Raw genomic sequence first — 72089 nt, forward strand, 5'->3', positions numbered from 1 at the left:
TAATTCATTAACTTGTAACAGACTGTTTAGTATTCCTACCAACTGAAAGCATATATCAAGCTTTACCAATACTAAAATTTAACAAAGTTAATGTGTTCGAAAGGAAAAATACAATTATGTTGTTTGTTTTATTTACTTTTGCCATTATTTCAGTCTAAAACAACGTAAAATTAACTCAACATTCCAGCGCTAGGTAATTGTGCCTGTTATTGTAAGAAATGAAAGAGTAAAACATCAAATAAAAAAATATTATTTTAATCATCATGTGGCATGTCATTCTACTTTGCTCTTGCATTTAATACTTTTGTTAATTTTGATAAGATTTTTTATTATGTACTACCTTTCACCTAGTATGTGTTTTATTTTGTTTGGCTTTAGTATCTTGAAATTGTAAAGTAAAAACGAAATGTATGTAACAAATTGTATGCACATAACCAATTCATCAGTTGCTTCGATATTTTTAAGGCATACGCTTTGTACGTAACTTTGTCGTATAACATTTCACCTTTGCTAGTAGAGCTGCACCAGCCTGACCAATTGTGTATGAAAGATCACTGATGTAAATCCTTGCACGCAGATATACATTAACGGAGGAGAAAACATGTATGAACGGATATTAGATTATAGTGACCACGACCGTTGTTACACGTTTTTATAATATGCCTGACACTGTATTAATCAGCTTAATACATTGACGGTCCCCGTAGTTGATTATCAAAACACATAACTGTTAAATTATTAGAACTTGGAAAGCATGACAAAATGATATCTTAATAATAAATACAGATATCGAAATGCGGAATTACGGATGAGATGCATACTTTTATGCAAGATGAGTGCTAATGATCACTTTTGTCGTGCATTTATATCTCCAGAAGCCTTTGACCTCGCCCTGCTTGCTACGACTGTAACTGCGTCCTCGTTCTATAGCAGATACAATAATAAATACATTCACCTACTCTCATTGTTACTATTTTAGAATACAGAATGCGTATTTTCAAGATTAAACAAAAGTACTAAAAGAAGAAAATGCAATTTGCATTGCAAAATGTTTACAGTACCATAATGATAGAAGCACATTACTAATTAAACACTTGTCTGTGTCTGTTAAAATTATTGTAAGTTTTGTAATATATACTTTATAAACTTTGCCAAAAAATACGTTAAAATTATATAAAGACAGTTTCATTTGCCCTATCCTGTTTTTGTTTGGGGTCCGCCTGGGTTCCTTGCCACTGGTTCTTGGGTCGTATGGGGGTTGGGTTCATTGAACGCCGTCTTTCCTTGTTGATCTTGTTTATAATATTTCATTACGTTCTGGATATATAGCATTCACATTTTTTTAGAAGTCATTAAATTGCTTATGGAAACATGTGATAAAATAGTCTGCATTTTCGATATAAATAATAAGGTTAAGTGTAGAAAATAATTTAATAAAGCACTTGAACACCGTAATTGCATTTGTGACCTAGACAATAAAGATCAATATGGCACGTTCAGTCAGTGTATACAGACTTGTTTAACGAGTTTGTCTCAAACAAAGCATTCATGTAACATTTTACTGTAATTGTCAATCCGAGTATTCAAACAAAGATCATTGTCAATGAGTTCTCTCTGAGAACTATTTATTAAAAGGAGATATAACAACCTTTTTGCGGCCAGTTATATATGGTTGCATTATTCAATTGAGACAGTTTCTGCGTTTTTAACAATTTAAAGACATAGACGAGAAGCATTGGTAAATTGTTCATATTTAATACATTTAAATGTGCTCCTTATTGGGTAAAATGTTTTAATCACAGAAATTCTTACTTTATATGTCTAGTAAATTGACAAGAATAATTAATGTGTTCCCTATTACAGGTCAAGAAAAGTTGGTTATGTCTTTAAAAAAACTGCTAGTTTGTTAACTACACCATATATTCATATTGTGACAACCTTTAATATGTAGGATTTTAAATGTAACATATCTACTTTTTGTGAAGTCAGAACATGTTTATTTCATATTTACAAAGAGGCTGTGTAGCAAATATAAATAGTTTCTAATATCAAATTTATGTAGTATAATATATCTTATTCACTGCAGAATAATATGTACTGTTGTTGTATCCTTATCCTATATACAAACTTAAATAATCGAAATAAATTTCTGTGCAAATGTCTTTTATGTAACATATTGAAATAATGATCAGATAGTTAGGCGTTTAGTAATGAAAATAAAAGCAATATTTGACTTAATGGCTACTTTTTGTCATATTTTCTCTTATTCGTCTTTTCATGTCTTTACTGTTTTGAATAGTAACAAGGTATGTTGAATGGTAACAAGGTATGAAAATGTTAAACGCGATGGGTTGTTTATTGTGTTATACTTTAAAACTACAAGATATTATCTATTATAGAGCAATATATCCCCTGTTCTTCGAAAGTTGGCATAATAATAAATAAATATATCAGATAGTTAGATGGTTAGAACAAATAAAAGCAATAATTGACAAATTGCTTTTTTTCCAGATATTCTATGTAACCTTTTTTAATATCTTTTGTTATTGTATTGAATATTATATAGCACGGTATGGAGATGTATGGGGAAAATAAACACGATGTGTTGTTAACTTTTCTCTGCTTTAAACTACAAGAGATCAACTTTCATAAAGTCATAAAATAATGCCTTATCGTATTCACCCTTCTTATATTTCCATATAAATCTTATAAATCTAATTACGAATAAAATGTCAAGAGTACAAACGATCATTATGAAGATAAATTACGTCATCATTTCCGCTGATAAGGGATAGTTTACAAAATGATAAGGGATAGTTTACAACACCGATATATCTTAATTTCGTTCCAGTTGTCTAGCCAGGAAACATTATATTTTTCAACACCTAAATTGTAATTGATGACGGTTTCCAGACGTAACGACATACATTTAAATACTTAATACTTAAGAAGTTCGGTATATTTTTAAACAGCAATTATATGAGGCTATATTTATTTTCAATAGTTAGGAATATGTACAAGAAAGTTCGTTATGTCCATACAATATATAAACAAGGCTTCTGCTTGTAATCGCAAGTTAAATTCAATAGGCTTATAAAAATGGTCGGCAGTAAAATGTGCTTGACAGCGTATAGGGATTGTATAGGGTTCACATTTTTTGTTTGGTTTGCTTTTACGCGCATCAAGACAATTTAGGTCAAATGGTTCCGAAACAGGATATATGATGCTGGGTACAGTCTTACCTGCTGGAACTTAATGATGCAAAAACTAGTAATACGGACTTATTTAGTCGCCCACTACTACCACGCAGGGATAAAAAGTGGTTGCAATTCTGGTGCATCAAACCTTATAGACAACCTATCAGCCACAAGGGACACACAGGGTACACTGATTTCGCATATCTACTGCGATCCTATGATAAAAATGCGAAATTCGCGAGAATGTAGTTGAATCAACTTATGCGCCAATAGTGCCTTAAGACTTAAATATCAAAATAAAATGAAGACATACAATGCTTCACCTTTGACTCAAATTTAAATCATTATCGATCATTTTTTCATACTTATGCATCATCCAACTTGAGCATTTCTTTAAAGAAGCGATCGACAAGATATATAATGGAAACTAATATTACAAGAGGTTTATTTTTGTAATTATTCAAAGCACGTGAGGGACAGCAGTAATCATTTTTAAATTAAAATAAATTGTTAAAAAGATTATATACGACATATATCGAAGAAAAATATATTGATTTTAATAATAAATTATGTAAATATCCTAAATCGCTGGAAAAGAAACAATTTCAGGTTATGACAAAAATGATAATAAATGATCATTGATATTAAGGGCAGAAATGGTAATAATCATTTTGTAAAGTTGTCATGGTTTTTAAACATGACTCAAAAAAAGACGAAGTCAATATATACCGGATGAATATATTATGCACTAGATTCAATTTCTTGCATAAAAAGGCATCGAAACTATTGTTGCGCTTATTTTTAAAACAAAAGATGCACAAATACATACATGTTTATGTAATACAATTAATAGCTATATCAAACTTAAATATGTTCTATTTGCCGAATTAAGAAAAAAATCGTGAGTCGGTAATTTGTAAAAAGACTGAATTTACGAAAACCTTGTCTAAATGATAGAGTGTCTTAACTTTGACCTTGAAAGGAAACTTAAATTATCTTTAAAGCTTAATTCTTGACATCAGGAAGTATAAATTCAAATGACATTTTGTTCTGTACTTTTATATGATTAGTGGCAATCTTAAGCCATAAATGGGTTATATTAATGTGTCTGCCGCATAATTGTATTAGATAAGCTGCTCATTTTAATACTCAACTGTCAGCGAACAAAATTAAGGCTGTGCATGGTAGAAAAGATTTGACGTCACGCAATCATCTTTCTAAACATATAATTTGCATTACAATCACCCAAAGAAGTACTTTGAGCGTTCTCTTCTTTATTTCACAAACAGATTTTTTGAAAACAAAAATTAATCAAGAAGACACAGTTTTGCTTAAACTTGATAAAAGTCCTAATTTCGTTATGAAATAATGTATTGAGTTGGATTTGACTTCAATCGCTCGATAATATCAAATTTGTACGTCATCTTGTATTATTTATGTGTTTAACCGAATGAAATACAGCAAAATCGTATGATATTAATGTGTCACATGCAGCTACTCTTGATTTTAAGGTTTAATCCCGCTAGTAGCAAGCCCTTGTTTCTTTGAGCAAGTCAATTAATGCTAATTGCACAGCACTGGTTGTATCCAGAAACGGATGTGAGAGTGTGTAAAACCGCTTATTCCAACAAAACTAAAATAACTTATAGTATATGTAAAATACATGAAATTAATGCTGAAGTCATTTTTGATAACGATAAGAGATTAACTAAATTAAATACATTCAACCAGGAACAAATTCTTGTCAAGGTAACACAGGCCAAGATGCAATACATTTATTTATTTATTCATTTTATTTATTGGCGTCCGCGCCGAAGCGCGGCGCTCTTATGGAATGAAATCAGATTTTGTGAAAGGGCGACAGCAACTTCTCGAGCCTTTTAGTCGGTCATAATAAAAGCCGATCATTCCGATCGGTATGAGGGTGCTTGATTAATTATGTCGCGATATGTACAATGAATAGCGAACTGGAGAATTTCGCAATGCAAACATTTTCAAATGAAATAACCTTTTCCGTCAATAAATCGCGCTCTTCGGGGTTTTTTATTTATCATTTTGTAGTACACAGTCGGTTATCATGTCATGGTATGTTATTGTTGTACATGTATCCTAGAATGATCAGTTGATGACCTAAATATTCCAAAAACCTATTTATAGATATATCTTTTTATCACTCCTATCGGTAAATGCCGGTCTCTCCCGGTCTATTTTGACCAGGATTTACTAGTGACCGGCGAATAGTACCACACGTTTATTGTCCGGTCTCTCCCGGTTTTGGAGTAGATGTTTGATATCGTTACAATTAGAAAAAAACAACAATAGCATGTTTCATTTTATCTATATGAGATAAAAACAATAAATATGTACAATTATTGTATAATAAACAATTATGCTCAACATGATCAACATGGTAATATAACCAGTGTTTTTACTAACTTAAAGTGTGAACAGATACCTTAAGAGGGGGTCTTTGCTAATAGCGATAACATGTATGTGTTGATCATGCGTTACACATATGGATTATAAATGATTGCATACATGTATATCCGTTGCTATTAATAACCACGATCATAAAGAAATAACAAGTAATATTCTAATCTCTAGCATGCCAATCAAAGTTCATAATGAACAATGTCTTTCGTCCGCTCATTCATAAGTGGTATACATTTCTGGTAGTTTATAAGAATATCTTGTCATCATATGTGTACTAGTTCATCTTCACTTGCTGCATTTCTTGCTTGGACGCCCTTTGATGCTTTGCATCAATGCTTTTCTTGTTTACTTTTGAATGAATATTTATACTTTAATATGAAATACAAATGATGCATAATGATTTGTTAACTTCCATTGTACATTTGTTACATAAATGTAGTTTCATTTCGATAACTCTGTCAAAATTAAAATTTACATTATGTATCGCCTGTTCAGAACAAATTGATTTGCGAATGGGTGAACGTGCAATGACAAAATAGATGACAATTGTCATACAAATAATCAACATATGAGCTGATAATTATTTGTTAAGCACGCATAAACGATAATTGCATTTCCGATTGAGACAGGAAAGAAGCAAGCACAATATGGATTTTTACATCAAGGCATTCATTCGTAATTAAACATTTCCTACATACATATATTAATAAATTACTTCAAAGTATGCGTAAAAAATATTTTTGAGATTTTCTTTTAAGTTAAAATTTGACAGAATTGTCTATTTACACTTATACTGTTTTGGCAATAATATTTACGCACCAGATGCACTTGCGTATGAAGTCATTCTTGTGTATATACATGCTCGCTTGTAACCTGACTGTACTTATATTCTATCAAAAACCGTGATTGTGATAAAAGTTTTGACTCTGAGCATGCAAATATAAAAATACTTTGTAGGAAAATTAACTCCTGCTGTTTATTTGTTTTATTGATAAGATTGCATTACCACGTAAAATTGACCATGTAATATTAGGGTCAAGGTCATTCTATGCCTCAAAAAGTAAGATTGATTTTATTTTTGAAAAGGGTCTGACATGTGATAAATTATTTTTCAGTAAATAAAAATTAATTTTGAATAATATTACCGTATAAGTGTTTTTTTCTGCGGGCTCCAAATTCTGCGGTTTTTCCAAATTTTGGCATGTTTTTATTTCTGCGGACCTTTATGTTTGCATCACATTCTTTTGTACAAAAATACGTTATTGAAATACAAATATGCAATGTTGTTAACTTCATTTACAAATTTGTACTAAATGTCATTCATTTCATTAACCTGTCAAATTATTCAATGTTCGACGTCAGACAAATTGATTTCTAAGTTCGTCAATGACAAAATAATAAATTGTAATAACAAAAAACTGTAATGATTTGTTGCAGAACAATATAATGCAACGATCAGAAAGGTATGCAAGATTTCTAGCATTCAAAATTCATTTATTAAAATCAGTATGCTAAAAATATTTCATTCTTGTATTACTTAATATTTATATATTAAAAGATTGATAGCCAGTATGACTTCGTAAATAGATGACTTAATATGCTATGTACGACGATATATTTTGCAATATAAGCCGTGATTGGTTGAAAAGTTTATTGTGTTAGCACATATTATAATGAATAGCAGCAATTTCTACAGAAAGTTTATTGTTTGAGTTATTTCCTAAGTTTATTGTTTGAGTTATTTCCTATTTTTTGTCATTATTTGTCATGTCTACAGTTTTATTATTGAGTTTTTATAAAACTGTTAATGATAGTGTTAGGTGTCATTTGTAACAAATGATCATTGTAAATAAAGATAAACGTACGCTGTCATTTTATCCTATAGAATTTGTTTAACGGAGTAACATATCTTATTTCTGTTGTCTAGGCGGGAAACATACGATTTTCTAATGCCGGAATTGTAATAAATGGCTTATGGTGTCCATACGTTAAGACCTCGTCTGAAGTACTTTCTCTTACCAATTTGATAACAATGTTTATATCAATCTTTGATTTATCACTCTTGAATGGATGCATTTTAGTTCTTTTAATATAAATAAATATAGTCATATACTTTCTAGGCAATCTCTGTCGCAGAAAATGATCATTTTGAAAAACTATGGTCGATATTTAAGCCTGACTAATAAAAGGGTATATCACCTCAGTATTTAAGGTACATTATGCCTAAAAATTCCATATTTTAAAATTCATTAGAAATGTTAAAAATGTTTCACTTATTCAATAGTATTATACCAATTGCTGACAGAGCAAAAGCAGCAAAAGATAGTTTATGTATGTGGAAAATGAGTATAATTTTGGAAACTGTAACAAGATACCAAAATAAACAGATTTTGATGCAATCAATAAGATTGATAGCATTTCTGAAGGGATTTGGGTCCTTTAAAAAGAATATATGCATCCACTACGCGTTTTAGAACCGAAAATACTTGTGGGTTGAAACATTTCGGATAGTTTTAAATATTCAGTATCAAGTTAATTATTATTTTTCTTTCAAATTGATATTTATTTTTCTAAGCATTGCTTATAGTGATAATTATATAATAAGGAGGCTCAATGCACGAAAAAATGGTTTAAGAGGATTAGTGTGAAATTATCTGACAACACAACTCAGACATGGCAGATTTGGAAAGAAACAAAACTGTAGAAAAAATACACATTTAAGTATTATAATGTTTTAGAAGCTTAGAATGTGTCTGTCATTGTCTTGAATTGAACATTCGTATGCTGAAATAACAAAATAATCAAATTTGGGCTGCTGGTTTGGAAATTCGCCAAAACAAAACAGTAGTCAATCATTGTCACTTTATTAAACTTCCCATTGTAGCACAACATTACCTTCATTTGTTAAATATAAAATGTATAGCCATGCTCGAGAGATGGTACCTTTAGATAGATAGTACATTGTATCAAAAGGCTATGGCACACTGCGTATTACCTTTCTGTTGCAGGTTTCACTCAGCTTTGAAACCCAATCAGGATAAAATGTTGTCGAATTGAAAAATAAGTGTTATGGTTCATGAAGCGGCAAGTAATACACATCTTTCAGTGTATATCAATAATGAGAAAGTTCCGTTGTCCAAACAATTGACATCTTGTCAGTTAAATTGGCACATTAATCGAGAATAGCGTTAACAAGTTATTTTTTATCTTACGCAAGGTCCGTTGATTGTGTCATTACTTATGGCATTTTCTGATTGGGTTTAATTAAGTCATTGAAAACGTTGGAACAAATGACATTCTGCGTACTGGGATATTTTAAGTAAGACCTATTAGATAGGGTTATCAGTGTGGGTTGTGCAAGTTTTACTTTACTGTATTTACTTAGGCAGTCATCGTGTGTTTATTTCAGATAAGAATTCTAAGATAAGGCTATCAACGTTGGGTTGTGTGAGCTTTAATGTCTTCCCTGACGCTATCATCGTGGGTTTATTTCGGGAAAGAATTATAAAAATAGGCTATCACCGTGGATTGTGTGAGCTTTAATGTATTCCCTTAGGCTATCATCGTGGATAATTGAAGATAAGAACTATACCATAGGGCTATTACATTGGGTTCTGTGAGCTTGAATGAATTTCCTTAGACAGTCATTGTAGGTTTATTTCAGGAAAGAATTATAAGATAAGGCTGTCAACGTTGGATTGTGTGAGTTTTAATGTATTCCCTGAAGTATTATTGTGGATAATTGTAAATAAGAACGTTAAGATAAGGCTATCACCGCGGCTTGCGTGAGCTTTAATTTATTCCCTGCGGCTATCTTCGTGGATAGTTTTAGATAAGAACTATAAGATAGGGCTATCGCAAAGGTTATGTGGTCTATTTTGTTTTCCTCGAGAATATCAAAAGTGGGTTAATTTAAGATGAGAACCATTAGATATGGCTATCACTGTTGGGTAGTGAGCGTACATGTGTTCACTGAGTTTATCACCGTGGGTTGATTTCTGATTTGTGTATTATATAAGGCTATCACCGTTGGTAGTGCGATCTTTCCTGAACTGTATTTCCTGAGGCTTTTTACTAGTAAACTTTATATGTATCTGTTGTTATCATTAAGGCAGTAAAACAGCTTGTGTTTCTTTTTCAGATGTTCAATATCGTTATTTGGTTTTGAAATAAATGGTTTTGAAATAAACTATTAATATCTATGTATCACGCAATAATTTGATATTCTAAAAATATATAAAAAGAACTATATACCGTCAATCTAGCTATCAAAATATTATATAAAGTCATTTTTGGGCTCATTTGCAATAAAAACAAACTTTGATTTTTCAAAAATTGCAAAACCATGTTTTCTTATTTCATTTTTAATAAATCATATCAGCCATATAGTAGTTATTTGTATCAAAGCATAAATGTTGTTTGTCTGCTACTTATTTGATTTGCAAAGTTTAATCGTTTTAAACATTTATTCATTTTGTACCAGTAATAAAGGTTTGAACGTCATCACAATTATTTAGTTGTGTTTATGTGCCAATCAGAGGAAGTTTTTGTATTATTTAATACATGAAAATACATGTTCCTTACTTGCCTTTATTTCTAAGTAATAATATCACCACTGTTATTGTTAATAGTTATACTACTGGATACAACATATTGTTGTCCCAATAAATATCACAAAGACTTAACAAGTACGGAAACCAGTCATGTATACTGTTTGTTTATTATAAATGACGACACGGCACTGTTTTCACTTCTGTCACTTAAATTACGTTAAACTATTTATTTCTATTTTCATTTCAGTGTCTGGCAAGGCAAATACTCAGATTTAGACACACTTTAAGAGTTATTATGTATAATGAAAAAACTAAAAAATCAACTCTTTATAATATCTGAGACCAAATTTAGCATGGACATTAATTTCAAGGTCCGGAGTTGAATTAAGTTCATTAAACGGAATCAGGAATCAATGCATGCGGATTTGATCAAATTCATTTTGGGATATGTTTAAACGAAAATTCTGTATAAAAACAAGTTCACAAAAATCACTCAAATGACTGATGGAAGTACAAACAAAAATTGAAATAAGATTACATAACAGAAATGGATATCATTGTTAATATCTTTATCATAATTTACTTGTAGAAAACATACGGTATCTCAAACTTAATACTTTCTTTTTCTGAACCTTTTCAAGTAAACTTTCACTTAGTCTGCAAATATCGACATGTACAATTCTTAATAATTAACAGATTCTAAATTTTACAGACTAGTCCACGATAAACTTATCTTTTCAAAAGAAGGCTTTTACAAATTAAATGTGGGGATAAGGCAACATAACTCGATATTTACAGGAATCTTTGAGAAAGACAAAGTGACTCGCAGGTTTTGCTTTCATAACATTGATATTTGATAACAATGAATTTATTTACGTAAAAAAAGGTTCATTTAATAATGTTCATTCCCGGGAGCATCCTATTTTTCTCATATTTATACTCTAACTAAACTTATACAGTTTTCATGCAAGATAAAAGACACTTTTACGGTTTAAGAGGTTTAATTTATCTATTAATTATTCATTAATACTATTAGAATCAACTCGCACGTGCACAATTTAATAACATTTATGGCGTGCAGTGCATTAAGACAGAATTGACATTATCAAAATTGACTGCAAACAGTGATCCTTTTTGGTCTACTGACTCGACTGATGTTATAAAAGTAACAAAACTGACTCTTGTTTAGCAGAAACATCAGTCTGGGCCACAATGAAGCTACATTGTTTTCCTTTTTTCTATACGATTCACTAATTGAATAGAACAGTGAAATAGACATAAGCAGTGTGATGGCTTTATTTGGTTATTGTCGTTAAATTTGCTAGTCTAAGACCCGTCCAGTCTGATTTTAATTACTTAAATAAGTACACATTCATAATTCAAGCTTCAATTTGTTTTAGTTGCATTGATTGATACAAATCAAGAAATAAATTGAATATTAAATGCATATGCATTGCTGGTACAAGTTATGTATCATAATACACGTATTGAGCTATAGTTCAAGTCAAAGAAAGTGGGTCTTAATAACATCCTTATTTAATATTATCATTTGAGATTACAAATAAAACTATAGTGTACCTACGATACAATGGTAAAGAAACTGTTTAAAAATGTCACATAATTCCATCAGGAAGTGTTACCTATCTTTTTGGTCACTGCTATGATATCTCAAACCATTACAATATATAACAATGTTATACTTACGTTACAACCTAGGAATAACGTACAAATTTATGCAAGATTGAAAACATATAAACTATTTTTTTATTCGTTTATTTACCTTAAAACAATGGTAATTAAACAAAACAATGATTTGACATTTCATTATTCTACATAACAGTAAAAGCTCAAAATTCGTTTTGAAAATGCATTAAGCTGTATTTCTGCTTAATGCAGTTAACAAAATACCTGTTCAAATTTGAAAAAAATAATAACTCTTAAATATATGTTTGAAAGATATGTGTTCATTTATTTCCTTATGAACAAATAGCACATGCACAAAACCACTGCTTAACGGTTCAAATCCTATCAAATATAGCAGCATAATATTCGTGTTGGGATATTTTCTTCTGTATACGTACAGTTTTAATGCGTATCAAGCACCAAACAGAGACATTCTATATTTCAACTTTTAGATAATAAAACGTAAGATCATGAATACTGTACCTAATTCTTTTGAAAAAGAAGTCATTAGATATAGTTTTATACCCTTTAACATTACAAAGTATATTGTTATTAAACAGATATCCTGTTTATCATAGCTTTTGATGATACTGATGATTCCAAGTTAAGAGATTTTGTCATCAGACCAATTCAAGGAAAAAATACACTTTTTGTAACAAAATGGACACATTTTCATAAAATATTTAAATTCCTTATTTTTATATTACAATGACAGCAATTCTTCAAATATAAAGAGTCTTTTACGGTAAATTTTATATGCTATTCCACTTGCCTTTTTATGAGTATTTGCTGTCATTATGTGTTAAGGTTGTAAAGATAATGCATACATTAACCATTCCAACAATAAAGCCTTTTTATTTAAAGATTTGAAATAAAAAAAAAAACACAAAATTAAAACAGTACAAAATTTATTTTGTTGTATTACATAGCAGGTCGCATCAATGAATCCATTATTAAACAAAGCTATAAAATGTCCAGATAATAGAGTTATACATTTAAAGTTTGGAATGATTTGGCCGCTCACATTTGACAGGGTGTCCCATGTCTAAATGAATTCGACCGAAAGGAGACCAGACGTGTTGTATACAAGAACTTTACTTTTTGCTTTAATCCAAGTACTATCGCAGTGAACTAAACTCGCAAACAGTATCATACAAACGCAGCGCAATAAAAATACAGTGTTCATCGGTACAAATAATTACAGCAAATGAAATCGACTTAGAGTCTTCCTTCATCGCTGGGAACCCAAGCGTATAAAAAGAAACTCCAACCCGAGCCATTGTACGGTAACACCAAACACCGCATCGCAAAATAGGAATTGCCAAGTACTACGGGCAAAACCAATTAACGCAAAACTCTAGTCCAAACACTTGTGGACTGAAGAACTGTATGATACTCATAGGTCTGCCTCCCTGACGGAACTCCGTAAGGAGAAGTACGACCATAATCAGGATTAAAAGTTTAAGTGCCAAACAAAATCAAATGCAATGTCTGATCCCCTCTCGATCGATAGAATTTAATGGTATATTGAGCCACAATAATTATTATTTTATATGATTATATTTGATTTATTATTATGCTATATAAATACATATAACTTAATGTATTTATCACTTTAGACAATTAACAAACGTTTAACAAACTTATATATTTCTTACAACAATCGCCTGAGCTTTAAAACAAATCTTTGTTTACTACCAATACAAAATAAGAGATGACCATAATGTTCGTGATTATGTCAGCACCTTCGTTTATCCATGAATTCTTTGAATAATCAAACAGACACTAACATACGTTATTATACAGATAATTTCACAAATAACAGAATGTCTGTTCGCCGTTTCCCGTTATCCAATCGCAAGGCGTCCCATTATGACTTGAAGGGTCTTGGTCATCTCTTGACATAGGCAGGTAAACACAAGTATTGTAAAACTAAAACACGTGAATTCCTGAAAATAGATATACAGCAGCAGTAATCATGTACAAACTTAGACTGAACTCAGTCTCAAATAACATTCATTACTAAAACGTTTATTACTAAGGCCTTATTTTTAAATAAAAAACAAACCTACTAGTATATCGATTTAGTAAAGCGTATATAGGGAGAGGCGGTGGGTAATCTGTTGAATTGAAGTGGTCATCAAAATGAGTGAGACAATTGCACGGGGAACTCGAGCTTTTGTATGCAAACAGCTGGTAGCTTAAATCCGATCTTGCTGGATTGATAGTACATCAACGGGAACCAGTATAATGTAAACAAAAAGCTGATAAAGACCGAGGATCACCGATTGCATAGAAATGACAATTCTAAACGGTGTAGCAGACGGATTAATATATGAAAAAAATCTAATTATTTTAATTCAAAAATAATTGTAAATATTTATCAATATAAACACAAAATATTTATATGCTTATGATTCAAATGAATGATGCACCAAGTTTTAGATCGAGATATTTTTTTCACAATAGGAATATGACATAGATTCAGTGTACGTTATTGGACAATATGTATAGCCTTCTAGTGTTGTTGGTTCGACAGGAGTTAAACAAAGTGGTCGAACGAGTCAGTCTTATAACAATGTGTGCAGCACTAAATGCAACCGGTAATACCGTCCCGCCCATGTGTGTTTTTCTGAGAGTAAAAGTATTTGACCATTTTATCCGGGATGGACCAACAGGCTGCATAGGAGCATCCAATTCTTCAGGATTGATGACATCCGAAAATTTCTACACATTCATACAGCATTTTGCTAAAGTTGCAAAATCTAGCAATAAGCAAAAAGTACTTTTACTACTTGATAACCATCATTCTCATATTGGACTTGATACGATCTAATTTGCTAGAGATCACGGAATAGATTTCGTTCCCTTAACACTGTTTTCACAAATAAAAGCGTATTTGGCCCATTTAAAAAGTTCATCTCAGTGGAACAGGACTCATGGTTGAGACTTAATCCGCCAAAGACGAAGTTAATATATGACTTACCAGGAATTGCTCGAGACACTAGGCCAAAGGCTGTCACCTGGTTAATAATAGTAATGGGTTTAAGGTAGGCTTTATGGATATCACGTAACTTGACATCATATTACTTGTTTGGTCTGGTTTATTTTCACAGTTTTGTGTAATGTTTTAGAAAAAAATATGTAGCAATATGTACTGTACTATAAATTACATAAAATTCCTGGAAAAAAGTAGATATCAATATTAATGCGCCACTTGATATTAACATTTATAGAACGAGTCAATAAAAACGGTATGCTTCTGGTGAGCTTATTAACAATTCACTAAACGGTTAGAAAGCAATATTTTTGTTATAAACATACAAACAACGTCGTAACAAAGTTACCTACATACACATGTATAGTTTCGTTTGTTTCATAAGTAGCTTATTAGTTAACCAAATAGTGCAGACAAATAATATAAGCATATTATGATCATTAGTTATACTTGTGCCATATGCTGCCTGCCGATAATGTGTCTCCATTCATTGTATTTAGGCGTCTGGTATCAATCAATTAAATAACAACATCTTTCAGGATACAGATTTTGCTCCCGCGTTTGTGGCATACCACCCATATCACATCAACTTGCACGTGCCGTATGATAAAAATAATGATCATGATCATGTTCTTTGACAATGCGATGATGTTTGCACTGTGTCTGGTCCAAAAGACACTTCTACACGACCAAGTGATTCACGGGCGGCTGTTTTACTATGTGAAATTTATCAGCATGTGTTGGATACTGGTAGTCCATCAGCATCACCTCTTCAATATCTGAGCGCAAAAGTTAGAGATATGAATGGGAAAGTGGTTACTGTTCCAGGGGATGGACATTGCCTTTTACATGCCATGGCTGTGTTTAAAACGTGAGGGGATACAGGACGTTTCAACAGAAGAGCTGTGCTCATTGTTGATTACTGAAATGACTGATTATGTAAATTATTAAAGCCAGTTCTCCAACGGTCGTGACATAATTCATGATATCGAAGGGTATATTCGTTATAAAGAATTTGATAATGCCAACATAGACTTTGTTCTTTCAGCAATTTGCCATTCTTTTGGTGTATCTGCAATAATCAATCAAGAGTAACAGACAGGAGAAAATATCGTTGCTGTTGGGCTTAGCAGGCCAAATGTTGTCTTCAGATGTGATTTTTATCTGGTACTGATGGAAGGAATGGAAACGCACATTACAGTGACGTTAAAAAGTTAGGTGTTGCAGATGATAACCGAATCATTCAGGACATAACTGAAACATTTGCACCAGAAACGATTCGTCCTTTTCCAAAGATTCCAGTAAGAAAAATGAAAGGCGTGTAGAGGAACGCAAAAGTGCATTACTTACGGACACACCAGAGAAAAATGCATTGGAATAAGAAGTCAAAAGAAAGGAACAATCTTCAAGGTTATCCGTTAAAAAGTCAGAGTGTAAACAAATATTTTTAAAAAGAAAAAAATCACACAGGAAGAAGAGAAAGAATGTTTGCAAACCAGGCAAACATGAATCATCATCTGATGAGTAGGAATTGTTTTGCTTGGTATGTATGGAGCCTAATTCCAACAGCCGAGCAGGAAAAGTGTGGATCTAATGTCAGAGCTGTAAATACTGGTCACACAAAGAATGTACAAATATACTAAGAACAATGTTTACATTTGTCACAATTGTGAATCCGATGAAGAGGGTAGCCTGTAGTATGAAATACTTTTTAGACATAGTTTATTAGCTGTATTTAAAATACACAAAACATTCACAAAAACATATTTGAAAGCATATAAATGAGCAAAATGAATAGACTAATATTGCTGTTTACAAAATCTTGAAATTTATTTTTACATAAAATTGATCATTATTACTGCAATGATAACTGTGTTGGAGCTAACAAACTTTCTTTATTAAATATATGTTCCAAACCTTGACTTACTTTTCCTTGTGCATTAATTGCATAAACTTGTTCCGAGTCCGTAATCAACATACTTCATCGTAGGGGCTTGTTGGTGAGTTGCACTAGAGTATTGTATCTAAACACGCGTAGTGCTCGAATTATTTAGTAAGTGCATTTAAAAATAGTATGAAGACAACAGGTTCTTAAAGTTTGTCAATCATGTTTATCAATAGCAATTTATGAGATCAGTTTCAAATTTTGTTGAAATTTGTAATAGCTTGTCATTAATTATGTTTAAAGTACATCTTACAAAATTGACGATCCTGTTAAATGAAGCATTATTTATATGCGACATTATCGGCATGCTTTAATGTAGAGGCTTGTATTTATTATTCTATAATAAGCATGTCCATGTAATAAATAACTGGCGTATTACTTGTTTGTTTCTCATTTCTATTTATTACGCCGTTTTTAACACATTTTGGCATATTTTGGCAGTAGATTGATTTTGGCAGTCCTGGATAGTGGATACCTTACTTGTAATTACTAATTATTTTGAAAGTGACAGACTGCTAATATCACATACTATTTGAAATCAGAGGTGAGAGACAAATGACCATTACACTCAATGTCCGACATCAATTGTAAGAGAGAAATTACGCCCCGACTGAGGATCGAACCAGCGACTACTGCAAAACGGACTTGTGAATTGATAAGTAGCCATATGTTATACAAAATATTGATGAGAGAATTGATTTATTGTCGGTATATTATACACATTTGGACTTATTGATGGGGAATATGATGTCATATGTACTGAAAAGATATACCTCGGTCAATACTAAATTTGCAGTACATACCACATCATATTTAGAAGCTTACAGGTGCACATCTGTTTTATTATATAATTAAAACAAGGAGCTTTTATGAGGCTTATGAAATCTGCTATTGAATACGATGTAAAGCGATTTTTTTTTTAACTTTTTCATAATTATGCAGTATCTTTTAAACGAACGCATGAACAGGCTAAACTTGTAATGTTCTTCAAACGAAAGGACGGCAAAAAATAGACTAGTTTGACTTTTCTTTGTTAGTCATCTAAGGCCAGTCTGTTTTCAGTTTTACTTCCCGTAAAATTTACAGAGAAGAACTGAATATAGGAAGAGTTTTCATTTTAAAATTGCCAACCTAAATCTGGGGTTCTCAATGGCCATTCAAAAATAAAATTAAGATAGTTCTTGTCACTCTAAGATGCTTTTAAACTAAAATGACAGGATAGTTCTTGCAATTGTGAAATAAAATGTAAAGGATAGATCTAATACAAAATTTTGTCGAAATTAACGAGAATATTACAATGTATTAGAACTTATCAGGTACCCTTAGTTTATGATGGTCAAGAAGTGTTTAGTATATTAAATGATTATTGACGTGTTCAATTGATAAAGTGTTTATCATTTTTATATATCTTTGCGTATAAATTTAGTATTGAAAAAAATTTATTGCCTTACTGACTGCGTAGATACTAGTGTAAGACATTACTTACCGAAACACGACATGTTTGTTTAGAAACACATGCTTTTTAAAATGTTCCATTTTTCAAGATTGATTACTCTACAAGAAAATATTATTTCATTGTTATGAAAGCTACATTGTATGCTAACATTTCTATATGACCTTTGCATAGAAAACTAAGAACTAACGCGTCTTTTGAAGGACAACCAGAAACTTTATTTTTAAGGAAAAGACGTTAACATTGAATACACTCCGAAAACCATTTTTGACTGTTATGTTTTATAACAAGAGGGTCAGTTTTATAACAAGAGGGCCAAGATGGCCCTAGATCGCTCACCTGACCCATCGAACTCATCCGAGCAATAACCTAGACAAGCATTCTGACCAATTTTCATGACAGGTGAGTCAAAAATGTAAACACTAGAGTGTTAACAAGGATTTTCCATATTTGAGCAGTGTCACCTAGTTTTTGACCCCAGGTGACCTATATTCACACTTGACCTAGAAATTATCAAAACAAACTTTCAGACCAATTTCCAAGATATTTCTATCAAAACAGTAGCCATTAGAGTGTTGACAAGATTTTTTTAGCTCCTGTGACCTAGTTTTTCATTCGAGATGACCCATGTTCGAACTCATCCGAGCAATTACCTAGACAAGCATCCTGACCAAGTTTGATGACAATTGATTCACAAATGTGACCACTAGAGTGTCAACAAGGTTTTTCTATTTTTAGCTCATGTGACCTAGTTTTTCATTCGAAATAACCAATGTTCGAACTCATCCGAGCAATAATCTAGAAAAGCATCCTGACAAAGGTTGATAACAATTGAGTGAAAAAATGTTGCTCGGATGAATTCGAACAAGGGTCATCTCGGATGAAAAACTATGTCACTGCAACATAAGAATTGCCGTAAATTACACATTAAGTTGGGAGTTAGTTATTATTATTAAGTTTCCCTGTCAGTTATTGCATTTTAATACAATGTATAAATCTTGAATATTTTAATAACACTTTATTTTAAAATTGAATTTTGTAAATGAAGTTGGCTGTCCTTTTGTATTGCAGAGATGTAATTATCATGTTTAATCCTTGCACGATCCTCGTGGTCATAATCATATTTCAAAGATGGTGGAATGACATGCCAATACCTTCCTCTAAACGAATGGAACATAAATATATACATAAATTTCATGATGATTCAGTACTTTTCTAAATAAAATAAACTGCATACCAATTGAATCTGTGCCAGTTATCATAAAAGATTGTCTTTAGGAACGTTCTGAGTAACTGTTTATGACAACTCTATTTTTCATATAATTTGATAACATCCAAATTTTAAATTTGTTATCATTTCTCATTTTAAACATTGAATGTATCGCAACATCTCCAGCTATTGGTTTGTCGAAATTTCAACACGAGAGTTAAATGATTTGTATGGATAAAACATATCTAAAGGATGTGAGTAATAGAAATCCTTATAGAGAAATATCAATGAGACCTTATGACTTGTAATAATAACCGTATGCTTTACATATGTCACAACCTCCATATAAACGCTTGAAACTGTAAACAACCTTCTACTATTATAAAATGTCTTACCTAAAAATACTAAAAATATAAACAACACAGAATTTAAGCTTAGAATTTGTGAACATTTTACAGTTCATGCATGCGGTTAAAAGGAGGTAAACTCTGCAAAAAAGAAAAATAAGTCAACAAGAAATTCAAATCCATGGTGCTGAAGGACAACAATATACAATATAAAAATGTATTGTTGGAAATGATTTGTAACAGCTTCCACTACACTACACATTTATTGTTTTGCATTTTCAAATAGAGAAAGTCCGACAAACACTCGTAATAACTCAAGCGTAAAAGTCGCATAAACGTTTTTCTAAGATGATGATGATGATGAAAGACGAGGAAGAAAATAACAACAGCATTTATGACATGTAACATCGACTATTTTCACTTGTATCGAGGATCGTCTAGGAACAGAAAAAATGTATCAACACTGTCATCAAAATACATTTGCTTTTCTAAGCCTTAAGTAAAAATATAAAAAGAATTTGATCGCTAACAACGAAATTTCCTTTTTCTTAAAGTAACGACCTGATACTAATTCAAGTGTATTATTCAGGCGCCGGAATAAGATGATGCTTAGCATAAAACTTTAATTTGGTGACATTAACCGGTTAAACAGTTGTCTGTACCACAGTACATACCTAGAAGATTTATTTTTATCAACTTTGAATAATGAAAGAGGTTTATAACTGAATTCATTGCTAAAGACACTGATAATAACATAGAACAATACGAGAAGGAAACTGCTATTTTTTCTTTATGTCGTTTAACAGCAAATCACTTCTTTAAAGATAAGATAATCATAGCTTCAGAATATGTGTGGCGCTAGTTACAACTCCACACTCATTAATACAGAAGTTATATTCAGTAAACTCTTCAATGATGTCAACAGTCTTAAATTTTGAAGCCGTTGTTTGAACCAAGAAGTTACCTTAGTTAAATACGCGTCGTTTTTTTCCAATTAGGTTTTCGCTTTAATCACAAAAATTAATGGGAAATATGTTTTTCTGAGTCATTAAATGACACCATCAAATCGTGTCGACTTAAAATTCAACATACAAGTGTCAAGAAAAAAAAACTTTCTAAAACTTTGAATTTTGAATACGTTTCATCACAGTGCCATACTCACACATTTCAAAACCGTAAGAAGAACATGAAATCATTATCTAAACACACTTGTTCTTGACAGAGAGTATTCTTTTACAAATGATTTATATTTTTCCGTTTTTTATATTATTGAGATTTTGTTTTTGCTATAATATGATCTTATTATAAACCAAGATTTGAAAAGAATCATGAACATACAAATTCATGAACATACAAATTCAAAACGATATTCCAAGTTCCAAGAGAATTTTCTCACCAAATAGTTTGTATTATATTTTAAAGAATAGAAACAAGGATTAACAAATTTCCACAAAATGTCACTTGGATCATAGTAGGTTGAATAAATAATTTACAACAATAACAACTTATGTGACATGGAAAAGTTAGCATTATACAACTATTTACATATCATGGAGGAAAAGATTCTATTTTAAAGTTTATGAATAGGAACAGTTTAAAATTATTTCTTACAATATATAAAAATAAATTTCAAAGAGTAAAATATCAAGTCCTGTTTGTATTATGTTTAAAGAATAGAAACAAAGATTAACAAATTTCCACAACCTGTCGCTCGGATCATAGTAGGTTGAGTAATTAAACAACAATAACATCTTATGTGACGTGAACAAATTAGCATAAGACAACTATTTACACATCATGGGTGAAAAGATTCTATTTTAAAGTATATGAATAAGAACAGTTCAAAATTATTTCTTACAATATATAAAAATCAATTTCCAAGAGAAAGATGTCAAGTCCTGTTTGATATTAGTGATTTGGCATCCGAAGATATGCCCAACTTTTACAAGAACAGAACTTAGAAGTTGCACAGGTGATATCTATTTACTTTCTTCTGCTTCGTAGGACTCGGGGAGTCCCTTCTGTTTCTTCCTCATTGTTGAGAATGTGTTCTCCAGAGTGTGCTACAAAAAAATAACATGAATTAAAACAAGGTCTTGCTACAGTTTTAGAGTCCAATAAATAAACTTAATATTGAGAGGCGGCATGGCTGAGTGATCAATTTGTTTAACTAGTATCTAAAGAATGCTAGCGGCATGGGTTCAAATTGTCACAGGTAACACATTGAGCAAAAAACTTTTACAACTAGTACTAGCTCGATACAACAACAGAATTATGAGTGGTTCAATATTTTTATAGCTTCCAAGACAATTGAACTTAATTAATTTGAAAACACATGTCACAAGATACCTACAGAAATGTTGTGTCATAATTACCATGTTACAGCACAAATTTGTTGGTTATGACCAGTAGGCAAATATATAGTTTGTGTTTAATTAATTAGTTTCTTTGTTAAAAAATACATTGACATTTTTCATTTAACTTCACCAAATTCAGGAGAAAGGTTTTCAAGGTTTGGATTATAAAATCATATAAATAAATCTTACGAGCAATAAATCTTTGCCTGATGTCTTCTCTCATATCACACACGTTACTAACCTATGCTCTACAACTTGAGAGGGATCTCCACTGCTTTCTGCCTTTAAGTGGGTCAGCATTCCTTCACTTTACCCAACTGTGTCAAGTTAAAATCACCTCACAATTTTTATCTTCTCCTCCTTCATTTCTGTTTGACTTACAACCTAGAATAGAAAATAGCAAGTTGAAATATAAACTTTAATAAACAAAAACTGTGCAAAATGTTTTTTCTTCCTAAATAAGTATATCATTACAAAGTTTCAGCAAGACATTTCATTGCTACAGTCTAGTTAGTTCATATAAGAAATATACATGATTTTCAGTAAACCATTAGGCCAAACAGGTTCACAAATTATTATATGGAAAGGGGGGTCTATGTAACTTGCTTAACTCAGAAATAAAGGTAGAGTGGGTTATCATAGCAATTTGCTGTGTTGCTTTTTGTGTTAACCAATCTTACTAAAAATCAGAATTAATTTGCTCTGTCTTGATTATATTATAATATAAATAAGGTTCTAACATGAGATAATCTGGCTTTAATCTATTAGAAAAATATTAAGACTTTCAGTCAAATAAGTTATAATTCGTGGAATCCAATCAGTTTTCAACAGTGTCTAGATGTTGTCATGAATATTAGTTACTATTTCACATAAGTTTTGGGATGCAGAATCATTACATTTTCCATAACTAATCTTTTAAAATGGTAACTATCAACATATTTCTATAATTGGTACCTGCTCTGAATGATCAATCACTTTTTCCATGATAATAGTTGGTAAGGTCTGATTGCCAGGCATTGACGCACTTTTATATGGAAATAGTGTGTCCTCTAAATTAACCTCAATGGCTTCCAAATACTGGCGTCTTCCTGATATCTCCAATACCTGTAATAAAGTGTAAATGATAATTGTACAGGATGGTCTTTGGAAACTTAATTGTAGTCTTTTGAACTTGATATGTTTTTTTTCATATCGCTTGTACAGACATCCTTTTTTATTTAAAATTTCATCTATATGATGAATGATTCAACCCTATATCAATCTTGATTCTTGAATTAGAATTTTGTGATTCTATGAACTAAACATTAATAGAGTTTCTTTAGATTTCAATTTATGTATGAATATTGTCTATAATACTTGGGTAATTAATACCAGTTATGTACTATGTTTTATGGTCTGATAATGTGTTTTGACAAACTTAACTTATTTTTCAAGTCTGAAAAGAAAATTGTGAAAAATGGTGCTTGTCTTTCCAAAGCAAACACGCCTTGGCACCTTTCAAAATATTTTTGGAAGAGCCTTGTTAAGTACCTTTCTAGCAGCTGTTAGAGGCACTGATAGACCTTCTAGAACTCTCAGATCACAAGGCACCTTGTCCATGAGTTTCCTGGTGCAGTTGTGTACCTCCTCAGGACTTATATGATGAATTGCTTTCAGCAGGATTGGCAGTGCTGAAGAAGCTGAACCAGCTAAGTTTTCTAGAATACTGGCTACACCTGGTTGTTTCGGGCCTTCGATTCTTTCCATTTACAATATGCAGAGTCTGCTCCTGTACCTAGTGATATAAAAACTTTTTTTTGTTAATATTTGCAAATATTTGCTGTAAATGAAAATGGTGTTGATATTTAACTCTGCATGTAAGTAAAACCAGATTTTAATAAAAACATGTCAATTAGAGTGACAATATTTCCCTTTCACGTGCAGAACTATTTTTCATTCATGCCGATATGTAAGATATTCAGCCATTATATACTGTTTTGCAGCAATTTAATACATGTAAAGTTCAAATGTTGTGCGTCAAGCAAAAGTTTTGTATAAAAAAATACTGAGAGCAACCACTCCCATATTTATGCAAACATAAGCATTCTAGACTTTTCTTAGTATGAAATTTCATACAAATTAATAATCATTACAAAACATACTCATATTAAAAACAAGAGCCCAGTTTGAAGCGGGAGTTGCTCTCCGAACAGATTTTTAACACAGGAAAGTACACCTCTTGTAGTATTAGACTTATGTCCCTGAACAAAGTTCAAAGTGCGATAGTGCCAGAATAAGGCAAGGCAGTGTTACAGTTCTTTGTAATCGACTTCTAATAAATAAGATCTATCTACCTACAACGGTTCTTATGCACTGCACATTTACTCATTGAGATCTATCTACCTATAAAGATTCATGTTGATATCTCTTATAATTTTAAACGTGTGTCCCAGAAGATTTTTCTAAAAGGGGAGATAATTAAAAAATGGTCTGAACGGAGTTATGTTTTTTTTGCACTGCACTTTTACCCAAGAAGATCTATCTACCTACAAAGTTTCATGTTGATATCTCTTATAATTGTAGAGTTATGTTCCAGACAAAGTTCAAAGTGTAAAAATTAACAAAATTAGGCAAGGCATAGTTACGGGTCATGTGCAATGCACAGCTACCCATTGAGATCTAATTACCTACAAAGTTTCATGTTGATATCTCTTATCTCGTAGTTTTAGAGTTATGTCCATGACAAGATTTTTCTATAAGGGGAGATAATTCAAAAATAGTGCAAAATAAAGTTATGGTTCTTTCGCACTGCACTCCGCCTCAAAGTTATTATCTCCAAGGGTTTTCAAGTTATGCTCAAGACAAGAAAAAACGGACGGACATAGGGACAAACGGACGGACAAGGCAGCGACTATATGCTCTCCCAATGTGTTTATTCAGCACTATGATTTACCTATTTTGTTGAATCAGTATATCTTACTTTATTATGAATTGTTACAAATGTTACAGCACAAGCCTTGACAATGGCAAGAGATCGGAAATAATAAGGTTACATAGATGTTACAAGGTTGTTGCATAGTTGTTACATAGTTGTTACAGCATTGTTACAAATGTTACGAGAGTTGAAAATTTCACAGATAATTGTTACAAATGTTACAGGTTGTTACAAGTGTTACAGCACATACTCTAAAAACAATAAGAAAACGGAGTTAATAGGGTTACATAGATGTTACAAGGCTGTTACTGTTACAGCAATGTTACACGTGTTACGAGAGTTTGGAGTGAAATAAAATATCCACACATTATTGTTACAAATGTTACAGGTTGTAACAAGTGTTACAGCACAAGCCTTGAAAATGGCCAGAGATCGGAATTAATAAGGTTACATAGATGTTACAAGGCTGTTACATAGTTGTTACAGCATTGTTACAAATGTTACGCCATCTGGGATTGTAATGATCATTTTTACTTACTTTTAGCTCACCATGTCACTTTGAGCTTTTGTGATCGCTTTTCGTCCGGAGTCCGTCCGTCCGTCGTCCGTCCGTAAACTTTTACTTTAAACGACATCTCCTCATAAACCACTAGGCCAATTTCATCCAAACTTCATAGAAATGTTCCTTTGGTAGTCAACTTTAAAAATTGTTCAAAGAATTTAATTCCAAGCAGAACTCTGGTTGCCATGGCAACCGAAAGAAAAAACTTAAAATATCTTATTTTAGAAAACCGCAAGAGCTAGAGCTTAAATATTTGGCATGAAACATCACCTAGTAAGTGTCTACTTAGTTTGTTCAAATAAATGCCCTGGGGTCAAAATTGGCTCCGCCCCAGGGGGTCATTGATTTTGTTCCTTATTTGTATATAGTAAAAACTTAAAATATCTTCTTTTAGAAAACTGCAAGAGTTAGAGCTTAAATATTTGGCATGAAAAATCAACTAGTCACTGTCTACCAAGTTTGTTCAAATAAATGCCCTGGGGTCAAAATTGGCCCGCCCCGGGGGGTCATTAATTTTCCTTATTTGTATATAGTAAAAACTTTAAAAAAAATTCTTTTAAAAACCCCAAATAGCTAGAGCTTAAATATTAAGCATGAAACATCTTCTAGTGGGTGTCTACCAAGTTTTTTCAAATAAATGCCCTTGGGTTTAAATTGACCCGGTCCGGGGGTCATAGATTTTCCTTATTTGTATATAGTAAAAACTTAAAATATTTTCTTTTAGAAAACCGCAAGAGCTGGAGCTTAAATATTTGGCATGAAACATCTTCTAGTGGGTGTCTACCAAGTTTATTCAAATCAATGTCCTGGGGTCAAAATTGGCCTCGCCCTGGGGGTCATTGATTTTCCTTATTTGTATATACATTAGTAAAAACTTAAAAATACTTCTTTTAAAAACCCAAAATAGCTCAAGCTTAGATATAAAGCATGAAACATTTTCTAGTGAATTTCTACTAAGTTTGTTCAAATAAAAGCCCTGTCAGGGTAAAAATTGATTCTCATTATTTTGTAGAGAGTAAAAACTTAAAAAAATCTTCTTTAAAAAAAAACAAAGAGCTAGAGTTTAGATACTAAGCATGAAATATTTTCTAGTAAGTGTCTACCAAGTTTGTTTAAATAAAAGCCCTGGGGTCAAAATTGGCTCCTCCTGGGGGTGTCATTGTTTTTTTTTCTATATGTATATAGTTAAAACTTAAAAAAATCTTCTCATAAAAACCCCAAAGAGTTCAAGCTTAGATATTTATCATGAAACATCTTCTAATGGCTGTGTACCAAGTTTGTTCAAATAAAAGTCCATAGTTAAAAATTGGCATTGGCCCAGGGGCCTATATACAGGTGAGCGATTTCAGGGCCATCATGGCCCTCTTGTTACAATTGATTTCAAAACACATATAAGTAAAGGACCTAAAGGGTTACATCCTTTATATGTGTTACATCGATGTTACGTTATGTTATGTTACTTAGAGTTATTCTTGTAACATATTAAAAGGGTGTCATTAAATTGCGCCCATTTTGTGCCCTATCTAATTTCACGGAAATGATTTTGAACAAGTAAAAAAGTATAAATCTTTAACGGCACACAGAACAAAATTAAATTTATTGTAAAATAAAACAAAATTAAGTGTGTTTTTCATTTAACTAAAACGTTTGTTTCTTTAATCACTCGATTATCTATGTGCAATCACATTTAATTTATCAATTTCTTAATACTAAGCATTGGATCATTTACACCATTTGCTCCATTTTTCAAAGAAAAGATATTGTCATGACCCCTTTGTCAGCGTCGGCGTAAGATAACCTACTTGGTTCAGTTTTAGTATATGATCATTAAATTCGATACTGATAAAGCAATTGTATTGAATATTCATTCATACGTGGGCACACTTTGATGAATTCTAGCTGTCACAATGATTTTGATGTAACTTTTAATATAGAACATAATTAAGGCCATTCTTTTGAGAAAGTACAAAATTAAAGCTGTTAAATTTCCACATGGTTTACTTGTATGTGTGATGCAATATCATACGAAAGGATGGTCAAAGTTATGCCCCTATTGTTACTGAGTTTTACCTTTTTGTAAAGGTTTATTTCTTAACAACTACTACAGATGTTCATCTTAAACTTGTAATACATGTTGAACATCAAGGCAGAAATGTCTATCAAACACTTAATCAGAATCATGCCCCCTTTCTAGTTTATTTTAATCACACTACCAAATAGTTGTTACGAGCCAGGCGTAACGAGAAAGAAAAGCCAGCAACAAACTTGTAACAATAACAAATTTATTACAGAAAAATTAATAAAGAAAATCAAAATAACAAATTATGTGTACAAATACCTGAAGTCCAAATAAAAATGTAAATTTATAATGTCTTATCTGATCCTGGAATGATCCCTTTTTGAATAGCACAGTTAAATCCAAGTTAAATCCAAGAACACTTTAGAATAAATTCCCACAATAAAATCCACAAGAATAATTTTAACTATTTTAAAATAATCCAAGCTCCAATAAATCACTTAATATCCAAGTTGTAAAATACTCCAAATATATTGATGACTTAAAAGGTAACTGATGACTTAAAGATAAGAGTAATGAAAAATGTCTCCTTATATATATTAACTAAGAAGTTTCTAGAATAGACTTCCATTTACTATAGTAATCATAATCTAGCAACTTCAACAATAAAGATCATTCCAGAAATTTCTATCTAAATATAATGCATGAGTTTTCTACAACAGTTAAGAAAGTTCTCGTACATACATGTAGTTTATGTTCTAAAAATAGAACAATGATAATATTGGAAATACCAACTGGTCAGATATAAATTATATACATGTAATATGTTGCATACATAACATAGTAAACAAAGTAGGGAGAACAGCACCGCGGACAGATATTGTAAAAGCAACATGATCTTATTTAAAAGAAAGAAATCAATTTAAAAATACTTCTGATGCGCTCAAACAGCGTAGCACCGATTTAAACATGAAACAAAACATACCAAATTGACAAAAAGCCTAAATTAGAGATACAAAATGTATTTATATTATGTTTAACATCATAAACTAATAAATGAATTGCTTTGGATTACTAAAGTCAGGTATTAATATGATAAAACTCTTTGTTTAATTCATAAATACGTTAATAATCCATTTATTCTTTATAATTTATCACCAAACAAAAAAACGTTATATGCATTTATTTTGTGTGAAATGGATTTGATTTAATTCAATATTTTCGTTTTTACACCCGATGATACCGACGATTTGCCAAACGGTTACTAAGATAATTTAATAGATTGACGGTTCCTACAAATACTAAATATGATTTACTTTGTCATTGAACATCTAATGCTTTCTGTGGGCAACATTTATCGAAAAAAGCTTATGAATTGTGTATGTATTTAAGGGCAACTTTATACAACTTTTAACAATCAAGTTGACATATTTTTAATAACAATGTCAGGAAAAGTAGACATTTGTACAGTATACATATTTATTTCTGGTTCGGGGTTTAAAACATCCTAACCTTCAGTAACAAAACATTCTGTTTATTGTAGCATCAATTAATTTTGCTTTACAACTATAATCAATAAACTTTTTAACATTAAAAAATGAAAATATCTGCAATACAGTTAATCTCACCAACTACATGTAACTCTGGTATCAATTTACCATAACATGTGATCCGAATATGACAAGAAAAGTCAGCCTCATTCTATTAATATACAAACTTGTCTGGTTGACGTCTTTGATAGATATAATATCATTTGACTGGCAGCTCATTCGATATAAAATATCTAGGGAATACAAATTTGAAGACCTTATTTGTAGAGAGTATGTGCCATTTTGGCATTGATGGATAGAAATATTCATCAGAGAATTTGGTATTAATTTTGTCAGTTATTTTTCAAAAGAGAAAATAAGAATCCTTAACGAAAGCTGAACAAGACAAAATTGAATATATTGCAGGCTCGGTTTGATTGAGCCTGTTCATCGATGGTACTGTCGAGTGCAAACTACCGTCTGCGTCCCCTAGCACCGACTGAAGCAGTATTCAACATTTAAACATGAAAATGGTGAAATTTTGAATTTAAAGACACCCGCAGATGTGTTCGTACGGTGGATATCCCGGAACGTTCAATGTGACCTAGTAGTGCCATTCCATGCAAAGCGGCATATGGTCCCCAGTTAAAAAAAATGTGTGTACCCTAAACGAGAAAACTATGGTAGGAACTGAATAGAATGGAATTTAGAAAGGGGGTCTGATGTTATGAAGCCTGTATATCACAGGTTAGACGTCAAAAGACAAATGTAAAAAGGCAATATATCCTAAGACAGATTCAACATTATTCAAGTAGGAATATTGAAACAACCCAAATAGAAAAATGCCGAAACGTGAAAACTAATGAGTACCACAGACACAACAATAATGTCGTGATGACGATCTTTAAGGATCGGAAACTTAATTTCTCTGAATGAATGTACGGGGCGACTTTTACGGCCTCCACACGTCACAAACAACGCTGATGTGGCGACGAAATGATGAAAGTAAGACTTGAGGAATAAGTAATTGCTAATTTCTTTTGGTGTTGCCTAAATTGTAACAGCATAATTTGAAAATAAGTTTATTTAAGTGCAATTTGGTCAGCAGTTATTATAAAACCATAATGACGTGAATTTTTCTTTTTCAATTGAAAACAATGCAAATAGCAAACCATTTTCCTAAATATTGTCAAGAAAGTAAATCATATTTATGCATTCATTTGGCTAAATTTTATATTGATACCGAAAACAAATCACAGTTTGCTTGACTATATATTTGATTGACTCTTTACTAAACACTTAATTCGATATCATCGTATTTTATTATCATGATATTGAAATTTAGATCACAGTCATATGACAATTGTAGTCAAGAGTATCATATTTTTACTTACTTCAACTTAAAGGAACTCCATAGTTGACCAAAAGCCACAAAACGTAAAATTTGATTTCTTTACATAGATCAAAACAAAACGATATGCAAATACTATATACGGATAAAATCGGACATAAATAATATTAGTTTTAGTCTGATTTCAGTGAAAAGAGTTGCAAAGGTTTTTACTTCACAAATAGAATGATTAATTTGGAGAAACGGAGTGAGCGCATGATCGGAAATTTTGCACACACGTTATTTGAATGTATAGACTTTCTAATTTTGACAAAGTACAACCAAAAACATTAAAAATGTTACTATTCTCTTCGTTGTTTTTATTCATTGTTTGTTGCATTGTTATTTTACTTTTTTTATTTAATTATTTATCTGTTTATTTATTTATTTTAGATATATGTTATGGATCAGACATAAAGAATGTGTATTAAATATGTCAATGATATTACTTTAGTACTTAAACAGAACCTTAGTTATTACACAGTTTGTACAAAACTAAAGTATCGTTAATTTAATAGTCTGGAAATTAGAAAAAGAAATAAAAAAATTTATAAATAAACAAATCATGGCGTTTTATTAGCTGTTTATTTCCTAGACAGTCTGGCTATGTTAGTTACTGATCTTTAATTGGTGGTTTTGTCTTTATGTTTTGTTATAAAAAATGGTTGCATATTCTAGCGTTTCCTGACAAAACAAACGGTACTTAGAATAACATATCGGTAGCCAAGAATATTATCAGGCAGCCATTAACATGATATCCATAAGAACATAAATTGTAGAGTTGGTATTGCAATAATATAAATATTGTTTTTTCTTTAGATATAAATTACATAAAGCAAATCATATACAACGTCCTACTATTTGCATAAGTGCTTATAAAGTTACATACGGTCATAGATTGAAACCTGTTTCTTAAATCAGACACGTTGCTTTTCTTATGACAGACAAGAGATGTTTTGAAACTTTTAAACAAAGTGCACTGCTATGTATATTTGACATTTTTTGTGTTTAAAAAAGATTTTTCAAAAGCCTAAAATTGAAAATGTCAGCTATGATATATCGGCTCTGGCTGTATACAGATGATTGATCCGCTATTGACATTTCACAATATAGATACAACTTTCTTATACTCTCCAGATAAGTTATGCACATTTTCATTGGTTAAACACCCTCCTTTATTATCGTATTGTATATTAGAGTGTTTCAGGTTTTATTGCTAAGATACGTTGCCATATGACCTTTCAAATTTTTTATATAACGAAATGCTATTGTTCAGCATTTACAGCGTATTTCTTTGTGTTAGGATAGATGCAAATAACAGAATGAATTATTTTACAGAAAGTGATTACTTGTAACATCTTTTATTTCTTTTATATGTATGCATCATTAGATAGTAACAATAATATGCAATGATTTTTTTCAACAAAAACAAATAAAAAACATTTATCGCGGCCAGTTTCCTCATTTACCAGTTTCTTATTAATTCTTTCTTTTCAATCATTGTTTAAACATAAAGAAAACATACTTTTTGACACTTCATGGCATTAAACGAAGACATTTTTCCTTGAAGTTCTTTTAATCCGTACAGTAAAATCCTATATACGTATATGTATCAAATATTCCATTTTGTTGGAATACTTTGTTTCAAAATGTTCATGTTAAGGGTGACAATCATGTATTTTATATATACATTACAATAACAGGGTATGACAGCATTGCAATTAAATCTGGATACAATCACGGCATGTCAATCAACTCGATTTAAGGATACACGAGTGCTCATACTGAATATATTGAATCTTTTAAGACAACATAACGAGTGTATGCTTACATTTTTATATCGTTTGGTATTTCGACGGCAATAAAATATTGTTGGAAGGGAAAACATTTCTGGAAATTATCGTAATTATACTTTGTATACATAAAGTAGCACACTATTTTCAACGTAAATGTTTAAATCCCATATTGTTGATGTGCTTTATCCTGTTGCAAGTTTGTATTCAGAATATTTACGCTCAAATAACAAAGAAAAAAAAAACAAAAAAAAAAAAACATATAAACGTTAATGTTCCCTCTTTTGAATTTTCATTTCTCTATTTGGGTGTGTTTCATTTTAATTATATCATTTCAGAATTAACGACAACATTTAATGTCACGCATACCAGCATTCTGCTTCTTTTTAATAATCAAAAAGGGCTGTGAACTTAAAAAGAAATTTTTATACGAACAATGGATTATCGATATGAATGATTTGTGACTGTGGTTATTTTGTAAACATATCTCTACATTTATTCAGTTTAGACAACCCTCCTGCCTATCATTTTGTTTTAAAGGCACATTGTGCCTCAGAAATCCATATGTTTCATTCTTTAGAAATGTGTATAGTAACATTTATGTTTGAATAATGAATTTGGACCATTTTAGATATTTAAATACCCAAACAAGTAGCTCTAAACGTGTTATATGTGTCGTAAAGGTACATGTATCAATATTTGACTTCCATACTAAATACTCATTCTTTCTTTGTATACGAATTGCTGACAGAGCAAAAATAGTCAGAGACAACCTTATACTCAATCAAATTTATTTACTTTACCCGCAATACAGATAAAATACACGAAAATAGCCATGTCTTAGATTATTTTTGCATATCGAAGTGTTTTATTATCTATTGTTAAAAAAACTGTAAAACTATGTATATTATAAAAAAAGGTAGCCGTTTTGTATAAATACTTCAAAATATTTATACAAAAAGCCTTCTTCGAATTAACAATGTATTGTTTACTTATCTGCAATAAAGAAAATTGCATCAATTTTTTTCAGGCACTATCAACTGTAAAATAAACTTCAAATAAGGTTAAAATGATAAATATAATTTCATTTTGTCATCCTTAGGCAACAGGACAACCAGTTTGTTTTACATATTTATTTTTTGTCGCCTTTTGATCGTTTTACAATCAAATCGAAACTAAATTTAAGACGATGACTGTGAACATGGAACAGCTATGGTGTTTAAGCAATACGTTACAACACAATTGTTTGCCCTTTCCTTTGTTTCAGCGCTCACACAGCAATATCGGTTGATCGGTATAAAAAAGAATTTAACAACTTTCGATAACATTTAATGACAATTAAAATGCTTTTTTTAAATGATAAAGGCTTGGAGACGTAATTCTGATCATTCTCTTCCGCATATTGATATTCCATGAAGTAATTTATAAATAACTCTTGCAATTTTGAAATATTCGTCAGCAGATCGTCTGACTTTATATATTAAAACATTTTGAAGTTAATTTATTAATAAACAACCTAATAAATAACTGCTTAAATGGAACATGAAAGGATTATATCGACAAGATGTTATCTAATGATACAACACAAATAATAAATTGCGTATTTTTTTCTAAGTGAATGTTCTTTGTTAAACAATTTGATTAAGTATACGAATTGTACGTACCAAATTATCTTTATTTGGCTAGATTAGTGGAATTTAATATTGAAATCTAAAGACTAACAAAACAACAACTTGTATGTAAAGGAAATTGAATAAATTATGCAATACATCATTTATATAGCAGTTTGCATCAATCAGAGTGACGTTATTTTATATTTTTGTTATTGTTTCTGGTACATAATGAATGAGCATAGAAGGCGAAACAACATTGTATTACGCTCTGGAACAAATTATTTAGTGTGTTAAACATAGGTTACAGAAAATGAACAGATTTTTAACAAATCAAATATAACATTACATGAAACAAATAATCGTGATTTATTTTCTGATTCAATGCTTTTTCAGGCACAAATAGTCGAAAAATGTTATAACTAGATTATAGATATTAACATGTCTATACATATAATGGGAATATACTTTTGGGAATCAAACGTCAAAACAAGCAAATTAGCTGCTCTTGATTATACGTCTATGTTACAACAGACCTACTCCTGTAATCCTGCGAATAATCTCTTGAGATCTGCAGTGAATCAAAGTTTTTCAATCTATATGTTTTTTCTCGTCTGGCTTTTTTTAATGAAAATGATTTTGTATCGCGTTATTATAACATACTATGAACATTTAATAATACCCTACACCATCTTTAATTGTATGCGTCAGAGTATATATACATTGAAAGATATCCGTTTATTTCTAAAACAAAGGATGCCGGAATTTGCACATGCAAATTAACAATAATTTATTAATTTGCTTCCATTTAATGGTCAGAAAATCATATTGGTAAAATGAATGTGTTAACTTTGGTGCTTAATTCATCTTATTATAACATAAGTATGTGGCTAAAAAAGTTAAACATGTTTTCAAAGTTGATTTAAACATGAATTTCCCCGGACATTATTCAATATGATTTTCTTGAGTTAACTATTTTTTGTGTCGTGATTTGAGAATATCTTTTCTCATGAATGTCATATTTTATGAATATATGAATCAGTTTTAATCAAACTAGAAATATTCAGAAATTTTTGATAAAGAAATAACTGGCTGTCTCTCAATGACGAATAGTTTTAGTCTTAAATTTATAACAGTATTTTGTTCCGTATATTTGTCATTGTGATATTACTTTACTGTACATTATATAGTATTATAATTGAAATTTGATATAAAGTATTAAAATTATATATTTGTTTATTATAATTAAGTTGTAATTTTCTCAATGACTAAATAAACGTTATGTTAAAGATATTCATATTTAACCAAGTAAACACACATGAATGATAATATATAAGCAAAATATGTGACTACCGACAAGGCAGTCAGCGCAGTGTAGCTGATTATAACAACAGTACGTTTTTAATTTGTTAATTTGATTATTTTTATTATTTATTTGAATATTTTTGTAGGATTTTTTTAGTAAGTTTGATTTGTAATAGTAATAAAAAATCAATGTATCTTTAATATATTTTTCACAGATGAGAGCGTTAATTGCTCAGAATGTCACACACTCAAAATCGTATTTAATATTATGTACTGCCAGTGGAAGCCGTTGTATATTGAACACCAAGGGTGTTGGGACCCCTTACTGATCACGTGACTATTGGATTGTAGATCATAAACATCCTCATCAGTATGATTAAAGTTTAATATATGCATATTATAATAAAATGTAATAAGTTAAAGCAAATACATTCATTTATTGAAATATACATGTTTTTCACTAATCAGTAAGTTATTGGTAAATTACACACACATGCACACTTGGCAATTTGATTTATATTCTGGGAAGGGGGGGGGGGTGCTACGCCCCCTCGTACAAATCAGACAGCCAAGTGTCTCGATGCGCTTTCTATTACAAAGCAATTGAAATTAGCTCAATAGTACACACATACTTTGTGTTTGATAGATCTAGGTCTATTTCGACAAAGTATGGCAGCGTAAGAATCTATATATTTAGGCTTGCATATACATGTATTATAATCTCAGATTCGACTTATTCCGTTCATAGAAACAATTCAATTGATGATGATTATCATATTTAGTTACGTTCCTGTAATTATATAATTAAACAAGATTGCATTTGTGAAAAATGCTATACCACCGCATTTATACATGTACAACACAAAATAGTAATGTAGGAACAGATTTTTTTTTGTTTCTATACAATTGAAGATTGCCATAATGCATAGATCACTGACCTATCTAATTCTTATTATCAGATTAGTGGTTAAATCTATTGTTATTTAAATAAAAGATCAAAGTAGGAATCTATCAATGCAGTTAAGTCTAGTGAATTTGGTGGTGAAGGTCATATTACACATGGGCCAAATTCCATGACTGTACATCAAAGTATAACACAGTAAGGCCAGCTGATATCAAAGTTCACTTTACATCTTAATCTGTGCACATGGTTTAAATTTTTTTACTATATGTACATAGTGACTGAAAATCAATGACCCCCCCCCCCCGGGTGGGGCCAATTATGACCCCAGGGCTATAATTTGAACAGTTTTGCTAGAGGTTTACTACACAATGTTTCATGCAAAATATCTAACCTTTTGCATATGTCAATTTAGAGAAGATGATTTTTTAAACTTTTTACTATATACATATATTAAGGAAAACCTATGGCCCCCGGGGCGGGGCTAATTTTGACACTAAAGGCAACTTTGGTAGAGTACCTATTGAAGATATCATATACCAAATATCAAAGTTCTAAACCTTGTACCTTCAGACAATAAGATTTTTTTATTTTTTTACTATATGTACATAGTGAAAATCAATGACCCCCGGGGCGGGGCCAATTTTGACCCCAGGGCTATAATTTGAACAATCTTGGTAGAGGTTCATTACACTATGTATCATGCAAAATATCTAACCTCTAGTCTTTGTCAATTTCGAGAAGATGATTGTTTTCAAGATTCTACTATATACATCAAAGGAAACCTATGACCCGGGGCGGGGCTAATTTTGACACTAGAGGCATAATTTTAAAAACTTTGATAAAGTACCTATAGATGATATCATATACCAAATATCAAAGCTATAAGCCTTGTACCTTCAGACAAGAAGGTTTTTTAAGTTTTTATAAGATATATGCTCTAGGCCTTGTTGGTCTTTACAAGATTTTTAAATTTCTTCTTATTATTCCTTTTGGTTGCCATGGCAACCAGCTTTCTGCATGGAATGAAATTCTTTGAACAACTTTGGAAACCCTTTACCCAAGGATCAATCTTGCCAAGTTTGGTTGAAATTGAACTATAATATTGGTTTTTCACAAGAAGTTTTTTAAGTTCACTATATAATCTATAGAACACACAAACATACATACATACATACAAACACACACACAGGCGAATCGCTATATGCCACCGCATCGCAGATGCTGCGGTGGCATAAAAGCTGAAAGAAGACTGTTTGACTTTTGTATATTTCATCAGAAGATTTGCCAAATTTTGTTTACAATAACTCCAAAAAGACATGCAAACCGGACGAGTGTCCGTCTTTTTTATTCATATTCAGTTGAGAAAATAATTAAAGAGATAAATTTAATCACCCTTCTTGCCTCAATAATGGACGCCATGTAAAAACTACTGCGTTGGTGCGACGTAAAACCTTACCAAAAGGAGAATAAATTGTACCATACTAATTACAAAGAATTCATTCAATCGAAAATAAAATATAAATGATTATAAAATTTATCAATTGTTGCTTTTCTTCCGTAAATACATGTATTTTGACTTTTTACTGTGCAAGTCAAATCATACACAATCACAACATTCAATTAATCATAAAAATAAAATGTTTCCAATGGTTGTTTATGAATTGTATGTTTGATATGATCATGTCAGTTTGACAGGTTTAAACAGTATGCAAACTGTTGTATTGTATGCATAGAGAAAGGCAGAATCCCTTAAGAACTTCCAAAAGGACAAAATTGAAAACTACTGCAGGCTCGGTTCGGTTGATTCTGTTCATGGACGGTACTGGAAAGTGCAAGGTAGCCCTACTACAGACTTAAGCAGAATGCAACATTTAAACATGAAAATGGTGACATTTTGAATTTAGAAACATCCACATGTGTTCATACGACGGTTATCATGGAAGCTTCAACTTGACACGGTCATTCCATGTAAAATGGCGTGTGGTCACCAAGTTAAAGAATGCAGGTGCCCCAAACGAGAAAACAATGGGCGGAACTAAACAAAATGGAATTTTGAAAGGGTATCAGAGGTTATGAAGCCTGCATCTGCATATGACAAAGAAAACGTCAAAAGACAAATTTTTAAAAGCAGGTACCATATCAAAAGGGTCATTTTATAGTATTCAAGAAGTACGAATACTGGAAACACCAAACTAGAAAAGGTTCGAATAGAAGGAACCAAAAATACTACAAACATGCACCTACAACAATTATATGCTTACTCTTTTCGTTTTTATAGTTCTTCAGTTAAAAAAGACCGTCTCTTCGTTCAATTTGGTTGAAAACTAATGTAATAATAACATTCTAATGAGTCAAGTAAGGGATAGGGTTCATTGTAATTTAAAATAGCTGACGTGTTGTTTGCTGGAGGTCGAAGTAACGGCTCTAACTTTGAGCTCTGTCGCCCCAAATTTGAACTCCAATTTCACTGCCTTCCTCATAGTAGAATCACTGTTATATCCGAAATCTACAACAACCTGGCCTATATATTTACAACCCTTTTCTGTTGTATGAACAGGATCTACGGAATCAGATGTGAAAATAAAAAAAGTAGTTTTTCTGTCTCTCTCATTTTCTGGGTAATATTCCTTTGAACAAATCCATTCATTAATTGGAACAGTTTGCCCGATAGTGGCATGCTTTCTAAATACATTGTTTGCCATTATCATATTATCTAATTCATATTTCTCGTCCTCCTTGTGTTTGTTTGGAACAAATTCCATTGTCATTGCAATTCCATAAGAATGCCTCAAAATTATTGACTTTACAATCTTTTCATTCTGACCGAACAGAACAGCACCATTCAATACGGCTAATTCTGGTAAGTGCGGCCTCACTACAGGAATATTGTGAGATCGGAGACTTTCTCTCATATATTGCATTACATAACTTGATTCAGCAAATCCACCAACCAAGATAATTGAGTTAATTGAAACATTGCACATCTCTGATAAAACCTCTTCATTTATGTATTTAAGTAAGCCACCGATGATTTCTTGGAAAAACATGGATTATTTTAGCTTCCAAGAATAACCGCCCTGTCATATATTCAATTTCTCCAAAACCTTTCTTTTCTTCAAGAATATCATCGATTTCTTTACCTTCTGCACGTTCCCATAACTGTCGGAGTGAATCTGGGAGTTTGACTGGTATTTGATCATCTGACCCTTTCATCTGTTAAAGCAAGCAATAGTCAAGAAAGGAGATAAACATAAAATATCACAATTGTTTCATGCAATAAAATAGTTTTTGATGACAGTGTTCTCCTTACTTTGACTAACAAAGATAAGTTTTTTTATGTTTTTGAAACTTTAAGTAACATCATCAAATACGCAGTTTATACATCTAAAAAAAATTCATGTTAATGTTAATGTCTACAGCCAATGATTATAATATTATAATATGTATTATATATATATATATCAGTAATACCTCTCTTTTTCTGCTTTCAAAATCCATTCGCAAATTGTAGTAGTCAATTTCATGCTTTTCAACAAATGCTCTGACTGTTTCTGCTCCAATCAATTCTACCAAAAACATCTCAAATTTTTCATTGATTTTTTTGCCACCCCAAGGACCTCCGCATGATTTGTAAACCTGTTGAATTGTCTTGTCCTCATTTATTTTTACCGTTGTTATATCAACAGTGTCACCTTAAACATGAAACAAAAACGTTTTACAGTCATATTTTAATTACAATTTAGATATGATTTGGATAAGTAGAATTATCGGACAAAAATAATGCAGTTATGAAACATGAGGACCATACAAATATCTTTAATAAAAAACAAGAATAAAGAACGCTGTGTTCGGTGCAAGGGTGTGAATGAGACGCTACGCTTTTTATTTGCTTTTGTTGTCATTTGTATAAACGGATTTCCTCAGTATAAATCAAGGCCATTCAATCATACATGTACACAAACACAATTGCACGTACACTGACACTGACATAATACATGTATAGTTGGAAGTCAAAAAAGAATTTTGTATTTTGTAAATGGAAGACCAAATGATAGTTTATATTTAATAATACGTAAACGGTTTGATCAAAAGAATATTTAAGAGAAAAACAAATCACAGATTACAGCAAGAGTCAGTCTTTTAAAACACTCACAGTACAATAATTGACGATTCTGAAAAAAGGTGTAACATTTGTAACAATTGACAAAGATGTACTATTTCATAGCAAAATGTGGGAGATTTGTATATTTCTATGAATAAAATAATGTCTCTAAAACGTATTTTAACACGACCCGCATTTTTCCCTATTGAACATAGAAGAACCGAAAGTGTGTGTTATTATGCAATAGAGTCACTGTTTGACGCTCTATATTTAGACATGTGACGTAATCATTATACATGTGACGTAACCACTATAAAATCCGACGCGCTGACAATTAGTACGGAAACAAACCAGGCGCAATTTTGCTTAAAATAGCAGGTACGGCAGCATTTTTTTGTTTATGTCGTGTTAGAATCGAAATAATATATCCAAATCGGTGATTTTATCACTGGATAACATCACTGTTTGTCGTTCGGATGCGCATCATTATATCACTCGGGCTACGCCCTCGTGATATAATTCCTCGCATCCGAACTCCAAACAGTGATGTTATTGAGCGATAAAATCACAGTTTGGGATATATTATTTCTTAAACAAAAACAAGAGAGATCGTCATGACGCATTGTAGGATACTTAAATGCTGTGTCACAATGCTATGCACATATTCAATTGATCCCGAGCTCATTGCAAAATGAAAGGTCATTCGATGAAAAATGAACCATATAACTTACATCCCATGTCAACAATCATCAGTGTTTGACCAGGAGCTGCAAATTCTGTCCTTTCATTATTGCCAGTGGCGTTTTTGATTTTCTCAAGAGGAACTTTCGTACAATACAAAGCAGCACATTCAGACTCAAAAGCTATTGACAAGTTTCTCCCATTAATTCCAGCCTGGTAAATAGATGGAAATAGTTATCTATCTATTTAAGCTAATTAAAAATGAATACATTTATTTAATTGAATCAATTTAACTTGATCATAACTTCATTATAAACATCATATGAATAATACAGTAAGATAAAACATATGCAGCAGATTTTATTCTGATTCATGTTCAAGCCCTTAGATTATTACTTTTTCTGCCGCCTCATGCATCACATGTTTAGCTGAGTCATTCCAAATAGCAGGAACAGTTATCACCCATTTCGTTACATCTTCTGGATATACACAACCGTCTTCTCGTAGTTTATTTATTGTTTCATTCTTCAGGTACTCTATTGTTTTTGCCAGTACTTCAACTGCTGGTAAATGTTTGTCATTTGCGGCTTCCATCGTAGTATCTACTGTGAGTTCCTGCACAGGAACACAAACTGACATTGAACAAAAGAAGCTAACAATCAAATGGAATTAATCCTTACGGAAGTTAAATATCTAAGGCAGTCATTTTTGAGAACAATTTGTTCTAAATCTACTAAATCTAAGAGATTTAATCAAATTTTGGACAGGGATACAGCTTGACGGAACAGTCTCAATCAAAACATGTGTGCAATATTTATGATGCACCGATCGGTTTAAGATTGAAAATCGGAAAAGTTTGTTTCACTGCTTCCGTGTGGGTTTACCTTTTTTCCCAAATTTATCTTATTATCAAAATGATACAAATTATCTTTTGTAACATGCTTTTCGTTAATTATTTTCTATTTTTATTGTTCACTAGTCAGATATATATTCATACCTCCCCAGTGTAGAGTCGCATCTTGAAAAAGCGAAAGAAATACCAGTCCTTCCAGTCTTTTGGTCTCTTTCTCTCAGGAAGTGACTCATTTTTGCTGAATTGAAAATCAGCTTTGTACCCAAACTCGGCAATGCTTTTATCAGGTTTAAGTAGTAAATAAGAAGGCGTCTTTCTTGTACAAAATCCGAATGATGAACAATGTGTTGGAACCTTGATGCTTTCGATGCAGTTTGCGTTTTCATAGTCGGATCTCCATTGCAAGGCATAACTACAAGCATATGTCCCAAATTTGATGGCTATTACTAAACGGGGAGTGATTTCTTTATCCTGTTCCAAATAAATATAACTGTTTAATCATATTAATATATTTCATATCGCACTGTGAATTAGTATGTATTTACAAAAACTGTCAATACTACACTTGTTTACCAAGGATTTTTGTGTTGAGATTAGCCATTATTATGATATACACGCAACTGACTTGAAATCAATTTGTTTAAATGTACAGTATTCTACTCTCATTGCGCAGTTTGTTATAATGTGTAAGATGGTCCGATATCATACACGTTCGTGAAGGCCATTTGCAAATTGATCATCAAGTATATTATAGTTTCAGACGTATATTATCACACAGATGACGATATCTAAACCGAACATAATTTAGCATTCAAACATGATTTGTAACTGGATTATTCAAAAAATAAAAAACGTTCAGAGGACGCAGCCACCGACACATCCAAGTAAGGCACCCAGAAGGCACTAAACCCAAACCAGAAGTGACCACAATGGTGGCGAAAGTAGAGGGGCACGTATAACGTGAAATAATAAAAAACTAAATCAGGGCCATATGAGACTTACATGATAAGGGCTGTAAAGGTGAAAGGGGGATATAAAAAAATGGGAGAGGGGGGGGGGGGGTAAGAAAATACCTACCGCCAAATACAATCCAACAAGACAGACATCACAAAACATGTAAACATTCAAAACAAGCTACAATACAGACATGAAAAACACGTGAAGGAAAACAGAGGGGTAAACCCGGTTTTGTTGTGTGGGGCTTGCGTTCATTGAACGCCGCATTTCCTTGTTGATCTTGTTTATCATAATATATTATTTTAGGCGCGCCAAACCTTACTCTTAGCCCCAAAAAGTTCCTAAATGACACGAAATTGTAAATGAAATTAATCCCCGCTAAGTGAAATGCTAAGAATGGTCATGGTTGCATTAGATGAAATAAATAAACCACATAAATGATTGTGTAAATTCGTTTAAAATGATCATAAGCAAAGTACTCGGTGCCTTAAAGGAAGGCAGAGCATCAAGAAAATCACCTAGAAGGGCCCGACGTAGCAAGACAGAAGACGAACATTAAGACAATTAAGTCCGAAAGGGCTTTCAAAGCTGTCCATCATAGAGTATCCCACTTAGTCCGTCAGATGTAATTAAAAGAGGAAAGCGTAGCTTCCATCTGTAAAATGGTTGAAGACCAAGCATGCGGTATGCTTAAAAAAAATCGGATCATAACCTCCTTAATAAACCGTTTGATAATTTTAGTGAAGATAGCAGAAACAATACTATGACCCATGCTCCTATGAAGTGTGTAAACTACAACACCATAGGTTTGCTAATACCTAAAAGAGTTTTCAATTTAAATTTACAATTAAATTTTAAAACTAAATCTGAATTACGATTGTAAAACTTATATTTATGCAATTTATGATAGCAATAGCCTTAGGGATTCTGTATTTATCTATTTTGTTTAAGAAGCGTGGTAGTAATAAACAAGAGCCGGTTAAACCGGATGATGCTCCCCGACTAGGTTTTGGACACAGTAAAGTAGTTTCAGAGGTATGTCCTAGACAAAGTTCAAAGTGTGATAATTCCAAACTAAGGCAATGCAGATCTACTGTTCTTTGCACCGCACATCTACTTAATGAGACTTGCGCGCGACAGGTCGCCTCAATATGTTGATTATTTCTGTGAAATAGTTGTAAAATCCGATTTCAAATAACAAAGTTATAGGCCGAACACCATTTTGCTTCAAGGTCATGCTGAGTCCTTGACCTTCAAGGTAGCGACCTAAATGTTACGCGCTACACGTCGTCTCAATATGGTGATCATTTCTGTGAAATAGTTGTAAAATCCGACTTCTTATAAAGTCATGCTGTGACCTTGACCTTCAAGGTGGCGACCCTAATGTTGCGCGCGACACATCGTCTTAATATGGTTATCATTTCTGTGAAATAGTTATGAAATCCGACTACAAATAACGAAGTTACGCGCTGGACACGATTTTGCTTCAAGGTCATGCTGTGACCTTGACCTTCAAGGTAGTGACCCAATTGCTTCGCACGACACGTCGCCTCAATATGGTGATCATTTCTGTGAAATAGTTGTAAAATCCGACTTCAAATAACAAAGTTATGGGCCGGACACGAATTCGGGACGTACGTACGGACTGTCTGACGGACGAACGGACAACTCGGCGACTATATGCTGCCCCGAAATTTTTGGGAAACATTATAAAATGCGTTCATTAAAATCATCAACACTACAGCACGCCCTAGCATATATAATTATTTGGAGAAATATATACCCCATGAGGTACAACTCCACCTTAATGTGGATAGTTGACATTAATTTTATTAAAATTAAAATCATCTCTTTTATCGTAGATTTTAGTTACTACAGTTTTTTTAATGTTAGAAATGGTTAAATCTAAAAAGGATGTAATAACGTCTGAAGAGATAGTCTTATTCAATTTAAGCTCACTTGGAATATCTTATTTACCATTTTATCGAAATAAGGTTTATATACGTTAAGGATATAGGTAGCGGGAAATGTTATTAAATGCATGTATTATTTCCTGATGTGAAGCCTAGATAGACTATATATAAAATCCCTCTCATAGCAGTAAAAAAATTAATCAGCTATCAGGGGTGCACAATCAATTATATGCTATTTTGATCGATCTTGCATTCAATTTCAGGAATAAGTCTAAACCGTATACTTCAAAACTATTTTAAAAATAACTTTTTTTTTTATAGAAGATGAGCTATGATAGAACAATAACATTTTAATTATGTTTATTATATATACTAGCTGTTGAGCATTATTACCTTCTTTTGAATATCACCGAAAATCATAACAATAACAAAACGTTACATTTTAAGCAAAATGATGACCTGAAACTTCATACATATATGTATACAGTATTGTTACTTACACAATCAATCGTAATATTGTCGGCATCTACATGGTCATCTCGACTTGACCCTGCATCAATCCCTGTAGCATTATCTGTCATTTTGTTTATTTACTTATTTTTGAAAATACATAAACATCTGTATGAAATTTAACTGTAAATGTCAGTTACGATTTTAAGAAATCCGTTTAATTATAACAAAGACCTGTTCTCTTTTTAAAAGAGAAACTTGATTCCGAAATATTGGAAATTGCTTTTTTCCTAAACCGAAAGTGGAAAACCAAATTTTGTATATATAGCTCACACGTTGTATAGTTGACATACTTAAAGTTTTCTCTTCACCTGCTTTCCCTTTTTTACATTTTTACAATTCAAAATTTACATAAATCTTGTACATAATGTAAGAACAATATTAAGATATTTTACTTTACCCCTTCAAAACATATACATGTTTGCATAAACGACATTAAACCATCTGAACTTAGTTTCAAATTGATTTTGAAATAACCTTATGTTAGGTTTACATTGTAGTATTATTGATCAAATTTTAACACTTGCATGTGCGACATATCATTACAAGGTAAATCATTCTTTGCTAAAGAGTAGTTTTCTTATTTACTTAGCGTGAATAAAAACATGAGGTAAAGTTTTTTCATCGAAATCAGGACGTAACTAAAAATTCGTCTGCTCAGGGTGTCTGGAGTTTATGAACAATTGATACGATTACGTGTGTTTACAATCATGTAACGTTCTTTTAGAAGAGTTCCAAATTTTCATTATCAAGGTAAGATAACCGTTTTTTATCTTGACATGTACTATGTACATATCTTTTATATCTATTTAAATTTTAAGCATCCTGTGACACTGATCTTATTTACCCACTAAATCTGTATCATATACTGTTTATAGTACACGCTTCTATTTTAGGACATTCAAAATGTGTGGTATCGTTTGCTATTACTAATCTATGATATTTTATAACTATTTGCAGAAGATTCCCAACATCAATACACCCAACCTCAGCAATTTGCTTCAAACAATGCCATTATATAAATTATAACTTTAATAAAATCGTTAGCATTTCTGTATTGATCAAATAAACCTTACATTTTTTTGTAATACTGAAAATGATTTGAACTACATATACTGCATTTACATTTTTAGGTATCTTTACCTAGTTATGCTTTCCTTAATAATATTTAAACTATAATATTATATCTGTCATTTTAATGGCATAATGAATGAAATAAGTACCACGTTGATTTGAAACAGAGGTATGTAAAAAGCGATTCTTTATACTTCCAGAAATTGGCAAGGCAGTGAAATGTCTGGATATCAATATAACAGTTCTCATCGGTATACAATCATCAGATTTGAACCTTTTAAGACGAGACTAACTGTATGAGCCTACAGATCAAATCATGGTGTTTTTTTAATTGCCGTTTATTTCCTAGACGGTTGGCTTTTTTACACACTGATCTTCAATAAGAACACCTTGTTGATGATTATGAAAATGGTTGCATACAGCGTTTCATGACAAAACAAAGGGTACTATTATTATTGCTAGCCCAGAAAATAATAAGACTGCCATTTAAATAATATCTATATGAACATAAATTGTACAGGTTGTATTGCGATAATGTATTTTTTTTAGATTAAAAACAAAAAGCAAATCATATACAACTTCCTTCTCTTTGCATAAGTGCTGTGCTTTTACGGTTATAGATAAAAACAGTTACTTAAATCAGACAAGAGATTTTTTTGAAAATTGTAAACAAAGTGCACTGCTATGTATATTTGACATTTATTGTGTTTAACCGTAAATCTTACATAGATTTTTCAAAAGCCTTGTATTGAAAATGTCAGCTATTATAAATCGACTCTGGCTGTATACAGATGATTGATCAGCTATTGTCATTTCACAATATAGATACACCTCTCCTATACTGTCCGAATTATTTATGCACATTTTCATAGGTTTTCGTATGCTATATTTACTGTTTTAATCTTATATTAGAGTGTTTCCTGGTTTAATTGCTAAGAAACGTTGTCATATGACCGGACACAATTTTGATTACGTATATTAAGTTCAGCACAATTTCTGAATGATTTTCATTGCAATAACATAACAGTATGACAAGATTTTTATTAAACCTGGATACAATCACGGCATTTCAGGATACACTGGTGTTTTCGTTGAATATATTGAATTTTTCAAGAGAATATAATGAGTGTAAAAGCCCTGTTTTTAACAACGGTACCATCAACTCTATGCACTTGTACATGGTAAATAAATGCAATTATTTAATGTATTAAAGATCCTGTATATTATAATTGAGGTTCTATACCACACTTAAGTGAAATTTTATATATGTATATAATTATGCTTTTAAAACAACTTTCAAACATCGCAAAATATGTAAAACATGTACTGCACATATTTGTGCACATTATATGTAATTATTTGAATATATGCATTCATCTCTTTTGAAAAATTTAACTTAGACTTAATATAAATTTTTATCCACTTCTCTTTATTTACATGAAATTTTAAATTTGGTAATATCTTTATAAATAATGCTTTTTGGAACTTACAATATTAACAAATCTTAATTTGAGCATCATATTTATGATATAAAACCATAAACTTTGTGTTACAGGATCTTTAAGTTGTGAACAAATGCAATTTAATGCACATTAAAAAATGAACTGAAATTTGTATGGTTGATGTGTTTTATCATGATGCAAGTTTGTATTCAGAACAGTTGAGCTCAAACAAAACAATATATGAACGTTAATATTCCCTCTTTTGGATTTTTCTTTCTCTATGTGTGCGTGTTTCTGTTGTAATTATATCGTTTAAAGAAATTGATGACTATAGTCAAGAGCACGCATATGAACATTTTTCTTCTTCTTAATTAACACAGAGGACCATGACCTTAAAAAACTAGGACAATTGGATTATCGATATGAATGATTTATAGCTGTGATAATTGTGGCAACAAACCATTACTTCCATCCACGTTAATTCCTGAGAAATGACAAACAAGAGTTCAATAATGTTAAAAAAAATGATTTTAGGACATGTTTCATGTTTAAATACTCAAGAAATTAGCGTTAAATGTTCAGTTATTTGTCGTTAAGGTAGCAATATTTGAAAAAAGTAGGATTTGACTTCCATACAAAATACTCATTTATTATTTTTTCCATTCCAATTAACACCCAAACCAATTTACTAGACCCGAAATGCAGATCAAAAAACAACATAACAATAGTCATGTCTTAGATAATTTCTGCATTTAGAAGTTGAAAACATATAATTATCTGTTGTTAAAAAGTTTGATGTATATTGGACGAATAGAACAAGCCGTTTTGTGTTTTTAAGAAAATAACTTTCTTCGAATTAACAACTTATCTTTTAAGTTATCTGCAATATAGAAAAAATCATCAACTTATTACAGGATAATCAACTGTAACAAATAATTAAAATATTGAGAAGTTTCAGTCATATTATATAAATATAGGAACTTGTTAATTTTTTAACTTTAACGAACAACTATAACATCAACAGATTGAGAACACCTTAGTTAGAAAAAAATGAATCGGAGGAAAATAAAATATATGACTAATTTGAATAGAGTTCTTACCACTTAATGGGATTCATGGATAAAAATATTTACAAGGGAATTTCGTTTTCATTTGTTCCCATAAGTGGATGTTAATGATTCTAGAGTTTAAATCATGTTAACAATAACAACAGATTGTTTTAATCAAATAAAACACAGCTTTAAAAATGAATAAAAACTTTATTTTTTGTAAAAGGCTATTACGTAAGCTATTTCATTGTATGTTATCAAGGAAAACAAACACAATATACATTTAATTTATGGGAAAAAAAGACATTTGACTAATTTTATATTTCGGATATTGCTCCCCTTATACAGTAAAAATCAAACAGGTAGTGTGCTGATTGACCCAACAGCGCTACGAAGGTCATACGGCGATTGTACAAGTGGGGAGGCCTAAGTTTCCCTGCTTTCATTATTTCGGGAACGAATAGCTGAATAGAACCACCGACTTAAAGCTTGATAGCTTTCTCACTGAAGAGAATCAACATTTGTTCGCGAGAAGCGAGATTCAACGGTGCTGATCAACGGCTTAAACCACTCAGGTGTCGAAGGTTAGTTATCTTAAAACGATTAAAAAGATTGACACTTCCTTAACTATACTAGATTTGATATCACTGAAATTTACAATAATACTTATAACAGAATAATTATCTCAGAAACATAATAAATATTATCTTAGTGTTTCATCCTTAACAAAAAGAACATCTAGTTTGTGTTGCATGTTCTTGTCGACTTTAAATTGTTTTACAATCAAATCGAAACTATTTGAGGAAATGACTGCATGCAAATAACTTCAAAAACGCATGTTAATACTTCACAACTCAATTGTTTGCCAATGGATAGTTTCACCACACACACGGAAATATCGGTTGATTGAAATGCAAAATGTTACATAATTTGATCACTATGAATGTCAATTCAAAGTTTTCAATTACAAAGCTATTTTTAACAAAACGTTTCAGGCTTGGAGACGTAATTCTAATTATTCTCTTCCGCATATTGATATTCCATGAAGTAAATTAGAAATAGCTTGTGTAAGTATAAATTATTTGTCGACAGATTGTCGGGCTTTATATGTGTTCAAACACTTTGAAGGTAGTTTAAACAGCCTTACAAAGAACTGTTAAAATGAAACATAAAAGGATCAACAAGTTATTGTCTCATTATACAACACATTCAAGTAATAACTTGTATTTTTAAAGTTATCCTTTCGAGAGAAATAATAGATGATGCAAACTTAAAATTAAGAAAGAAATGTGAATGTCCGTTTGATAGCTATCTCACATTACAATTATATCCATTTATTTTATTCTAAGTTACACAAAATGTGCGTATATTTGTCCCTGTTACTAAACTGACATTAAGTTAAACAGGGCTGAATCTAATATAAAGGACAAAATATATCAATTTGAATTGTTATTCTAATCAAAAGGTATATTTTACTGGCTTAATAAAGTTTGTAAAAAATACTCTGCTTTATTGCGCTCTATCAGTAAAATGGTGTCATATAATCTTGCTTAAAAATCATGACATTAATGTAATTGATAACTTTATTTGATAAGGATCGCTTATTTCATGTGTTTTGTTCTTAATATGCAGCTTTCATCCACTTTCTATCTTAACAACCTTATCTGAACAAAACATCAATAAAAGTGCCGATTTTCCCGCGGGTAAAACTAAAATATTGGTTAAAGGTACACAATATATAGTTTTATTAACATTTGCTTGTAAAGTGGATAACTGGTCATGTTTCGTGCGTTTCTGTTTGTTTTGTTGCTGTTGTTGTTTTAATTCTTTAATATACTTTTTTCTTAGTATCGGTTCTTTCTTAAACAAGTTGATTAAGTATAGGAACTGTATTTCTGGAATTTAACTTTGAAATCTAAAATCAATAAAACAGCAGTTGACAAAAGCACAACTGGCAACTTTGAATAGATTATGCAATACAATTGTATATAGCAGTTTGCATCTGAGGTTTGTTATTGTTTCTGTTACCTAATAAATGTGCATTAAAAAGAAAAAACAAAATTATATTACGCTCTGGAATAAACCAATCTGTGCGATAAGAAAAAAAAAGGTATGTTGTCAATAAAATTTGAAAGGAAATAAACATCATTTTAACAAATCAAACATAGTATTACAAGAGACTTCTAATTGTAATTGGTTTTCTGATACTGAGCAATACTTCTCTAGGCACAAATAGCCGAAAGATTTTATAATTAGATTATAGATATTAACATGTCTGTTTATTACATAAAAAAGGAAATAATTTTGGAAACAAGCGTCAAACAAACAAATCTGAGAATCCTGATTATACGTCTATGTTACAACAGAGGTAACTCTGTAATTCTGAACATATTCTCTCGAGGTATGCAGTGATCAAGGTTGTTCAATCGAGAATAGTTTTCCGTCTGGCTGTTTTAATGGAAATGGTTTTTTTTTTTTTCGTTTTTTTTTCGTGTTATTATATTATTATAACAGACTTTGAACCTTTAATACTGTCCTACACCATCTTCAATTCCATGCATCTGAGTATGTAGGCATTACATGATATCCGTTTATTTCTAAAACGCTGAATAAGGTATTATTACGTTTGCTTGTATTTAATGTTTAGGAAATCATACTGGAAAAATGCGTGTGATAACTGTGACACTCACTTCATCTTAACATAATTATGTAGCTAAGAAATTTATGAAAACATTTATTTCCCCGGTCATTTTTCTTAAGGTAACTATTCTTTGTATTTCCTTTTTAGAATAACATTTCTCATGAATGTCAATTTTTTTATGAATTTACGAATAAGCTTTAATCAAACTCGAAATGCTCAGAAATACTTATAAAAGGAATATCTTGCAGCCTCTCAATGACGAATAATTAAAGTATTTATTGCTGTTAATTGTTCCCGGGACAGTAGTTATAATACAGTCTACAGTTTGATTAGTATGCTATATTATGTATAAATTCGAAACAACAAGCAATGATTTACCATATTTGCATATCGTGTTGCACTTTTAGGCAGTGTAAGGTGTTTAATCATTTGCAAATGTGTCTACGAACAAATTGATTTAGCTCGTCTGTATCTTTTTAAATAATTATCACATCTTATTTGGGGAAAACTTAAATTCATTGTAATGTCTTGTTGCTATGCACTATTGTCTTTGTATATCATTTCAGGGGTTTGTTATACATAGAAACAAAAAGTATGTTTGCCAGAAAAACCATTTCAGTATCATATATTAAGAACTCAAAGTTGTTTGTTTGAAGGAATGAACGTACACATATGTGTATAATGGAGAATAACTTTCATTGAAGTTTCATTCTTTTGAAGTTTCAGGTATTGTCGTAAAGTAATTCGAAATAATTAATATTTTTCTATTCAAAAATGTTGTCAAAATTAATATAATGGGGACTAACAGCAAAACAATGAAGTTATCACATAGTAGAAACCCAGTAGAACATAATAATGTGATAAGCTGATGACAAAATATATAAATAAAAGCAGTTTAAAGCAGGTAGAAAAACCTTGATGTTAAACGAAAGTCCAGAGATTACATTTCTAAATACAAATGCTGACGAGCTGTTTTGTCAAACAAGCAAATATCAACTGCCAATATGTTAATTCGTCCAAGTCCTCTAACACCCAGTACTTGACACAGCCGAAGAAATGTGTCAGCAGGTCAAAAACAACATTGAGCCAAAGTTATGATAACAGAGGTTCTGGTGTAATTATTATAATAATTATTTTAATTTCATTTAAAAGAAACAAATATGTGGTTATGCAACATAGCTAGAAATGTTAATTGCATATCAGAATGATATCTTATACAAATATGGAAAACAATATTTACTTTGTTGCATTGTTACATTGTATAAAGGCAAGTTCATTTTTGGTCATTCAACAATGTATTTTGTCACTAACTATCGAATACTAGACTTTATACATCTGCGGATGTTTCTAAATTCAAAATTTTACTATTTCATGTTTAAATGTTGAATTCTGCTTAACCCGGTGCTAGGGGGCGTGGACGGTAACTTGCACTTCTCAATACCGTCCATGAACAGGCTCAATCAAACCGAGCCTGCAAACAATATTTACTTTGTTGCATTGTTACATTGTGTAAAGGCAAGTTCATTTTTGGTCATTCAACAATGTATTTTGTTACTAAACTATCGGATACTAGACTTTATGGCTTATTCATAGTTATTGTGAAAAAACATAAAGTTAGCAGGAATAATATTCTAATGTTTGTCTAATCAGTGGTCTAGTGTGATCTATTGAAAATTGGTATACATAGTGATAACCGATGTAAATGCAGATAATGAAATAAAAAGCTGCTTTGTTGTTTCAACATAATGGCGGCCTTCGAAGGAATCTCTGTTGATTTTAATAATGTTATCTTGGTAGCATTATTTTTGCCGTGTCATGATACTCAGCAAGTTTCAAAGTTTCAAATTCTAACAAATTATATTCTGTGATGCGAGTTAAATCAATCAAATTGTAATGAAACAACTTAATGCAGACATCTAAATATAAATACAGCAATAACGTTGATTATCCTTATTCACTTACAGTCACACTTATATTTTTGGATATTTCTGTTTTAATCGCTTGCTCCGTAACGCGCATAATTGAATTTTTTGTTTTCAACTCGCCATATATCATTTGCAAATAAATTGTCATTGCGTCTGGGTCACAAATGTGATCAACTTTAAATAAAGGAATCTTCTTTGATTGTTAATCATAAAAATTAATGTTTTCTTAGTACAGTTTTCTTATATTGAGGATATCGATTGTAAATTAAATATTCAATTTTGAAGTAAGAAAGACGGAGGGGAAATAACTCTCGAAGCAGTCAGTCTCCTTTTAGGATTTTTAGTTATTAAAGTAAGTGCAAGTTACAAGAAAATTAATCTTACATTAACATTGACACAGTCAGCTCTTGTTCGTATAGTTTTGATTCGTTTACCCTTAAAACATAAAAACAAAACAAACTCTTATAGCTCTGTATTTGAATTTATAAGTGACATTCAATTTTATACAGTCACCATTTTATACAGTATTTTACCAAATCGTCATATACGATCGTAACTGTTATGCAACTTCAGCGTGGCTAATGCACTTTAGTTATTATTTCTAGATAGCGCTCACATGTTAGGTACATTTAAAACATGAATCATGGCAAAGTTTGTTTTGCATTACTAATTTTTTTTAAGTATTTCTAAACACATAAATAACAAAGCAGTAAATCATGTTCTTTCTCAATACTACTACAGGATATACATTCAAAACGTTTTTCTTAATAATACGTGTTTCTTTTTGTATGTTTGACAAGGGTTGTTTGAAACATTAAAACAAAGTGAAGTGCTGTTTATTTCTGACATTCATTGTTTAATCATATACCTTACATAGATGCTCAAAAGTGAAAATGATGAAATGGGTCTAGCTGTCCGAGATCATTTATCATTTGTTTATTTTTCCATTTACAATATCGATACACATTTCTTATACGTTTTTCATATGCTTTTTGTCCCTGACTTTATTGTCGCAATTAATATTACGACTCAGGTTGTATTGCAAATACATAATTCTTTTCAAAATTCTTAAAACCTACTTAAAACACAACACAATTTATTTTAAAGAAAAAAATGCAATTAACTTAAACAATTAATGTCTTTCTTAAAAGCGACAAATAATCATAATTATCTGACATATAAATATTTTGGAACTTGGTTGGCCTGGAGGTGCAGCTGATTGCCTTTTATGATTTATTTAAGAAAGTTACAAAAATATACAATTTGTCTCTCACAATTGGTAATTTATTATGATAGTTTACTCATTAACCAGTTTATTGAAGAAACTTTCTTTTCAATCTTTGTCAAAGCATGAATAAACTTAATTCGATTTCGTTTTTAAAAGGACGTCTTAAAAACGCCTCTCATACACATACTTGTTAACGCATCACTACTTTACATTAGGACATATTCCTTTGAGTGACACATCACATTACAAAAACAGACTGAAACGGCATTTCGATTTGATAAGGGTATTCTTAAGTTGTTTGAAGATATTGAACCCTACACGGCACCAGAAGTAAAAATTGTAATGATGTTTGGTTTCAAAGCCAGATTTAAGTTGTCCATCTTTGTTCTGTCAGGTTCCTTGTTGTAAATCACTTAAGGTAGACTGGTCATATGTAATGTTTACTGACTAGTAATTCTAGGACATACTACTTATTATTTCTATTTCGTATCGACTATAAGGCATCTAATTCATACTCTTCTTGTGCTTTCTTATTAGTTCATACTCTTAGTCTGGATTACAGGCTTTAAGCTGCAAACATTCGAACACGTTTTGCCAACATTTTTGTCTCTCGGAAAACATTTTATTTCATGGTTGATGAATGCCATATCATTTGTTCTGTATTTGTGGACAACTTTTAAAGTCCTTAAAACGGTGGATCTTTCACATACGTTTAAGTCTGATTTGGCTTCAAGATATTTATTTCCTGTTTGTGATTGTGTTTATGTGTATCGGTGGTTATGATTAAAACAGTAAAACATTGTGTTCCTTTTTTCTGTCTGGGCTAAAATGCTTTATACCGTCTTTTAAGAAATATAACAGTAAGATAAAAGATGTTTATGAAATAAAAAAATGTTATATGATTGTATAAACCATACAATAATTGTATTTTGAATGTTGAATGCCTCTAGAATGTTGAGCTCAATCATAAGTTTGGTCTCTTTAATATAAACATCTTTTGATATTTCGAAAATTTCTTAACCTTTTCCCTTATATTGGGTTGCCAGAAGGGGGATGTGCCCCATTCTGTTTGGGGGTTTGAAGGGTGGCGGTAGTCCCCATCATCGCCAAGAAAATTTTGGACATGTGACAGGCTAAAAATGGCCTCAGGTCGATCTTAGTGTAACTAGTAACCGACGCTAAAAAGCCTTTTACTCTCTCTCAATTCATTAAGAAGTTGGAGAACTTTAAAATCAGTTTTGATGGAAACAAACAAAAATGCAAAATAGTGTTTTTTGGCAATTTTGAGACGTCCCCCGTTGCCATGGTAACAGAAAATTTACGATTGAGCAATCTGTTGGCTATGGTATAGTTAACATTTGTGCCAGGTTTCATCAATATTGCAGCATTTTTCATAGTTTCATAGCAGTTTGAACTTGTTACAGGAGGCTTTTCAATGAAAACGGCCATTTTTTGCAATATGCTCATGGGGTAAAAGGTTAATTAAGACAATACTTATATATCTTGTTTTCTATAATTCATACCGAGCATGTCGTTGTTATTTGTATTTAACAATAAAATATATAGTCGAGCAACAATTGGTGTTGTTTGTTTCCTTCTTTTTTGATTTGCAAAATTAAATATTTTTACACAATTTTTTACTTGTGACTGTTATGCTGGTATTAACGCCATAACGTCCATGTTTAAGACAAAATCAAAATTGAATACAAAACATATCACTCCTGACGTCCTTCTGAAGCTAAAATTTTGTTAAGTGTTTCGATCATGAATTTATTTTAGTTATTTTATCGCCACATCAGCGTTGTTTTTGCCGTATGGAGGTTGTAAAAAGTCGCCCTGTACACTCAATCAGGGATATCCTTAAAAATCGTTGAACACGACTTTATTGTTGTGTTTGTGGTACTTTAACGTTAGCATTTAGGTTAGGTAGTTCCAATATGTTTACTTGAATAATGTTTAATCACCCTTAGGATATGTCGCTTTATAACCTCTTATCCCCTTTCGAAATTCCGTTTTAATTAGTTCCGCCCATTATTTTTTTTTTTCGTTTAGGGCACACGTATTCTAATACTTGGGGACCATACCAAGCTTTTCGCGGAATGGCATTACTGTGTCAAATTGTAGGTTCCATGATAACCGCCGTATGAACACATATGCGAATGTTTCTAAATTCAAAATTTCATCATTACCATGTTTAAATGATAACTTCTGCTTAATCCGGTGATAGGGGGCGTGGACGGTAACTTTCCAGTAACGTCCATAAACAGGCTCAATCAAACCAAGCCTGCAATATTTTCGATTTTGTCTTGTAGGGATTTCTTTAGGTATTCTTTATCTCTCTCTATTTTGATACCATTGCCCGCCAAATGCTAGAACCGGTATATCAACATAGATAAATACAGAATCCCTAAAGAAAGCCCAACACGGCAAAATTGAAAATGTTGCAGGCTCGGTTAGATTGAGCCTGTTCATGGACGGTACTGGAAAGTGCAAATTACCGTCCACGCCCCCTAGCACCGGCTTAAGCAGAATTCAACATTTAAACATGAAATAGTAAAATTTTGAATTTAGAAATATCCGCAGATGTGTTCATACGGCGGTTATCATGGAACCTTCAATGTGACACTTCCGTGTCATTCCATGAAAAGCGGCGTATGGTCCCCAAGTAATAAAAAGCGTGTGCCCTAAACGAGAAAACAATGGGCGGAACGAAATAAAATGGAATTTTGAAAGGGGATCAGAGGTTATGAAGCCTGCGTATCACAGATAAGACGTCAAAAGACAAATTTAAAAAGCAGGCAACATATCCTAAGGGTGATTCAACATTATTCAAGTAGGAATATTGGAACCACCCAACTAGAATATGCCGAAAAGTTGAAATTAAAAATACCACAAGCACAACAATAATGTCGTGCTGAACGATCTTCAAGGATCGAAAATATAACATCATTGATTAAATGTACGGGGATACTTTTTACAGCCGCCACACGGCACAAATAACACGGATGTGATCATAACATACATAAATACAGAATCCATAAAGTTAGCCCAACACGGCAAAATTGAAAATGTTGCAGGCTCGGTTTGATTGAGCCTGTTCATGGACGGTACTGGAAAGTGCAAATTACCGTCCACGCACCCTAGCACCGGCTTAAGCAGAATTCAACATTTAAACATGAAATAGTAAAATTTTGAATTTAGAAATATCCGCAGATGTGTTCATACGGCGGTTATCATGGAACCTTCAATGTGACACTTCCGTGTCATTCCATGAAAAGCGGCGTATGGTCCCCAAGTAATAAAAAGCGTGTGCCCTAAACGAGAAAACAATGGGCGGAACGAAATAAAATGGAATTTTGAAAGGGGATCAGAAGTTATGAAGCCTGCGTATCACAGATATGACGTCAAAAAACGTCAAAAGACAAATTTAAAAAGCAGGCAACATATCCTAAGGGTGATTCAACATTATTCAAGTAGGAATATTGGAACCACCCAACTAGAATATGCCGAAAAGTTGAAATTAAAAATACCACAAGCACAACAATAATGTCGTGCTGAACGATCTTCAAGGATCGAAAATATAACATCATTGATTAAATGTACGGGGAGACTTTTTACAGCCGCCACACGGCACAAATAACACGGATGTGATCATAACATAGATAAATACAGAATCCCTAAAGAAAGCCCAACACGGCAAAATTGAAAATGTTGCAGGCTCGGTTTGATTGAGCCTGTTCATGGACGGTACTGGAAAGTGCAAATTACCGTCCACGCCCCCTAGCACCGGCTTAAGCAGAATTCAACATTTAAACGTGAAATAGTAAAATTTTGAATTTAGAAACATCCGCAGATGTGTTCATACGGCGGTTATCATGGAACCTTCAATGTGACACTTCCGTGCCATTCCATGAAAAGCGGCGTATGGTCCCCAAGTAATAAAAAGCGTGTGCCCTAAACGAGAAAACAATGGGCGGAACTAAATAAAATGGAATTCAGAAGTTATGAAGCCTGCGTATCACAGATATGACGTCAAAAAACGTCAAAAGACAAATTTAAAAAGCAGGCAACATATCCTAAGGGTGATTCAACATTATTCAAGTAGGAATATTGGAACCACCCAACTAGAATATGCCGAAAAGTTGAAATTAAAAATACCACAAGCACAACAATAATGTCGTGCTGAACGATCTTCAAGGATCGAAAATATAACATCATTGATTAAATGTACGGGGAGACTTTTTACAGCCGCCACACGGCACAAATAACACGGATGTGATCATAACATAGATAAATACAGAATCCCTAAAGTTAGCCCAACACGGCAAAATTGAAAATGTTGCAGGCTCGGTTTGATTGAGCCTGTTCATGGACGGTACTGTAAAGTGCAAATTACCGTCCACGCCCCCTAGCACCGGCTTATGCAGGATTCAACATTTAAACATGAAATAGTAAAATTTTGAATTTAGAAATATCCGCAGATGTGTTCATACGGCGGTTATCATGGAACCTTCAATGTGACACTTCCGTGTCATTCCATGAAAAGCGGCGTATGGTCCCCAAGTAATAAAAAGCGTGTGCCCTAAACGAGAAAACAATGGGCGGAACGAAATAAAATGGAATTTTGAAAGCGTATCAGAGGTTATGAAGCCTGCGTATCACAGATAAGACGTCAAAAGACAAATTTAAAAAGCAGGCAACATATCCTAAGGGTGATTCAACATTATTCAAAATTCTGGAAACAAAGTGATCCCTCGGAAGCATCAATCACAACAAAATAACATAAGAATTGCAGACTCGGTTTGATTGAGTCTGTACATGAGGGATAATGAATAAGTGCAACATCCCTCACGCCCCCTAGCACCGGCTTGAGCGGTACTCAATTCTCAACACTTTATAGTGTTGGCATCAATGATCCCGAAGGACCAGAAAATATAACAACACTGAAGTGAAGTACGGGGCAACTTTTTACGGCTGCCACACAGCACTTGACACCTGCTGTTGTGAAGTACAAAATTCTGGAAACAAAGTGATCCCTCGGAAGCATCAATCACAACAAAATAACATAAGAATTGCAGACTCGGTTTGATTGAGTCTGTACATGAGGGATAATGAAGTAGGAATATTGGAACCACCCAACTAGAATATGCCGAAAAGTTGAAATTAAAAATACCACAAGCACAACAATAATGTCGTGCTGAACGATCTTCAAGGATCGAAAATATAACATCATTGATTAATCTCTGCAAGTTTGCTTTCCTGTAAGGCATGTTGCGTTGCAACCCTTAGTTGCTAAACATTGAATTTGTAATCTTTTAGCCCAAAAGCCACAATTAAGGAATTGTGTAATTCAGGTAACCAAAACCTGTCCTTATTGGACAACAGCCACCCCATGACTTAATCTGTTTTCCTCCTGCATTATTGCTGCCCATTTTTAATAAGGTCAATAGATTAATTTAATACAACATTGAAGTCAAATAGAACATCTTGAAAGTTTTGTTCTGTTGCTGTTGCAGTTCCACTCATATACTCAAAAAATAAGACTAATGTGTATTTGAATCTTGTATTTCTTCATAATAGCTTATCATTTTAGACGAGGGAGTTTCTGCTAGAAGTCTAACATTTGTTTTTGAAAATGAAAGCAGTTTTTCTCTTAATTAATCTTCATCATAGCCAAATTTCAAAAAGGTGGAACTCTCATTGATGTAGCAAACAAATATCAAAGACAAATCATTCAAAGCTTTCATTTCAGCCAGGCATTGGCAAACGTAATATTAAGGTATACTGTAGTAAAGAGTTTCAACATTCGGTTTAGGCATTTTATTTCTATTGTGGAAATACACAATACACAAGACTTTTCATTGGAACATACGATAGCCGCCCTACAGAAAAGCTTTTTTTTCATCGGGAATATCGAATAAAATGTCCATTTCTGTCTCCTTTTTATTGTTAATCCGTTCTTTATATTTTAGCTAAACAAATGTATTAAAATATCTATAAAGTATTTAATTAATAAAACACTTATTATAAATGATCACTTTTTAAAAAAAAATATTTAATCTACATATTTTAAAGTAAAGTTGGTTACCATGGTAACAGCACGGAACTAAAAGTGCTGAAAACTGTAATTATACGCATTTTAAACAATGTATGTGCACATACTAAGTAGTTTTCAATTATGATAATTATTTAAGACAATCATTCAAGTATATAAATCTGAAGATGATTTTATGTTGGCAACCATAGCAACGAAATGTAGCAAAATATTAGAATCTCTGTTATAATAAAATCTCTAAATTTTTACCCAATTTTCATCGCAAGTGAAAGCTTTCTAATTATTTTCTTTTTTTTACATGTTAAGACATACATTTTCTCCTTTAAAAATAGTGTTTGTTACCATAGCAACCAGCTTCTAACAGTTCATTTTTTTTTTAAAAAAGTACATGTACAAGTATTGCACAACATGTCATTCTCACTTTCTCAGACATTTTTACAAAGATTTTCAGAAAATCTTTATCTATTGCCATGCATCTGCAAAATTAATACTTGTAGAAATAAATACTTGTAGTTTTTTTTTTTTTTTTTTTTTTTTTTTTTTTTTTGCATAATCATTGTATTAGATTTCATTCACATTTTGAAAAATGTTAAATAAAACATTAAATAAAAAATATTGATAAAATTTTTACCGAAAGTGTAAGCTATCTGATTATTTTCTTTTTTTGTTAAGACATACATTTTCTCCTTTAAAATAGTGTTTGTTGCCATAGCAACCAGCTTCTTACATTTCATTTATTTTAAAAAAAGTACATGTACAAGTATTGCACAACATGTCATTCTCACTTTCTTTGACATTTTTACAAAGATTTTCAGAAAATCTTTATCTATTGCCATGCATCTGCAAAATTAATACTTGTAGAAACAAATACTTGTAGTTTTGTTTATCATAATCATAGTATTAGATTTAATTCACATTTTGAAAAAGGTTCAATAAACATTAAATGAAAATATTGATAATTGCCTATAAATTTCATCAATCGAATTTCTGTTTTCGGAGAATAAATGCATAATTTTATATGTCTATATTTATTGAGTATGATGTTAAGGTTTTCTTAAAATGCTTTTATAGTAAAATTCTTTTTTTTTAGTTAGAAAACATTACACTTTATTATTATAATTTCAAATAAATAGTGTAATCTTAATTCCTCTAGCCTTAGTGGCCAAACAATATGATAAACCGACTTTTTAATATATTAGAAAACTCTGGATTTGAACCCTGCTATGGACACCCATTTCAACTATTTATTATAATATCTCCATTTTCCAAGTGAAAATTGTTTACCTTTATGTGACTGCTGGAAAAGTTCTTGTGACCCTTTACTGCCTAGCACTTGCTTTCGAAATTGTAACTGTGATAGTATACCTTCTGTCAGTTTTGTGTTTGAGTTGCATGATGCTTTGAATGTTTTAAAATCTTCCATTGTAAACCACAACCCACAAGTTTCTTGTATTTTTTGCGTTAGTTTTACTTTGTTTGAATGTTGTTTTTCTTCTTGCTTTGCCTTTTTTGCTCGCCTTTCTTTAAGAGTATTTAATTTTACCTCAGTTTCTGTTGCTGCTCTTTCAGTTTTTTAGTCATGTCAGGAACATGTAATCTTGCATCGTCAAGAATTGACTGTTCCTTATCAGCCGGTAGGGAATTTAGCCAGTCAGATGCTTTGTTGTTTGTCCACATGGTGATGGATTCAAATGTTGTTGTGGAGGCAGATGGCTTAGTCCTCATCAAAACATCTAACTGGGCAAAATCCCGTTCCGATAAAGTATTTGTGGCTGGGACAGTTAAAAGTTTGTCAATAGTGGCTGGTTCGAAATCCCAGTACTTACCTCCGGGCAACTGGTCCTAACACTGCCGTTCTAAGATTATCAGCATTGCTGAAAAACAGATCTCAAGAGCCATCTGGTCGAAAGTGTCAAGCAATGCATCCTCTGCAGGAGCAACCAAAGACTCGTAAATACAGTCTTTGGTCACAGAAACTAGGTCCTCATAAAAAACACACTTACCTACTAATACCGCTGACGCGTCTTTTGACCAATTTTCCAAGTTAAGCTTTAACTGGTAGAGGTGTGTATTCAGAGACGACAGGGAGCTTGGCACTTTTTCAATCAATAATCCTCCATAATGGACCAGTGACTTACTTGTCAATTAAACCCAAAGATCGGGCAACCGCTAAGTAAAAACATTCTCTAGTATCAAACGATATGCTCCGCAAGAGTTCATTGGGTTCTTTCCACTTTTGTAAAAAGTCACATATATCTGAAATGTGGTAGAACGTACAACCAGCAGCATAAAAAGGTGATAGAACATATGACCTCTGAATGTAATTAAGTGATTTTTCATACCTTTGTCCTGCAGATAAGTTGCAAAAATGACCACCCACACCAGATTTCTCACACCCATGGCTTGTAAAAGCTTTGCTGACTGTACGGACTAAATGTGAAGTACCGCTCACAGCAGAGTGAAATGCATATGGATTTCGACCTTCGGCAATGATCGTATCTTCCAAGTTTTTAAACATGTTTCTGTTTCTGATGTCATGTTTACAAATATATGCATATTACGAAAAAAAAAGAAAACAACTCACCAAGTTTCTGTTGATTTTCAATGGATAAAGTATCCCAGTTTTCAAAGGCAACAGGCAAAAACCCTTGTCGAAATTCCTGACTTTTTTCTGTAAAAACATGGTTTACAGATCCTTGATCACCAGTGACCTGAAAACTTTCAAAATGCTTATGAAATTTTGAGGTACCATCTTGATGTAAGGTAAAAGAACCATTCATTACTGTCTGGGCAACATGCTGGTTTGCAACACGTTTAGTCTCGAGCAAGAGTTTGCTTTTGACACCAGTACTGACGTGACAGAGTTTTTTCCAGTGAGATTCTTTAAAACAGTCTGCAAAACAAGATTAACTTTTGACTGGCTTACCCCACACTCTGTGACAAGAGTCATTACAGTTTCCCTGATCTCGTTTGAAAACTTTCCATCGTAAAAAGTATCAATAACAGGGTCAGAAATCAATGCATTTACCTCTTCTAATCTTTTCACATTTTAATCTTTGTTTAAAATTTCTAGTTTCAGTTCTTCAAATTTTTGTAAGTTGTTTTCAAACAAATCATTTTTGCACATTTTTAGCTTACAAACTTTGACAAACAATTTTTTTTCTCTTTTTTTAAATTATCTAATTCACTATTCATTTGTACATTAATTTTTCTTTTTCTACGTCATTCAGCTCTGTCTCTTTCTCAGCAATCTCACATTCTTTCTCCAACATCAAATCAGTTTTCTTATCAATGATTTCATCTCTACGCTTTATTTTGTGTGTTTACATTTCTTGTTAATTTCTTTTGTAGTTTAAGTTTTTTCTCATGAAGGTCCTCAACTGCGTTATCAAACTGCCTACACAAATTATTGTATCTAAGCTCCCATTCTTCAAGCTCCTCACTTAACCGTACACTTTCCCTTTTAGCACCACATACTCGTTTATATTTGTCATTGGTTATCTCGAGTACATTGTGTAGGATGTCAATTTTTCTTTCAGCATGTTGAATTTGCAATGATAGGTTTTCATTACTTTGTTCTGTAGAAGTAACTTTTCTTTTCATTCTCACATATTCATTTACAATTTTTGAAGCCCACTGCTAACACATTTTTCCATTGTAACTGACCCGCTCAATTCATTTTCCTCATTTGATCATTTTTATAAAATGAGAACATAGAATAGTTTGTAATTCATTTTCTTTTTTTTTCATCAACTTGCATTTGTTGTTTAGCTTTTGAATCTTTGTGTATCAAACAAATTTGTCAGGTATGAAATTCAGTATCTGGGAAGTCCGCACATAAAATAGATAAATACAGAATCCCTAAAGAAAGCCCAACACGGCAAAATTGAAAATGTTGCAGGCTCGGTTTGATTGAGCCTGTTCATGGACGGTACTGGATAGTGCAAGTTACCGTCCACGCCCCCTAGCACCGACTTAAGCAGAATTCAACATTTAAACATGAAATAGTAAAATTTTGAATTTAGAAACATCCGCAGATGTGTTCATACGGCGGTTATCACGGAACCTTCAATGTGACACTTCCGTGCCATTCCATGAAAAGCGGCGTATGGTCCCCAAGTAATAAAAAGCGTGTGCCCTAAACGAGAAAACAATGGGCGGAACTAAATAAAATGGAATTTTGAAAGGGGATCAGAGGTTATGAAGCCTGCGTATCACAGATAAGACGTCAAAAGACAAATTTAAAAAGCAGGCAACATATCCTAACTGACTTTCCTGTTCGAAAACCTTCAGCACCTGGGCGTTGGTAGGCATACAACCTCACGCTAAATTAATAAGAAAGACATCCCTTACTAAATGACAATTAAAATTAAACCTGTGCTGACCAGCAGCTTTAAAATAAAATTTCTTACAATGTTGGAATATGCTGCACAGCAGCTTCCACAGAATGGACATTCGCCGACCAGCAGCTGTTTTGTAGGTTCACCGATCAACGGCATGATATAAACATCCTGAAAAATAAATAAAGGGACCACAAAGCATCTCGTTCGAAAATAAATAAATTGTGTACACTATAGTAATAATAAATATTACTGCAAAATCTACTGATTACTTTAAAAGAATTAGTTTTTAAAACAATAGCCACTGTGATCAAGATTAAAAAAGGATTTCTTTTTAAAAAAATATATTATAAATTGTTTGAGATTTTAATTGTTTTATATTGATAATTTTTTTGATGATTAATCTGATTATTTCCATGTTTCTCATATTTCAAAACAAATAATTCTAACCTAATGATAAATCTCCCATGGTGATTAATTGTTAGATTACGTGGTGGACATTGGACAACAACATCTTGTCAAACTGTCGTAGTAGCCGGACATTCTGTTAAGAAGCGTTCAGGGTCGGTCTGAAATGACACATTTCCGCGAGTTATTTTCAAGTTCATTTTGTAAATAGCGATTGTTTTTAATAGAAAACATGTCAAATTTCACTATTTTAATTGAAAGTGAATAAAAACATAAGCATACATTATCAAAAAAAATCATTTATTTTCTTTATTTATGTGTCATTTCTCGACCAGACGGCCGATTTTCAACTTTCAACTTTCCCCATGAAGGTCATTGATTGCCCTTGTACCTAGTTGATACGGATCAGTTATTAAATTAATAAGCGTCTGCGGAACGGATAAAAACCGATACCATACCGCGCCAAAAACGTTGATTTCGCAGTCAGCGCTGCGATCTACTGCTCATTCACGGTAAACAATGGGTGTGGGAAAATGGTCCGTTAACGGGTTAAATTACTTTCAAGGGTAATAAAACTTATATCAAAACAACGAGTAATGATTAATCATAATATCTATGTATTTGTTTTTTATTCGATAATGATTAAATTATTTAAAAGCCAGCTGTTACAAAAACGTAGATTTTTTCAATATTTATGCGGCCATAACGCTAAAAGGTCACATGACTTGAACCCCCATTTTTATGAAGCATACTTGTTTCTTTGCTTATATTTTAGAGATTAAATATAACACCTCAATTTCTTCCGTGAAACAATCAGGTGCTGGGTTAGGTTTCTGGAAAAAAGAAAATAAAACGATTATTTAGAAATTGTTGATTAAAACGTATCACCAAGTTTATCAGCTTCCAATGTTTCGAGGGGGTAACCCCTCTTTATCACGGAGTCTGCTGTTTATTTAATCACATATTTATCCTCCTTTATCATACGCAATGTCATGTAGAAAAAAAGCAGCAAAATCCTTGATAAAAGTGTTTAAACTCATCAAAACGTTGGAGATTTATAATTTTTGTAATTACTTATTAATTGTTTCCAGAGTGATTTTTACATAAAACTACTAGTAAAGTGCATTTTTGTGTAAATATAAAGGTCAATGTTAATATCTATATGCATGTAATGTAAATGTCTTATACTTTAATCTCAGACACTTGGGTTGTGGAGCTCCAAAAGCCCTTAAAGCCACCAGATGAGCAAGATATTTTAAGAAAATCAATGTTGAGAAAAATGTACGAAAAGTTAAAGAAAGGTAGAAACATTCAAGATCCAAGTTATATTTTACATGTTATATGTGGTTTTGCAGTGTTTTATCACGATATTTCTACTGCGTTACTAACGCAGTAAGGACTGTTTTTGCATATGTTGACCACATTTTTGGTATTTTTTGTGAAATGTAAGTGCCTATTGCAATATGTAAATTATTTTATTTGTTCACACCACAATATTTAACTCTTAAATACATTTCAAAACTTTTCATGAAAATAAACATGAATCTGGAGAGGTGCTCTTTAAAATTCAAATAAATGGTGAGGTAGCCAATCCAACAGCTCTATGCCTTCCAGTCGCTCGAGTTAGACGCTTTCAACTCCTTCCCCTGTACCCTTAACTCTTCTATGTGTGCCAACTTTAGGCGTCTGGCGGTGGATCTTGCCTTTCCCTTGGGTTCACATTAATAGATATCACTGGGTCAGTGTCGTGCATTTCATCTGATGGGTCTGCAAACTCGACAATGTTTGGGTCATCATCAAATACCCAAGGAAAACAGATATCCGCGGCGGTAAGCGCCACCTTGCGTCCACAATCTTCACTGCTTTCCTTGACTAACCCTTTGGTCCAGCAATGGTCATTGAGTGTTTGCTTCGTAAATGATGCGGCACGTCAATGATAATGCTTGGGCAATTCTCTTCCGGTGTTTCGTTTTCCTTCTCAGACGTGATTGACGTAAAGAGCACAAAAGGTTTCAAAAAAGCTAGTAGCGACTCGCTTCGTAATTTTTTTCCAGGGGTGTGTTTAAATGTAAAAATGACAGTTCTATTAGCTGAAGAGACTTCAGCGAACATCCAAATAAAAGAGACATATAAAGTTATGGAAGCCAGTTCTGTCAGTTTAACAAAGAGGAATATGAGTATATATGAAAATGCATGTAAACAGATAGAATGAAGTCCTTATGTCTATGCCTATGTCTAATTAAGCCCCCAACACTTGTTTTTGGTTGAGAAATGTTGTTTAAAAAAGTGATCACTTTTTCGGCGCGGCCCCCAACCAAAAGACACATCAGGGGGTTGCCAGAAGGGGGACGTGCCCGCTTCTGTTTGGGGGTTTGAAGGGGGCGGCAGTCCCCCTCATCGCCAAGAAAATTTTGGACTTGAAACAGGCTAAAAATGGCCCCAGATCGAACATAAGGTGACGTGTAACCAAGGCTGAAAAGCATTTGACTTTATTGCAATCCATTAAGAAGATGCAGCATTTTGAAATCAATTTTGATGGAAAAAAAATTTGTTATCAATTATGTTAAGTATATCTTATGATTTTTTCTAAAAATAATATTTAAATACATGAACATAAAATTTAGCCAAATTTTACAAATTTTTTTTTTTTTTTTTTCAATTAGACATACAATTACTAGTATTGCGATTTCCGCATTTTAAGTTTGTTAAAATAGCTCTAAATATATTTAAATCTTAAGTTTAATTAATTTTACATTCATTACATACAATAAAAAATAAAAAAGTTATCGTTTAATCGCCTTTCATTACGACAATAATCAACACAAATATAGTTTATTCCTTTTCCCTATATATCTAATACTATCCCGGATCCCGGGATTTTCCACTCACCCTAAATACCGGAAAGGATAAAATGACCGCAAAAAAGAAAAAGAAAAAATGCACAGAACCAAATGTACACTTATGTTAATTAACCAAACGAAAACTTACTACAGAGAAAACAAATGAAATCGCATAATCAAAAGTCAGTGTAAATATGATTTATTGAAAAGAATTCATGAACACAAACATTTTAATCATCATTATATCTTTAGGCTCAAAGCAATATATGCTGCTTTTAAAAAATGGCGTGAAAGTTGAAGGTTTTTTGACGCTATGTAAGATTAAATTAGATTGGCTAAATAAAAGATAAATTTTGTAGAAAGCTGGAAACCAAGATTCGATTAAATTTTTGGATGGAATCGGAGTTTTAGGTTGTTTCTCAGTAAAATCCTAACGTAATACCGGCTCGCCGTGACGAGCCGGCAAAAATAGTCTTCTTTTGATGTTGACGACTGAGGTGGGGCTTGCAGACGCTTGAAATTTTCTTTACATACTGGGCAACGGTAAAAATTCCGATGCTTGGTCATCTTGTAGAATTGTAGAATTTTCCTCTGATGTTTACTCCTCGACTTCCAGGAACATAATGATATTTCCTGCATTCACGCCTATATGTAATACGTTTGGACTATCCTTTTTTGCAAACCAGCAAGTATCAACTGCCAAAATGTTAATGCGTCCATGTTCTCTAACACCCAGTACTTGACACATCCGAGGAAATGTGTCAGCATCTCATAACAACATTGAGTCAAAGTTATGATAACAGAGGTTCTGGTGCATTTTTCATAATAATAATTATTTTTAATTTCAATTCAAAAGAAACAAAAATTGCGACAGAACTAAAACTGTTAATCGCATATAAGAATGATATCCTATAAAAATGAAGAAAAATTGTTTATTTTGTTCCATTGTTACATTGTGTAAAGACCGCCTCCATTGCCAGTGGTAAGAGTCGATGACTTCTAAGCCAGTTACCTCTCTGGCGTGGGTTCGATCCCCGGGAGATGCTTTGGTAGTTTAGCACGGAGGAAGGTAGTCTAGTACTGGTGTAACTCTCCAGGAACGATGGTTAGGAAACTACCCGCCTTTATGGCGTAAAATGAAACAAACAAACATTGTGTAAAGGAAACCTAATATTTTGTCACTACACTATCGGATACTAGATGTGTTTTTATGGCCAGTTCTTATTTGTTGTGAAATAACATCATGTAAGCAGGAATAGCATTATAATGTATTTCTAATCAGTGATCCATAAATAATGAGCTATTAAAAATTGTAAAACAAATAGATGACCGATGAAAATAATGTGATAATGAAGTAAAAAGGCCCTTTCAACATAACGGCGGCCTTTGAAGGAATTTCTAATGTTTTAGAAATGCTATTTTGGTGTAATTATCATTTGCCGTGAAATGATAGTCTGCAAGTTTCCAAATTCTACCAATTTGATTCTCTTATGCAAGTTATATTAATCAAATTGTAACGAAACAACATTTTTGAATTACTCGCTCTGTAACGCGCATAATTTAATTATTTGTTTTCAACTCGCCATATATCATTTGCAAATGAAGTGCCATTGCGTCAGGGTCACAAATGAGATCAACTTTAAATGTATTGTTCTACTTCGAATTTTAATGATCATTAAAATTAATGTCTTGTTTATATCATTTCATTATATTGAGTGTATCGATTGTAAATTAAATATTCAAATTGAATGTTGAAATAAAGTAAACAAGAAGGGAAACTTTCTCGAAGCAGTCATCCTCATATTAGGATTGTCAGTTATGAAAGTAAATGCAAATTACGAAAAATAAACCATACATTAAGATTGACACAGCCAGCTTATTGCTCGTTTATCCATAAAACATAAACACAAACGAACTTCCTGCGTATTTGACATTATAAGCAACAATCCATACAGTCACCAAAACAAAACGCATTTCACCAAATTGTTATATAACACTTATACATGTACATTAATTCAAGATATTGTTTACTTTTTAGATACATAAAGGTTTTTAAGATTAAAACAAGATGAATTGTGCTAAAGCAGACCAACACATTATGTGTCATCACGGACCTAATGTGTTTTTAAGATAAAATATTAACAGCTAAATCATCTCTGCCCTTATTTCGACTCCTTTATTCATTCGGTATACTAGTATCCACACACTGCCAGTTTTCAATCACAACCACTTTTCAATCACCCCTAGAATTTTTTTATTTTTGACCTTATTTGTCATGTAACCAAACTGTAAGCACATCTTGAATTCCCCTTGACTAAATCTATCAGCAGCATTTGTCAATTTAGGCGATAAAAAAAGAAAATGCTAGCATTTTAGTTCAAAATATGTAAAATGTGTGTTTTCTACTAATCCTTTTATTTACACAGTTACAAATCGCAATAATTTTCTAAAAATAATTGATATACAGACTCAGGTTTTTGTCAGTCTGCAGAAAAAGATATTAAGTTGGACAACTGTTTCAATATCATGAAGTCATAATGTATACTGCACTTCAAAAGCTGTAATTTTAATATGTACATATTTTACCATACAGTTCTTAATTGAAAGGTAATACATCAGTATAAAGTAACAGTCACTTAACCAAGGAAAAATATTCTCTGTGATAACTTTTCAGTAAGCAGTCACTAGAATGGGGTCATATAGACCCTAAGATCCTAAAAATTTCACAAGAACATGCTTTTTCTGTTATGCAAATTGAAATGTACATCCATACCCCAATTGTGACAGCTTTACCACTGCAAATAGATATCTTGATTGAAAAACGGCATTATAATTAGGTTAAAATTGTTTATTACCATTTATCTGAAGTTGAGTTTGTCAAAATTTCTCCAAAATACAGAACTAATTATATTTTAACATTGTATGACAATTTTTATGTGGTACAGTTTATATTTTGTTAACTGATTGAAAAGTGTTTGTGAAATTTTGAAGAACAGGAAAATGGGTCAGTAATGATTTGTCCTCGATTCATAGTAATAATTCAAATAAAATTTTAAAAAGTTGGTGCATTTATTAGCTGAAATGATAATATTCGAAGAATTGAAAAAGAATTTTTTTATATATAATTTCACTGTCAGTTATTGTTGAAAAATCTGTTAGCTGATTGGAAAGAGGCAGTACGGGGATATTACAGGGTGCTTGTCCTAATAAGTGTTTTGGGGTTGTTTTTTTTTCAGGGACTTGAATTTTGCTATTTTAAATATCAATTGCAGTACTAATGTGTTTTAATCTTTTTAAACATGAATTACAAAGTTTGTATTGCGATACTATTTATACTGTATGCATTATTAAAACATAAATAAAAAAGCAGCAAATCATTTTCTCTCTTTTTGCATGAATGCTGTTCTACTAAAGGATTTAGATAAAAAAAAAAAACGGTTATCTAAATAATACATGTTGCTTTTGAATGACTGACGAAGGTTGTTTAATTCTTTTAAACAAAGTGCAGTGCTGACTATTTCTGATATTCTTTGTTTAACCGTATACTTTAGATAGATTTTCCAAAATGTCAATGATGTATTGGGTCCAGCTGTATAAGATGATTTATCACATGTATAATTTTACAATATCCATTTACAATTATATTAATATAGGTACACATTTCTTATACGGATAAATAATAAATGAATTTTGTGAAAGCAACAAATACTCCTAATTATCTGACATACAAATATATTAGGGAGTGTTGAACTGTTGGTGCATGTGTATGCCTTTTATGATTTATTTAATAAGAAAGTTACAAAAATATACAAACAATTTATCTCAAACAAGGTCATTTATTGAAAACAGATAACAAATGAACTAGTTTCTT

The 72089-nt window shown here is 31.9% G+C and overlaps 2 protein-coding genes across 3 annotated transcripts; both read right to left on the minus strand.

Annotated features, from left to right (window-relative positions):
- Positions 1–35715: 35715 nt before the first annotated feature.
- On the minus strand, positions 35716–45657 carry LOC132756345 (heat shock 70 kDa protein 12B-like). Of its 2 annotated transcripts, none has more exons than XM_060747394.1 (6): positions 45207–45657; positions 41981–42248; positions 41380–41598; positions 41034–41196; positions 39672–39892; positions 35716–39413 (listed from the first exon to the last, which is right to left on the minus strand). In XM_060747394.1, exons 1-6 carry the CDS (start codon positions 45230–45232, stop codon positions 39213–39215), a joined length of 1098 nt encoding a protein of 365 aa, XP_060603377.1. In that variant the 5' UTR covers positions 45233–45657; the 3' UTR covers positions 35716–39212. The 2 variants fall into 2 exon arrangements, with proteins under 2 accessions (XP_060603377.1, XP_060603376.1); XM_060747393.1 differs by having other exon boundaries at positions 41981–42307; positions 45207–45653.
- On the minus strand, positions 38570–39184 carry LOC132756344 (heat shock 70 kDa protein 12B-like). Its single transcript, XM_060747392.1, has one exon. It carries the CDS (start codon positions 39182–39184, stop codon positions 38570–38572), a length of 615 nt encoding a protein of 204 aa, XP_060603375.1.
- Positions 45658–72089: the final 26432 nt, after the last annotated feature.

Source organism: Ruditapes philippinarum, unplaced genomic scaffold, assembly GCF_026571515.1.
Source record: "Ruditapes philippinarum isolate M1 unplaced genomic scaffold, ASM2657151v2 ctg847_1_1_1_1, whole genome shotgun sequence".
Lineage (NCBI taxonomy): Eukaryota > Metazoa > Mollusca > Bivalvia > Venerida > Veneridae > Ruditapes > Ruditapes philippinarum.

Excerpts from the sequence above, each read along its gene's own strand:
- LOC132756344 (XM_060747392.1), bottom strand. The coding sequence starts at position 39,184 with ATGTGCAATGTTTCAATTAACTCAATTATCTTGGTTGGTGGATTTGCT.
- LOC132756345 (XM_060747393.1), bottom strand. The coding sequence starts at position 45,287 with ATGACAGATAATGCTACAGGGATTGATGCAGGGTCAAGTCGAGATGAC. Across the intron at positions 41,599-41,980 it reads TGCGACTCTACACTGGGGAG|GAACTCACAGTAGATACTAC; the intron begins GTATGAATATAT and ends GTTCCTGTGCAG. Across the intron at positions 39,414-39,671 it reads TTGAAAGCAGAAAAAGAGAG|ATGAAAGGGTCAGATGATCA; the intron begins GTATTACTGATA and ends TTGCTTTAACAG.